At 37.1% G+C, this 72,089-nt stretch overlaps 2 pseudogenes; both read left to right on the plus strand.

Annotated features, from left to right (window-relative positions):
• LOC143404401 (COMM domain-containing protein 2 pseudogene) overlaps nucleotides 1–1,141 on the plus strand; it is an 11,104-nt pseudogene extending 9,963 nt beyond the window's left edge.
• A 22,787-nt stretch (nucleotides 1,142–23,928) lies between these two features.
• On the plus strand, nucleotides 23,929–58,788 carry LOC143404402 (guanylate-binding protein 6-like; annotated as a pseudogene).
• Nucleotides 58,789–72,089: the final 13,301 nt, after the last annotated feature.

Consider the following 72,089-nt stretch of genomic DNA (forward strand, 5'->3'; position numbering starts at 1 on the left):
GGAGATGGCATCATAGAGAAGTAGGAAAGGAGAGTATTACTTAACAAATGGGACTGGAGAACTGACATTCCTCAAATAAAATACACACTTGCATTCCTACATCATTCCATATGCATGGTCAACTCTAGATATATTAACCATGCTGATATTTTAAAAGGAAATTTTAAAATGATTAGTGGAAAATATTGTGGATAGCTTTTAAAACTTGATCTTACAAAATATTTCCTAAGAACGCACGCACACATGAAAACACATGATCAGAAAGGATTGAGCAGAAAGGATTCTTCTCAAGATTGCAACATAAAAGATTAGCAATTTGAGCACATAAAATTAAAAACATCTGGGGCTGGGGAGCTCAGCGGTGGAGTGCTTGCCTACCATGTGCAAGGCGCTGGGTTTGATTCTCAGCACCACATAAAAATAAATAAATAAAATAAAAGTATTGTGTCCAACTATAACTAAAAAATACTTTTTAAAAAAATTAAAGACGTCTGTATGTCCAAAGATGTCTTAAACAGGAAGACCAGGGTGCTGCTGGGTGAAAAAGGGTGCCCAGAGAAGATGCTGCTGGACTTTGTCAGAAGAGCATAAGGAGCACCTGGCCTTCCTGCCGAAGTGGTGGTGGAGTTTGTGTGGATCGGGGTGGAGTTCCTGAGGCGAGGGACCATCCCCAAGGTCTATGAGGGTGCTGCCAGGAAGCTCAACGTGAGCAGCAACACTGTCCAGCATGCTGTGGAAGGGTTGACTCACCGAGAGCTCCAAGCTCATGATTTCTGAAGTGGATTTCCAAGACTCTGTTTTTGTTCTGGGATTCTCTGAAGAACTAAACAAATTATTGCTTCAGCTTTACCTGGACAACAGAAAAGAGATCAGGACTATTCTGGGTGAATTGGCACCCAGCCTTCCCAGTTACCACAGCCTTGAGTGGCGACTAGATGTACAGCCTGCAAGCAGAAGTCTCAGGCAACAGATTAAGTCAGCAGTGACTATAAAACTACACCTAAATCAGAATGGAGACCACAACAACAAAGTTCTGCAGACAGCCTCAGCCACCCTACTTCATTTAGTTCAGCATCTTTAACAATCCTTGGACGACATGAAAACAAACCACTGTAGGAGAGTAGTTCACAACTTCAAGTAGTACCAAGTGTTAAGGTCCTAATGCCTTTGACTCATTTGTGAATGGATGGCATTCAGGAATTACTTTTCAGAATTAATTTTTATTAATTGGTGTTGATAAATGCATCTAGATTCCATGAAATTCCTTTTCCTATTCCAGGATATTGAGGTCATGATCAGAAGCTAAAGTCATGTTCCTTTTCTGATGCTAAATGTGGTCAGCTTCTTGACAGATTGAAAAGTAATTTTGTATTTTAAATGTGTAAATAGGATTTAATCAACCAGAAATGAATCTATACTGTTCATATCTTCTGTATATATGATCAATACCCTGTTTTTTGGTACATTTTTGTCTGCTTAACTAGTATTTTCCTCGTTATTGATCAATTTTGAGAATAAAATTTACAGCTAATTCCTTTACTGTTCAGAGTATTTCTAAATAGTACAATATTTCTGACTTTTAAAAGCATCTCATGATGTTACTAGCTACAGAATAATGTAAAGTGAGTATGAGTTTTTTTAAATTATATGCCCATATTGTCATAGGAAGTTCATACATTTATCTTTGAATGTAAAGATAAGTAGTTTTTAACCATATTGCTGAAGTTTGACTTATGATTCATTGACTTAAGTAGTACTCAATTTTGTGTGATTGTTAGTAATGTTTTCACAAGGATTATCTTTTCCCATATACCCAAAGCAACTAAGAGACACACTGTCATTTACATTTATAAATAATGGATACAAGAATAATGTAATCAATGCTTGATTATCTGGGGAAAAAAAGATGTCTTAAACTAAAAATGTTTAGAAATTTAAGAATATATTTTCAATATAACTGATAGAGTTTCAATATAACTAACACACTTGAAAATTAAAAATATGTAAAGATAACCTACAAATTGGTAAGAAAAATATAATTAATCTAGTTAAAAATGACCAAAATATATTACCAGAAATTTTACAAAGGAATACAAATGACAATCAAACACAGAAAAGGAATGTAACATTATCAATGACAATAAATATAGACCTCATAATGAAATAGCTTCTGAAGGTTTTATTGCCAACAGCTAAGAGACCATGAGAAAGTGCCTGGACACCTCCAAGGAGACTAGACCAAGGGCATCTCACATGTGATCGACCCTTGTGGCAACTGATGCTGCTTCTAGGAAGAGAGCTGGGTGTGATCCCTGGGCTGACCTCTCATATGCCCTGTGACCAGCAGCCACATTCCCAGCACATATACCAGGGACAGTCCCACACAAGGGAGGCCTGTGCCTGAAGCTCCTAGCAATGAGGTTCAGAGCAGCAAAAACCTGGAGACCTCTCAAAAGTGCAAAAGCAAGAGAGTGAGCAAGGCAACCAGGTACATCCACAGGCTGACTCCAGTCAAAACCAGTGAGCACAGTGGGTGAGTTTAAGGACCACCACTCTTTGATGGCTATTTTTATGTGTCCAGCTGGCAAGGTTATGGTCCCCAGTTGTTTGGTTAAGCATCAGTCTAGATGTGGAAAAATACTTCTTAGCTGTGATTGACATTGACTTTGAGTAACATAGGCCACCCTTTATAGTGTGGGTAGGCCTCATCTAATCAGTTGACAGCCTTAAGAGCAAGAACTGAGGTTCCTGAAGCAGAAAGGATTCTTCTCAAGGCTGCAACAAAGAAGACTCACCTGAGTTTCCAACCTGCTAACTTATGGAATTGACTTGAGATTGCAGCATTTACTTTTTCCTAAATTTCCGGCCTGCTGACAAGTGCCATGGATTTCAGATTGTCTGCTCCCATAATATGAAACAACACATCAAAACTAATCTCTCTCTCTCATTCTCTCTCTCCTTATCTCTTCCAAGACTACACAGAATGCAGATACATTCAACAGAATATTTTTGTTAAATTAAAGGATCACTAAAATATTATACATTTATATGCATTTGTACACACACACACAAACACATACACATACACATATAATGTTAGGAATACTAACAGCTGCAATAAAACTTCAAAGAAAGTGAGAGAATAAGGACTCCTAAAGGTGAAAGGAGGCAGGGGAAAGCATATACTTCCATGAAAGTTGTTACACTTGAATTTTTAAGGTAGGTATATGAGAAATAACTAAAAACTTAATAAAAGCAGGCCAGTATGGACAATGTAAGTGTGTTATCAATGTGAGTTTTGGGCAATTGAATCTTTGGCATCTGAGATCTTTTGAAACATGAGAAAATTAGCAATGGATGTTTCAATGATATGCATAGATTTCTGGTGGCAGTGGATGGAGGTGGAAGAGGAAAACAAAGGCCACATGCTGAGGAGAGGCACTTTCCCTGTGCTCATTTTTCAGTCCTCTGACCAGCAAACAGGACTGTGGAATCTTGGCTGGTCCTGGAGTCACCTGGGAAGTTCTTAGTGCCTGGATCTCACCCCCAGACGTCCACATTTATTGGCCTTAGAATGAGTTTAGGAAAGGACATATCTGAAGGCTCACCAAGGGGTTCTCGGTGCAGGTCTGGGACTCCCTGTGGGACAGGATGCTCTCAGGCTGCAGGTGTCTGAGCTCTGATTTAAAGTTAGTTTCAAGCAAGTGAAGAGCACAAACAGATCTCCTTTGTACAAAGAGTACAGGGCAGAGAGTAGAGGACAGATGAGCAAGACGACAGGCTGGCAGTCGCAAGGCAGTTGGACGCCCTTCTTTTTGGCTTTGGAAAAAGGTGAGGCATTTGGAAGCAAATGTGCTGACTATGGTATGTGGAGACCAAGAGGGGAAGCTGCTCAGTGGTGTCTGGTGGGACCCAGGATTTCAAGCCGGTGATTAGGTAGGTTGTGATAAGTAGTGATGGTGAGCAGACTGGAACCCCTGGCCCTTTGATGTGCCAGCTTTGCAGTGCCTGGGAACTCTTTGCTGCAGAAAAATATTTGTTAATCATTGGATGGCTTGAGAGAAGGTTAAAAGCAATGAGTGATTATGGGCATGGTGACATATTCCTGTAATCCCATCGGCTCAGGAGTTGAGGCAGAAGGATCCTGAGTTCAAAGCCAGCCTCAGCAAAAGTGATATGCTAAGCAACTCAGTGAGAGCCTGTGTCTAAATACGTTCAATATCCATGCATTTATATAGTTTCCCAAGGTTTTTCAGAGTAGATTTTAATTTCATTCTACTATGATCAAAAAAAAAGATGCAAGGAATTATATAATTTTTTTGTATTTTATAAGTGTTTCTTTGTAGTATCAAATATGGTGTATTTTTGGAGAAATTTCCTTGAGCTACTGAGAAGAAAATGAATTCAGCTGTTGTTGGATGAAATACTCTATAGATGTCTGTTAAGTCCATTTGTTTTATAATTTTTTCAAATTCAAAGTGTCATTACTGAGCACATGTCTGGATGACCTATTTATTGGTGAGAAAGGTGTGTTGAAATCATTCTATATTTTTGTACTGGAGTCTATGTGAAGCTTCAATTTGAGTAGTGTCTCATTCATGTAATTGGCTGCATCCATATTTGGAGCATAAATATTTATTATTGTTATATCATCTTGTTGGATTGTTCTCTTTACCAGCACAAAGTGACCTTCCTTGCCTTTTCTGATTAACTATGGCTTGAATTCAGCATTGCCAGATATGAGAGTAGCTACTACTCCTTGTTTTCATATTCCATGTGCATGATATATAAATTTCAACCCTTTCACTTTCAGCTTATGACTGTCTTTGCCAGTAAAGTGGATGTCTTGCAAAAAAACATAGTTGTGTCCTCTTTTTATATCCATTCTGCAAGCCTATGTCTTTTAGTGTGATAGTTAAGATTATTTATAGTCAATGAAATTATAGAGAGTTGTTTATTGACTCCTGCCTCTTCGATTTATTTCTAGTGTTTAATGTGATCCTGTTTCTCATGTACTTGGCTGTTTTTGAAATTATATTTGTTCACTTGTGAGCTCTGGAGTTTGCTTTTTATTTGAGTGGAGTATTTTCTTTCTTTTTTTCTAGTTCATTTCCCTGTTTTTTTTTTTTTAATTTTACCATCTTTCTTTTGTTCTATTTTGGATATATGTAACTGCAGAATATATTTTAACATAGTATACATTCATTAAGTATAACTTATTCTTCACTAGGATTCCATTCTTGTGGTTGTACACAATGTGGAATTTCACTGGTCATATATTCATATATATAACATGGGAAAGCTATGTCCAGTTTATTCTACTGTCTTTCCTCTTGTCAGCCCACTCCCTCGCTTCATTCTTCTTTGTCTAATCCAATGAACTTCTATTCCTGACTCCCCCCCCCTCACCCCACTACCCCTGTCCCTGCCTTTGTATTATGTCAACATCCACATATCAGAGAGAAAATTTAGCCTTTGGTTTTTGGGGGATTGTCTTATTTCACTGAGCATGAGAGTCTCCAGATCCACCCATTTATCTGCAAAAGTCATAAAGTAATTCTTTTTATGGCTGAGTAATATTCCATTGTATATAGACACCATATTTTCTTTATCCATTTATCTACTGAAGGGCATCTAGGTTGGTTCCACAGTTTAGCTAATGTGAATTGAGCTGGTATAAACTTTGATGTGGCTACATCACTGTTATATGGAATTCTTCTTCTTCTTCTTCTCCTTCTCCTCCTCCTCCTCCTCCTCCTCCTCCTCCTCCTTCTTCTTCTTCATGCTGGAAATTGAACTCAGGACCTTGTGCATGCTAGACAAGGACTCTACCAACTGAACTATATCCCAGCCCCTATATGCTATTTTTAAGTACTTTGGGTATATACCAAGGAGTGGGATAATTGGGTCAAATGGTGGTTCCATTCCAAGTTTTCTGAGCAATCTCCATACTGCTTCCAGAGTGGTTGCAACAATTTGCAGTCCCACCAGCAATATATGAGTGTACCTTTTCTCCCACATCTCTGACAATATTTATTGTTACTTGTATTCTTGATAATTGCCATTCTGACTAAATTGAAAAGAAATCTCAATCTTGTTTTAATTTGCATTTCTCTAATTGCTAAAATATTGAACACTTTTTAATATATTTGTTGACCTACTATATTTCTTCTTCTGTGAAGTGTCTGTCCAGTTTCTTTGCCCACTTTTTGATTGGGTAATTTTTTTGTGTGTGTATTAGGTTTTTTGAATTATTTATATATCCTGGAGATTAATGCTCTATCTGAGGGGCAGGGGGCCATTTTGTAGACTCTCTCTTCACATTCTTGATTGTTTCTTTTGCTATGAAGAGGCTTTTTAGTTTGATACCATACCATTTATTTATTCCTGATTTTACATCTTGGGTTTTAGGAGTCTTGTTGAACAAGTTGGCTTCTAAGCTGACATGATGGAGATTTGGGCCTACGTTTTTTTTTTTTTCTAGTAAGCACAGGGTCTCTGGTCTAATGCCTGGTTCTTAATCCACTTTGAGTTGAGTTTTGTGTAGGGTGAGAGATTGGGGTTTTGTTTTATTCTGCTACATATAAATTTACAGTTTCTGAAGACACCATTAAAAGCCTACCAACAAAGAAAAACCCAGGATCAGTCGGATTTTCAGCTAAGTCCTACCATCTTCCAAGAACTAATACAAATTTTCCTCAAATTATTCTATGAAATAGAAAAGGAGGGAACTCTTCCAAACTCATTCTGTAATATTAGCCTCACCCTTATACCCAAACCAAACAGACACATCAAGGAAAGAAAACTTCAGACTAATATCCTGATGAACATAAATGCAAAAATTCCCAATAAAATTCTGACATATCACATACAAAAACATATTAAAAAGACAGTGCACTATGATTGAGTGGGGTTCATCCCAGGGATGCAAGGTTGCTTCAATATATGGAAATCAATAAATGTAATTAAACACATGAATAGACTTAAAGACAGGAGTCACATGTTTATCTCAATAGATGCAGAAAAAGCACTTGACAAAATACAGCATTCATTCATGTTTAAAAAAGTAGAAAAACTTGGATAGTAGGATATATCTCAATATTGTAAAAGCTATACCTGTTAAAACCAAGGCCATCATTATTTTAAACTGAGAAAAATTGAAAGCATTCCCTCTGAAAACTGGAACAAGACTGAGATGACCTCTTATATCACTTCTATTCAACAGAGTCCTTGAAATTCTAGACAAAGCAATTATACAGAAGAAAGAAGTTAAAGGGGTATGATTAGGAAAAGAAAAGCTCAAACTGTCTCTATTTACTGATGACATGATTCTATATGTAGAACCCCTCCACACACCCAAAAAACAATCTCCACCAGAAAATGTCTAGAACTCATAAATGAATTCAGCAAAGTAGTAGGATATAAAATTAACACCCACAAAGCAATTTCATTCCTATACTAATGATGAATCAATTTAAAAAGAAATTAGAAATGTTATTTCATTCACAATAACCCAAAATCAAACCAAACCAAAATAAAAAAAAAAAAAACCCTTGGGTATCACTCTAACCAAAGAAGTGAAAGATCTGTACAAAGAAATCTACAAAAGACCAAAGAAAGAAATTGAAGAAGAATTTAGAAGATGAATTTAGAAGATGTTCTTGGATAGGCAGAATTGATATTATCAAAATGGCATATTATCAATAGTGCTATACAGATTCAATGCAATTCTTTTTAAGGTTCTGATGACATTCATCACAGAAATAGAAAAAGCAGTCATGATATTCATTTGGAAAAATAAGTGGACTATCTCCTTATAAAAGTTCTGTAGTACTGAGTTAGTAGCCATGAATTCTTTTAGCTTCTTCTTATCTTGGAAAGTGTTTATTTTTCTTCAGTTTTTGAGAAATTGCTTTGTTTTATGTAACAGTCTAGGCTGACAGTTATTTTCTTTCAGGACTTAGAACACATCCTTCCAAATCTACCTGTTGAGTTTGCTGAGGAATCAGATGGCTTGATTCTAAATGTGACCTGATGTTTTTATTTTGAGGTTGAAAAATTCTATTCTTGTTCAGTATATTTTATCATAATGTATTGTGGAAAAGTTATTTTCTTTCTTTCTTTTCTTCCTTCCTATCTTCCTTCCTACCTTCCTTCTCTCTCTCTCTCTTTCTTTCTTTCTTTCTTTCTTTCTTTCTTTCTTTCTTTCTTTCTTTCTTTCCATATCATGGAATTTTACCCATGGATGCTTAACTTCTGAGTCCATCTCCAGCTCTTTATGTTTATTTTTTAAATTTTTTGACAGGGTCTTGCTAAGTTACATAGGGACTTACTAAGTTGCTGAGGCTGTCTTTGAACTTGTGATCCTCTTTCCTCAGCCTCCCGAGCCACTGGGATTATACGTGTGTGCCACAAGTGAGAGCTTCTTTTTATGATCTTATATATTTGTGGTTCTCAAGTATCTGGCTGTTCATCTCATTTCCAAGATTTGGAACATTTTCTGTTAGTATCTTCCCGAAGAGGTTGACCTTTCTATTCACCTATATCTCACACCCCAATTCAATTCCAAATATTCTTAAATCTGATCTCATAATGTACTTAAGAGTTCTTTTGAATTATTATCATGGTGACTTATTTTCCTTTCTTTAATACTGTCTGAATGTTCAATGCTGTCCACTTTACCTTCCAGCTTTGAGATGTTGTCTTCAGCATGATCTACTCTCACTCAGTTGTTTTTTGTTTTCTTAGAATTTATTGATCATTTTAATAATTATTCTTTTGAATTCTTTATCGGGTACTTCATCCACTTCAATACCTTTGTAGTCAGTTGCTGGTGAATTGTGACCTTTAGAAGTTATCATTTTACCTTGTTTTTTTTTTCATGTTTCTTGTATACCTGTATTGTGTTTTATGCATCTTTTGTGATGAATTCCTTCTCTATTATTCTATGTGGACCTTTTTAGGTCACAGACTTTTCCTACTAAAATGTCCAAGAGTGATCTAGTTTGAGACCCTCTCATAGGTATGGTATCTACAACTTTTGTGTTACTTCTTTTCTGTTTTTGTTGTAAGAGTGGATATCCATGTATGGGTTCTGAAGGTCCACTTCTAGGTATTCATACCTGAGGCCTAGTCATTAGTTTGTATTTTTGTTTTTTCTATCCTTTTAAATAAGATATAGCTGAATCTTGAGTGCTTTTAATTTGTGTGTAGAGCAAGATCCAATTTTTTTTTTGGCTGTATTTAATTCAGAAGCAGAGTCTGTACCCTATGAACTTGTAGTGTTCCTTTAGATTCCTAGGACCTTACAGAAAAGGGGAAAAACAACAGTATGAACATCCAAAGCAAACAATAAACAGCATTAAAATAAATACCCAACATGTACGGTGACTTCTACAACACTAGCTACCACCAGAACAGGAATGACGAAGCCAGCAGTTGTCAACAGCAAAATAAATAAGAAACTGTGAACTAAATCTTGTATTAAAGTTAACAGCAGGCTTCAATTCTGTCATCTACAGCAATAATAATTGCAACAACTTGAATGCTGGGGGCAGAGTTATGTAATACTAATCATTCTGAAAAATGGTGAAAACACACTTCAAAACAAAATTGCACGTGGCTGGACACATTTCCAGGAAAGGATAAAAGCATTTAATACTACTAGGAATAGCATAAGTCAGATCAACAGGAAAAGTCTGCTCACGAGAATAGGAAACTAGAAAGCATGAGACTTGCACCCCAATACCTACACATTAGTGGAAAATTTCTGCCTGTTATCTCTGAGGGACTGGACACTCATGTGCTTTGTATTCTTCAAGCTTCCCACTCACAGTTGCTACCCAGGAATGACATCACTATCTTTAGTTCTTAGCAAAACTATGGGGTTTACCATACGAAATACATGCCATAATCATGCAAACCTCACTTCTACCAGAGTTCTTCTCTTAGTCCAGGCTAGTTCTGAAATACAGCTTTTCAATTTTTTATTATTATTATTCCTAGAGCTACGAAGTTGGGTTCCTCCTGACAAACTCATGCATGCATGGAAATCTGTTTCAGTTCTTTCCCTCCTCTTTCCCTTCCTGTCCTCACTTCCCTCTCCCATTCTCTTTTCTCTACTAGGCTTTCTTTTGCTCATCTATTAATTTGTATTTGTGTTATCTTTCTCTTCCCCTTTCCTTTATTTTACTCTGGCTTCCACATATGAGAGAAAAATTAAGACTTTCGAATTTCTGAGCGTGGCAAATTTCACTTAGCAAAAAATTCTCCATTCCTTTCCATTTACCAGCAAATGCTATAATTTCATTCATTTTCTTTTAGCTGAGTAGAACTCTGTTGCCTATATATATATATATATATATATATATATATATATATATATACCAGTATTCCTTAATCCATTCATCTATCAAGAGGCATCTGGATGGATTCCATAATTTAGCTATCATGAATTGTGCTGCTATAAACAGTGATGTGGCTGTGTTGCTGTAGTATGCAGATAAACCATACATTTTATATGAGGATCAAATTCTCACTGAGAAGGATAGCCACAGTGTAAAAGGGATCTGCATGTTGTCCACAGAGCTACAAGACGACAACATTGTGAACTCTCCTTATTTCCTCCTTCCACTGAGGTCCTAAAAGCATGCCTCTGCTTTCCTCAGGATTTTAAAGTAATGTTTAGTTGTCTTCTAGTTTTCCCACCCCAAAAGCACTGGCAAGGACTGGAGTGTTGCTACATTGAAAGAGAGCATGACTGGCATATGCGTGTTCTGTTTCCAGCATCACAAAAGGGAAAATCAAACAAACAACTCTCTCTCTCTCTCTCTCTCTCTCTCTCTCTCTCTCTCTCTCTCTCCATTGGCAACAGAAAGCCTGTGGATAGCCAGTTGCCAAGGACCTGCTTCTGTCAATCAGAAGAATGCCCTGAATACTGCACATCTGGATGCTCTGTTAAGGGCAAAGAGCAGCAAGAGTGCCCTATCACCTCTCCCCAACATACGTGACCATCAGTGGAATATGAAACCATCAATAAGGAAAAGTTGGTATGAAATTGTAGCTATTTCATGATACAATAATGAAGGACTCAGGAGTGAAGTAAATAACAATAAAAGCAAAGTAATTTTTCTCCCCTCAGTTAAGTTAGGGCATAAGTTATCATCTGGTTTGTGTGTGTGTGTGTGTGTGTGTGTGTGTATGAATACTTACATGTGTTTGTATGTATGTATCTATCTCAAATAGTTTTCCAAGCAAAATGATCTCCCCTGCATTTGAAGATTAATAAATAGTTGTTGAATTTTTGAAGGTACAACAGATCTATTTCAAATACCTTCTCAACAATTTTGTAGAAAGAAAATGCACACCCAATTCTCTATATGGTATTTAGCCATTTCTAAAACCCCTTGTGCATGTTCTCAGACTATATCCACAGCTAAACTTGCTAGTGCCACCTTCTCATGTGTTGGGCTGAGTTTGAACAATCCAGAATAAACCAGTCCTTTGGGAAACTCTCCTGTTGTGGAGTAGAAGTTAGGGCTGGGAAATCATTAAAAATATAAAGCAATGTAGCCGACCTCTGTCCCAGAGAACTGGAAATAATGTGAGGAAACAGGTTAGTTGAGGAGACAGTTGCATGGTTGCTAAGAGCCATAGCCAAGTAGTATGATGCATGGCATTTTGGTTGATAGGTGAAACCAGCAAGCCATTGAGATGATATGATTATGTTAAGATCTGCATTCTTATGGATATTAGACCCCTGCTGTCTACCTCGGCCTGCTAAGGGACTCCTAGAGAGTTCCCATTGGTTGGGGAAGTGCAGTAGGAGGAAATTCCGGAGGAGGGACTTCCTGTTGGGGTCGGGAGAACGCTGCGTGTGTCGGTTGGCAATTTTCCCAGGAGTGTATGGGGCATTGGTGGCAGTTTCAAAAATAAAGTTTGTTCCTGCTTTAGTGGCGTGTGATTTTGTGCCCAGCCAGATTGCGGCACATGGTCTCCTTCTGGACTCCTCAGTCTCAGATTACATTCTGTCACAGAAGTATACATCCTTCAGAGGGAGGAACTAAGAACATATAACCAAGCTGCCTAATCCCAGTGAGAGCCCTCTGTGAAGCAAAGCCTCACTCAAGGGGGATTTAGGAAGGTTCTAAGGCAAGTTCTCTGCCTCAAAGTGAGATCAAGAGCTGCCTCCTTTCTGGAGAGAGGAAGTGGGCAGCAGCTCTAAACCCTGGAACATGGCACAACTACACAGGCTTGTAAGTCATGGTCATGAAAGTGAACAGGCACATGCTTGCTTCTCATAAACAACCATGTCCTTTCAAGCTGATTGGTGTCATTGCTTCTATCATATCCTTTGCAAATTCTTCAAGCCTTTCTCGTTTTTTACAGAGAGCAATGATTCCTGTGCTAAATCATCTGCTATTAAGGTGATCACTTCAGATCAGGCCAATTCATCTGCTCATTGACCACCTCATCCCTGTAGTTTGAATCAGTTTTTAACAGCTATAGCACAGCACTTATTCTGTGCAATGGACTGACTGTTTATGTTGCCCCAAATGCACATGTTGAAACCTGATCCCCAGTGTGATGGTACTAGGAAGGGAGGCCATGGGAAGTGTTCAAACCATGAGTGTGGAGCAATCAAGAATGAGATTTAGTGCCCTCCTGAAGGCACTAATTCTGTACCCAAGACAACAGAGTTTTTTCCTTCCACCATATGAGGATGTAGCTAGGAGCCACCATCTGTGGACCTGAAGGTGGGCCCCATCAGACACTGCATCTGCCAATGAGTTGATCTTGAACTTCCTGGACTCTAGAACTATGAGAAAGAATTACCTATTGCACAAACAAACCCAGACACTCTATGGTATTTTGTTCTAGCCACCAGAAAGGAAGGACTAAGGTCCCTTGAAATAATTTAAAGTATATTTTCACATGGACAAAATAAGAATTTAGGCTTATCTTATTTGCTCACCAAGAAGACAAAACCCAAAAACATCTTTATTGTCTCCCACAACTATACCAAATGAGTCTAGATTCTTTCTATATGGAGGGAATGAATATAATTTATCTTTCCAGAGTACACTTTCCTATGGGATCCGAGACACTCTGTGTGTATAGAAGTTTATTTATGAATATTATTGTTGCAAGCAGTCTCTTCCAATTGGAAGATTCTAGTTCAGAAATTGTGTCAAATCTTCCTCTCAGTGATTGCTTTTATGATTGTTGAGCAAATGCTTCGAATTCAGTACTTTCAGTTTCCTCTTCCTAGATTTTTGCATAGTTTGCTTTATTATTTAAATGTTTCCTCATTGGGTCACTGAAAGAAGTCTATAAAGTCCCAGGAAGTCAGCGCAGTAGGTTATAAAGCAAAGTAACAGGTGAAACAAAAGGGAAGGAGCTCATCAGCACTCATCACCTCCTGAAAGTAGCCTTCTTCCCAAAGTATCCTTCTCTAAAGGATCCTTGCTCCAGGTGAGACTGGGACACAGTTTACGAGGTGAATTCCTTCTTTCTGAAATGAGCATCTCCCAAGAGAGGCTGCTCCTGAGCCAGATGTGGGATAGGAGCTCACTTATAATCCTGAGGATATCAGGAGGCAGCTGTCCATTAAGTGCCCACTGCTCTTCCTGTGTTGAATCTGGCTCCAGCAAAGGTGGAGCCCACAGAGGGAACTGGGAAGGTTTTAAGATTGTTATTTCTTTCTTGACACTTAAATTATCTAATAAAATTAAAATGAAATCTTGCTTTATTGATTATTTTCATAGCTCTAGGTAGATAAAATTTAGCAACTTGGAATTTGCCTAAAAAGATCATTGTCCCAAATTTGGGAACTTTTAAAATCTTGTGCAGACATTTTTTCTGGGCCAGTCACTGACTGGTTCTCATTTTGTGGTATAATGCCTTATGCTATATAATTGAATAGACTATCAGCTTGGTGGTAATCTCGGTGGGGAATTGTAAGAGGAAATGGGTTCTGATCAGAGAAAAATTAATGGCTTTTTTGTGGTGGGGCTGGGGGGAAGACTTGGGAAGCTAGACTGAGGCAGAACTGGCATCATATTGATTAAAATGGAACAAGTCAGAAGTAACCAACATTTTCAAGTTAAAGAATGAAAACTTGGGTGCTTATGCTAAATATTTGTATGTCAAAGAATTTACTCATTTCATTGCGAACTCTTTGAGTAACAGGGATTGTGATGCTGACAAAAAATAAGTAAGTTAATTCATTAATAATGGAAAAAAATTTAATTTCTAATATATTCTAGATGTATTAAAATTTATAAATACATTCTAGATGTATGTAATTTTTAATACATTCTCAATGTATTCCCATGAATGGGAATACAGTGGTAAGATGAAGTGACATTTTTTCCAACTAAATCTTTTTGAAAACTCTGATTTCCCCTCTCCTTTTTTGGTACTGGGGATTGAATCTGGGAAGTTTTACCAGTGAGCTACATCCTCAGTCCTTTTTGACTTTTATTTTGAGACAGCGTCTCACTATGCTTAAAGCTCTGACTTATAGAACTGTGGTGTTTCACGTAGTCCAAAAATAAACACATACTGAAAATTAATGAATACACCAACATATGAAGAAGGCCCAAATGAAACAGAAACAGTAATGAGTGAATCTGAGTGTGCTACAAATGAATTGAGCACACCTCAGAAAGTGAAAAAGTGGAAGAAATTGTCTAAGCAACTTTGGAATATAGTGTTTTGACCATGTGCATAAGTCTAAAGACAAAAAAAGAACTGTCTGCTAAAAAATGTATTCTAGTTAGTAAATGTATTTTTTTTTGGTAGAGTTCTGAATCATCAACTTTAAAATTACTTTCTGTGTGTGCTAGATTGGAGCAAATAGGTAAATTTATTGTGTATAAAGATAAGCAGCCCTCTCATAGTCAGAAAAATGAGTTGAAAATAAAGAAGGGGAAAGGTTGAATGAATTCAGTTCTCTTTCTCTTGGAGAAGAAATCTAAATAAAAACACATTATCCTCACATGAGCTTAAGAACTTAGGCTTCTTTCACCATTCTGAGACAGGAATTTGGGAATAAAGGGTGAGATACCAAGTCTCAAATGAACTACTGAGATGCAAAAAGTGCTCAGGAAAAATCATAAGTCCTGAACACATGCCCTTGTACCATGAGGGCAGAGAAAACTGGCACAAATGTATATAGATCACTCTGGTTTCAGCTCTAATCCAGTCTCTAGAACTGGGTCTCTAAAAATATTAGCACCCCACACCCACTAAAAATATTAGCACTCCCCTCTGGAGAGAGCCTTCACTCTCCCTTGAATGTGCATTCCTTCCTTTACCCCAAAGGCCTCTCTCTTGAGATTGTCCCCATTCTCCCTTGAATATGGATCTACACTGGCAGGGACTGAAATAAATAGATAAATTTTTTTTCCCATTTAAAAATGTTTTAAATCCAACAAGATAGTAATTAAAATAATAAATGATAAATTAATAATAGATGTTAAAATATAATAAATACTAGCAAAATAACAATAATAAAAATTTAAAGGCAAAAGAGTTAACTAGTCTTATATCTTATTTCTCCAGAATTAAATCTTTTTAAGCTTGTGAAAAAAATATAAAAGTAAAATAAGAGCAGAGCGAGGGGGAAAGAGAGAGAGAGAGAGAGAGAGAGAGAGAGAGAGAAAGAGACTTTGATCCACTTGTTGGGTGCCCATATCTCACTTTACATCACCAATCTTTGCATCTGAGGAAGTTAAGGCCACTTTATTAGGTCAGCAGTTTCAATTCCTTTCAGGATTTTAAAAATATCTTTTTCTGATACTGTTGTGCATACTTGACAGTTATGACAGAATATTCAGCTTTAAATATTGTATGGTTCTATTTTATAAGATGAGCCCAGGCAGAAATTGGATTTTTTCTAGCTGCTCTTGCAACTGAGTTGTCCTGGTGATTATATTTATACATGAGATTTCATCAGAATTACTTTTATGTTACTCTGTAGGTCTTATCTAGAGAACTCTGAGCCATTATTCAAGCAGTATCTCTTTTCTGTTCCTGTTTACTCAGGATACCAGATGTTGGTAGAAGTCAATCTTTGATCTTGCAGATGAATGCAGTGCTTTAGTATGTAGGAAACAAGGGGGAGGCAGGAATCTGAATCTCTGAATGACCATGTGAAGCAAAGCTTCCACTCATATCTAAGGTGGAAGGGTTAAACGTATCTTTCAAGTTGTATCAAAAGCTCTTTAAGCAATCTGTGTCACCAATGCCATAACCTTATTCTCTGTTTCTTCCTCCTATCAGAAAGAAGGAACTCCAACACAGCTGAGTACCTAGTAGTCTTGAAAGTCTCTTCCTGTGTGTGCAACAAAGCCCAAGACTGGGGTCCCCAATGATTTTTCTACTTCATGCTCAGTAAGCCTGTTCCACTGGCTGCATTGGACCCAGGCTGTTTCCCAGCCTTTAGCTCCTACCATGGTGTATCTCCTGTTCTAAAATATATTTTCTCCAAAATCGTTTTGCAGAACTCCAATTTTTAGATCCAATAGAAATGTCTCTTCTGTGAAGCCAGCTATAATGCTTACAACTAAAACTATTACTTGGGTAGAGACCACACCTTATTTGAATCAACATTTTAACATCCATTGCTTCTTGCTATATTTTACAATATTTTTTTTCCTATCAAGACAGACTTGCTGAAGGAAGAAATGTGTTTTGTTCATCTTTAAGTATTAAATAGCAATAGACCCCACATTGCTATTGACTGAATGATTATATGTCATTTAAGTATTGAAGAAAAATAACATTGCTCATTTAAAAATAAAAAAAAACAAGTAAAGACAATTGATGAAAATTGACCAACTAATTTCACAAACAATAGTAAATTTTAACTGGGAAGTTAGGAAGTGCTAGAAATGAGCCATAAAACCACAAGTATTCCAATAAAAACACTATCTATAGCATTGCATAACATAGTGAAGAAAATGAGGGGTTTTGAAAAATTCACTTTGAAATTTATTCTTGTACTGTATCCAAGCAATAGTTGTGAATAATTGTTATTTTAGCAATTTATTTTGATGATGCTATACAAATGGACATCTAACTGTTGGTACTTAGTTTCTGTCATGTTATTGTCAAATATTCCATTCTATTCAAATATGAAAATGGGGTGGATACTCTTGATGACTTTTCTAGCAACATAAACTTTCTAGTCAAAGAAAAATAACCAATGATACTAAGTTGACAGCAATTCTAATAACCCAGGGCCTAGTTATATGCATTCAGAAGGCAGCATGTATAGCAAAAGATGTAATGTAATGTAATATATAATCTTATATAATTTGATTACATATGATTTTTTTCCTATAGCTTAACATAATGAAATGATTTAAATTACTACATTGTTTTCTGAGTGATTGCCCATACTGAAACTTAAATACGAGAGGAAGTGCCTTAATTAAAGATCAAAAACAATAAGTAGAGATGATATTTGTAGCATTTGTCAGCATTTTTTTTCTGTAATGGAGATTGAGCTCAGGAGCACTTAATCACTGAGCCACATTCCCAACCCTTTTTATTTTTTGAGATAGGGTCTCACTAAGTTGCTTAGGGACTTGCTTAATTGCTGAGACTGACTTCAAACTTGTGATCTTTCTGTGTCAGTCTCCCAAGCCACTGGGATTACAGATGTGTACCACCACATTTGTTAGCTTTTAATTGTTCATGGTTCTGACTCTGTTAATTTTCAATAGATAATCACTTTTTGTGTGTGTGTGTGCTAAGAATTGAACCCAGAGCCTAACACTCTAGTCCTCTAACAATGAACCAACACCCACAGCCCCAGTAATCACTTTTGAATTAATATTTTGTCATGTTTACTTAAATAAAACACCCCAAATATATAAATTCCAGGTTCCTGTCGTCTAGATTTACTCTAGTGAAAAAATTGGTAGAATAAGCTTGGAAATAATAGGAATGAATTTGGAATGTAAAGTTGGAGGCAACATACACATGTATGATTTTAGTCTTAATGAAAAGTGCTGATAACACTAGATAATAATAACAAGAAGAGAGAGAGAGAGAGAGAGAGAGAGAGAGAGAGAGAGAGAGAGCAGGTGAGCAAGAGATGAGCAAGTAAAAATTTAAAATAAACATCAGTCTTTACCCTACTAAAAAAGTACCACTGAGGTAGGATGTTGAAATACTCTAGTCTTTGGTCACTGTGGTGGCATTCCTGCCTGCTGTTCTATATCTATTGTGGAGGTGAAGGACCCCTAGGGGAGGAGGGACACACCCAGGGTGTTGAAATCAAAGTCCAGGTGTGCAGCAACAGAGGATGGTTCACTTGGCTTCAGCCATTCACTCCAATTTCCATTTTGGTTAAAAATGCAATGAAAAGCCCCCCAAACAGTTGTATCCTTGAAAAAAATCACATACTTTTGATTTTGATTCTCTTCACCCTGACCTTAACTAGAGACCAAAATCCAGCACTCTGGTAGACAGGTGGCTGTGGAGTAGCTTCCTCCTGTCCACTCCCATTCTCTAATGTTTCCTGACTGTACTCTGTTGACCACTGAGAAAACAGTGAGAAAGATGATCTTTAAGAGAAAATACTGATCTTAAGAGATTGTAATTATCTGTCAGTCTTTTAATCAACAGTTAAACTAATTATTATTAAGGTTTGGATTATATGTGTCCCCTAAAAGCTCATGTGTGAGATAATACAAGAAAGGTTAGAGGTAAATGATTAGGTTATGAGAGCTCTAACCTAATTGGGGCATTAATACAATTGAATGGATTAACTGAGTGGTATCTATACGCAGGTAGGGTGTGGCTGAAGAAGTCAGGTCACTTGGGATGTGCCTGTGGGTTTGTTGCTGGTGAGCAGAGGTTGCTCTTTGCTACCTGGTATCCTGACCTGAGCTACTTTCCTCCTCACACCTTTCTGCTATGATGTTCTGTTCCAGGTGTCTATGGACTGAGACCTTTTGAAAGTGTGAATGTCAAACAAACTTTTCCTCCTCTAAAGTTGTTTTTGTCAGGTCTTTTGGTCACAGTGGTGAAAAAGCTGATGAAAACAATTACTAAATGGTTTAAACCTGTGGTTTCTCTCAATGTGTCATCCAAGCAACCAAACAGACACAAAAATTACTTTCACTTTCAAGTTCAGTTTTTCACTCTGTTTTCCTTTGTGAGAATGAAAAAAAAAATCCCCAGTATGTTTTCATCTTCTATAAAATAACATCAGAAAATAGGGTGGAGGAAAGAGAACAAGATGAGTGGACAACAATTGGAAGCCTATTTGGATCACACTGCCCTGAACAGAGATAGAGCAGAAATGCTTATTCAAGGACTTTCTTTTACATATAATTTAGTCTTGAGCTTAAGTTCCTTAATTTCTGACTTAAAGTGGCATATGAGAAATGGGGAGGTGAGGGAGAAGATAGTCTGATGGCCTGGATTGCAGGGTGCAGTTGCTAGCTTTAGTTGTTGTTAGTCTAAAAGCTAGTCTCACTGTTAGTTTGGAAGTAACAGTGAGATGGGAGGCTCCTCCCCTAAGATCAGGAACAAAACAAGGATGCTCTCTTTTTTCACTTCTTTCCAACATAGTACTGGAAAGAACTAGCTAGAGAAAATAAGCAAGAAAAAGAAAGAAAAGACATCCAAATTGGAAAGGAAAAATTAAACTTTTCTGTTCCTAAGTAATGAGATGTAGAAAACTCTGGTAATTTCATAAAAATTTCTGCAAAGTGGCAGCCTCTAAAATCAACACTCAAATATTAGATGCACTCCTATATATTAACAATGAATATTCTGCACAAGGAAATTTTAGAAATACAATTTCATTTACAACAGCTTAAAAAATTGAAATAAAAAACAGAACAAAATATTGCTGAAAGAAATAAAAGAAGACATAAGATAATAGGCAACCTAGAGAATGGGAAACAATATTTGTAAATCGTATATCTAATTAAGGATTGATATTCAAACTATACAGTGAACTTCTAAATCCAGCAGTGCAAAACTAACCTGAAGCAAAAATGGCAGTGGATTTGAATTAACATTTCTCCAAAGACAATATACAAATATACAATGAGAACATGAAAAGATACCCAGGATAACAAATTATTATGAAAACATAAATCAATACTACCATGAGAAACCACCTTATACTCAGTAGGAAGGTTATTCACATAGAATATAAGGATTAGGGATGTAGCTCAATGATAGAGCACTTGCCTATCATGAGTGAGGTCCTGGGTACAATCCCCACCCCCCACCCCTCACCCCGTTAATGAAATAAGTAAGTTAATAATAAAAGTTAATAAAGGGAGACAAACACACATATACACAATAACCAGTGTTGAGAGGAATATGGAGAAACTGAAATGCTTCTGAGCTCTTGGTGGGAATGTGAAAGGATATAACTGCTGTGAATAATGATAATGATGGTTCCTTAGAAAATTAAAAAATGTAATTATCATATAATTCATCAATTCCACTTGTGACTATATTCCCACAAGTATTGAAAGCAGGGTCTCAAAGAGACATTTGTTCACCAATGTTCGGAGCAGAATTATTTGTAATGTGTAAAACACAGAAGCCACTAGTTATTCATAATTATGCATGAATTAATAAGCAAATCGTGGTATATGTATTTGATAGAATATTATTTAGTCTTTTAAATGAAGAATATTCTGACATATATTACAAATATGAATAAGGTCATTGTGCCAAGTGGCTTATTTGCCAGTCACAAAAAGATAGTTGGTGATTCCTTATTAGAACTATTTTGAAACTTCAAGTATTATAAAATCATAGAAACAGAAAATAGAATGTAGTAGCCTAGGGATGGGTAACAGAGATGTGGGAATATATTGTTTAATGAATACAGAGTATTAGTTGTGCAAAATGAAAACCATCTTGTAGATGGATAGTGGTTTTGGTCCAAAAATGGCATAAAGATATTTGAAACCACCCAGCTGTACATTTAACAAGGTTTTATGTTGTTAATTCTACCACAATTGAGAAAATGGAAAAAGGAAAATTTTAGTTTTCCTCAAGGACCTTCCTGATCAAATAGCGTCCCTCACAAAGATGGTGGTTTGCAAATACAGAGAAAAAAGAGTTTGTCCCTAGTATTTTATCACTATTATCATTGGAAAAGATTGTTTCTTATTTATACCGGTGGAAAAATTAAGTACCTACATCTATTCCCTTTAGGTCAAAGTAGTCAAAACTGAGGTTTTTCTTTTTCTTTTCCATAGATTTATTTTCTTTAGGGATATCAGGATTAATCTAAGGCAATCCAATGTGTATCAATGTGTATGTACCCCATGTGTGGTGACTTTTTTACACACATTGATTCTTTTTTGGGGGTGGGAATGGAGAATCAAATTCAGGGCACTCACTCAACCACTGAGGCACATCCCCTCCCTTTCTTATATTTTATTTAGAGGCAGGGTCTCACGGAATTGCTTAGTGGCTTGGTGTTGCTGAAGTTGGCTTTGAACTCATGATCCTCCTGCCTCAGCCTACCAAGCTACTGGGATTACAGGTGTGTGCCACCATGCCTGGCCACACATTGATTCTTAAATTTGGGAATCTGGGTTTTACAACCACTCTGAGTGATACTCTTCTGTCTTACATTTTGAAAAAGACTTTCTGAGCAAGAGTGAAAAACATTATTCTGATAATGTGAAGCTACAATTTGTGGTTCTTTAATAATAGAGGCATGACAGGCCTGGTTTTTATAAATAAATTCTGCTATCAAATTCATATCATTTTGCAGTCCCCTTAATCTGCTCCTTGAAAAAAGGAAAGCAAATCCAGAATTCTAATGTGGCCAAAAGGAGTTCTTATTTTCCATATGCACAGAGCCTAAAGGTTCTAACAAAATAAACATAAACAAAAACGATGTTTTCAGCCTACTAATGTCTCATTCCAATGAAAAATTTTTTTACACTGTATGTCTCTTTAACTTGCATTTACAGAATATTTTGAAATACATTATCTGGTAGATCAATCTTCATGGTAGTTTTTACAGATTCATCTTTTTTAAAATTAATTAATTAATTAAATTTACAATAGAATGCATTTTGACATATTGTGCACAAATGGAGATTAATTTTATCAAAACCAACAATCTGTTGATTAAATAATGTTACAATAAAGGTTACATCATTCCATTTAAATCTCAAAACAAACTTGAGGTAGGAAGAATTTTTTTTTTAACCTGTAGCCCTCATAAAATGACGAATGTATTTTGTTTTCATTCCTTGACACCCAGCTAGCTTAAGCTCTTTGCTCAAGTTATATGGGTAGATGTGTTAGTCAGTTTTCCAGTACTATAACACAAATCTGAGATGATCAGCACACAAGAGAAAAGGTTTCTTTTGGCTTACAGTTTTGGAGTTTCCAGTCAATGTCAATTGGTTTCATTTATTTGGGTCTACGATGACACTAGCATAACACATCATAGCAAGAGTGTGTGGCAGAGCAATACTATCCTCCTTGTGGCCAAGAAGCAGTAGAGAAAAAAGAGGAAGTGGCTGAAATCTGCAGTTATTTTCAAAAGCACTCCCTCAGTGACTTGAAGACCTACCATGAGGCATCACATGTTCAAGGTTCTACCGTCTCCCCACAGTGCTACCTTGGGGACCAAGCTTTAACACATGGGCCTTTGAGGCACATTCAACATACAAACTGTAGCAGTAGTAAACTGTAGAGCTGAAAAATTTTGAAAGTCATAGATACATGCTGAATATTTAGCATTTAAAATATAAATATATTTGAGTGACTTCAACAGAATGTTCTTACATATTATTACAATAAAAAATTGGATATATCATAGAAAGCCACTAATATACAAAGCTAAATAAATGCTTGCCAATGCTTAATAAGCTCTAATTAAATCTTTGTTTTAAAAAAATAATTCTGAATTATAGAGAAAGTTTAAAACTACTGAAAGTTCAGATATTCCTTCTCTTAGATTCATTCCTGGTGATATTTTGGACATAATTTATATACTTTTGTTTTACAAATGGAAGCATAGTTTTTCTATTTTCATTCCTATTCCAATTTTTAGTTGACAAAGAGCAGAGAACAAGACCTCTCATGTGTGCAGGCCTGTTTCTGGTATGCAGGCCTGACTCTACAGGAATAAGTGGAGTTCATTCCATCACACTAATGGATCAGAGCATCATGCTGTTGGTAAATGAGTGTCAATGGAAAGCCCCTGTATGTTACTGATTAAGGAGCATAGGAAGCAATGTTGTTGAGAAAGATCATTCTGCCAGATGAGTGGTCAAAAAAGCATGGTGTAGGGAAGTAACATTCCTGGCTTCAAATGTTGGGACTCCCACTATTCACTAGATATGACGAAGCAAACTCCTCAGTCTTTTTGAACTTCATCTTGTACATATGCAAAGTGAGTATAAATAGTGTTAACTTTCAAAATTCCTGTAAACATCAATGAGCTCAGGTATGTAAAACATACGTGACAGCTTTGTATAGACTGTCAATGCATCATAAACATTGCTTGAATTTTATTTTTATTATGGAAGTAAAACCTTGGACTGGTATCTAACTACTTCATTTTTTTTTATTGGTTATTCAAAACATTACAAAGATTGCAGAATCACATCGGTTACACATCCACATTTTTACATAATACCATAATAGTAACTGTTGTATTCTGCTACCTTTCCTATCCTCTACTAACTACTTCATTACTTCAAATTTTTTCATTCATTACTTTTAACTTCAGATTTCTAGTAGAGGAAGCCCTATGCAAATGATATCCTACATTTTGTGCCATAGAAAAATATGGAAATCCTCTGAGCTCCCTCCTGTCATAACATGTTTGATTAAACTTCAGGGGTTGGGGGAACTAATTTACGATCTTATTTCTACAGTGAGGCCCTTTTATTTTTGTAGATCACCATGACGTCTGGACCAATTATGTTGGTTCCAGTGTGTCTGGTAGAAAACAACAATGAGTAGCTAAGGGTGAACCAGAAAGCCTTGAAGATTCTTCGCAAGATTTCTCAGCCTGTGGTGCTTATGGCTATTGTAGGGCCTTATCGCACAGGAAAGTCCTACTTGATGAACCGTCTTGCTGGAGAAAACCTTGGTGAGTGAGGTCCCTCGGCAGGGCTGTTTGCTTCAATCCAGCTCTATCTCAGTTTGTCACTGCATCTTCAGGATAACAAGGAGGGAGATTCTGAATCTCCTCTCCAACAAATCTAATTCTTTCCAGCAAAATTGCAGCCTTGTCAATGTGTCCAATGCTTTGATTTACATCTGTCATTTCAGCTTCCTGTAAAAGGGATATCCTTCATTTCTAGCAGCTTAGGACCTGAGCTCTTACAATGACCTTCACCCATCCGTGGTTTTCCTTTTTCCACTATCTTATTCTTATTAACTTGATGCTCTCTCTGAATTATGTATCTCATTATGGCTGCCATATCACTGTTTTTTTTAAAACTCTATTTCAAGCAAAATTATATTGTCTCAATTTCCTTTTTATACTTTCTTCCCACTTTTCAATCAACTCCTCTCTTTTCTTAAAACCCAACATTCCACTAAATTGCTCTTTCTCTTTCAATATATACCAATGACCCTGTCTTTTCTGATTCAAATTATGTTTCTTTTTATCCATCCCGGACCCTTGCTTAGCATCACTTCTCCTGTTTCACCAGCTTGCTCCTAAAAACTCTTTCCTTTCTTATTATCTCTACACCACACACTCTTGGTTTCTTTCTATCTCTGAGTCTCCATCTCCATCTTTTCAAGGTACTCACAGGCTTTAGCCTCCGAAGGGCAGGTATTTCAGCCTCATTCAGTCCTATTGTATCTCCTGGAGCTTTAACTTATCTATAGTACCTGGAAAATAATAGTTACTTAATAAGTAATTATTGACTAAATTTCTTTGTTTATTCCTCAGATGATTAAAAGGACTTGATCTAATTACAATACCATCACTAGCTTAACTTCCTTTTGAAGTCAGGGTGGTTGGACAGCTAAGAATCAAAGCATCTTTGTGTGTAGTGTAACTTCTTTCATCCAGTGCACTGGTGGGCCACACCAACAGGAAGGCACATTTTCTTACAATGGGAAGAGGAATTAGAAATTATGAATAAACCAAACTTTAAAATGTGTGAGAAGCTGACAGAGAAAAATATGAGGTGTTTATGTGACACTAAGTTGGATATCCTCAAAGAACAGAGAAGCATCATCTTTTTTTCATTGCAATAAGTATTATCATTGTAAAATAAAACATAAATATACTATATGCAACAACATATCCACACCCACTAAAAACAAATATTCACACACACATATACATATGGATATACATGCTTATACTTTATAAATATATGAAACGTACATGTAAATATATAAAATCAGAGAAGTAGTATCTCGTATAACTGGCTCTTACAATCCCACAAGTGCAATTCTGTAGTTCAGGAGGTTCCTGAATATCTTCTGTAAGTATAAGTAGCTCTCTGCTCTTCACTTGCAGTCTTCCCTCTGGGATCCACAGTGCAATCTGAAACCAAGGGCATCTGGATGTGGTGTATGCCCCACCCCAACAAGCCAAACCACAGTCTGGTTCTTTTGGACACTGAGGGCCTGGGAGATGTGCAAAAGGTGAGGCAGAATCTCAGACAGATCTTTTTTATTCTGGTATTTTTTCTTAGCTTTCCATGATACTTTTTACTTCAACTTCTGTATTTCATTCCTGAAATCCCCAAATGCTACTCTATGGAATGAGACTAACTTCGATCTCTTTGAATTTATACCACATAATGTGATATGTTAGGTAGAAGTGAATTGAACAGTTTCATCCATTTTAGTAAGCCTTTATGGAGAAGCTGAGATATAGGGTCTTGGGCAAGTACGGTTGATGAGGTAAAGGTCTTGCTCTCTCAGATCCTTCAACTCTGTTGAGGAGATGGTGTGTATAAGTCAGCTAGAATACCATGTGATCACTGCTTGGGTGAGTGAACCAGGTGAATTTCCTAGAAAGCAGACTAAGAGACAGACACCAACAGGCAGGAGGTCTTTTAATTCAGGTTTTAGTTTGCCTATTCTTACATTAGATTGAAATTAAGACACCATGTCTATTTCTGTACCTGTCTCTCCCTCTTTTCCTCCTTCTCTATTTAGAGATTAAATTGGAAACAAGATCTATATATCTGTAGGATTCATTTCCTCCCAAGATTAAGCAGATATTCTGTCCTTACTTATAAAACAACATACCAAAGATATGGTCTTGGTGCCAAAACCTATTGTTGTTTCTCCATGTCCAACTTGTTCTGATCTCAGTCAATTTACTGAGAATTTGGGAAATGCAGTATATTCATAATATTTTTTCTTTTCCAAATTCCCATATTCTGGATTTGAGTTTCAGGATTTTCATTTCCTCCAGCAGGTAATAAAACATATCAGAGTTTTACTACAACTGACTGCTGGCTTCAGTGATTCAGTCAACACAAAAGCAGCTTTGCCTCTTCAAGGCTCTCACCATCTCACCACAGAGCTAGCTTTGAAATCACATCTTCTGTATCTACCCTTGGCTCTGAGCCAGTCAGTTCTTAGGTCTGTTGATTTGACTTCTGCAAGTTATTTCTATTTGCATACCCTTTTGTTAAGTCCACATTTTACAAAAACTTCAGCACTCAGATGTAATTTCCAGTTATATTCTATGTCACATACAGTCATTTCCTACTTTCAGTAGCTTTTGTTCTCATTGACACATTCATTATTTTTATTCAATATAATAGCCGTTCCTTTTACTTTAGATCCATTACTAATATGTAAACCCTTTAAATATGTTATTATCCTTGTTGCCTCTGTTTTCAAATTAATGTGTTATTAGATAATCACATAGATTGTAAAAATTACTGTGCTTAAGTATGTTTTTCACCAAATAAACAAGGTGAGCAACATTTTTTAGTAGCCCACACATATGTATGCTTTGTGGATTTGACTAAAATGCTCAGTGGTGATTAGCACAGCATGAATTATGTGGCCCTCTTATTGTTAAGTGAGACTTGGTCTCTTACTACTAATTAGTTGCATATTGGACCCTGTTTTTTCAACCTGTATTTTCTTATTTCATCTCATTCAGAAAAAGAAGGAGCATTTGAAGAAAGTATTGTTAGAATCCTTCCATAGATGAGGAAACAGGGGTCACAGAAATTTCATTGCTAAAGTTGAGATTTAATTTTGTTTTCATGTTTTTTTTCTTTGTGTCAACACCGTGTTGTCTGTAATAACAAATAAAAAATAACTGAACAACAACAACAAAACCTGAATGAACACTGAAGGAAAAGATCATTCAGTGCTTGTTTTAACATGTTTTCCAGGGTGACCCTAAGAATGACATGTGGATCTTTGCCCTGGCTGTGCTTCTGAGCAGCATGTTGGTGTACAACAGCATGGGCACCATCAACAATGATGCCTTGGAGAAGATGCAGTATCCGTTCTAGTTTATTGAGAAATTGTGGAGGGAATGGAGACCAAGCTGAATCCTTCCCCCAGTGGCTGAGTTGCCTTTGGTAGGGCAGAGAGGACCCAGGGGACGGGAGAGCATTCGTAATAATTTTTTAAGGGGAACAAGGAAATTGTGCCTGGCCACTCCTTTTCCTTAGCCAAGTCCTAGTTATGTGACAGAACTCACAGAACTAATCAGGGTGAAGTTTTCCCCGAGACTTGATGGAGTAGAAGATTCCACAGAATTTGTGAGTTTCTTTCCAGACTTTGTTTGGACTATTCGGGATTTCACTCCGGAGCTGAACCTACGTGGTCACCCCATCACGGAAGACGAGTACCTGGAGAATGCCTTGAGGATGATTCCAGGTATATGAGCATGATCTGGGTGGGGTGCTGACTAGTAAGGGCTGATATTTGATGAACATTGTCCATCATCTCTGGGGTTGCCTTGTACCTCACACTAGCTCAGGTCTACAGAAATGACTGGGTTCTGGGTTATTACTCTTTGATAAGTTCTAATGACTAGAGTTAACTCACCCAGTGAGAGTAGGGCATGAATGTGTACAAAGTGATTCCAAACCAATTTTCACTTAAAATAATTTGTACTTTAGCATTTAGCTTACGTCAGGCACTAAACCTTTCCAGATACCTGACATTGCTCTTTCTTATGCTTCTCCTTTTTTTTGTGGAAAAACAATGAGAAAAACAATGTACTAGTTAATTGTTAGTCATAGAATTACAAGGCAGAACCTACTTTGTTCAGTTTTATTCATTCTCCTTTCAGACATTGTTTTAGTCAGCTTTTTCACTGCAGTGACTAAAGGTCCTGACCAGAACAACTATAAATGAGGAAAAGTTTATTTGAGGACTCACGGTTTCAGAGGTCTAAGTCTATAGAAGGTCAGCTTCATTCCTCGGGGCTTGCGGTGAAGCAGAACATCATGGCAGAAGAGTGTGGAAGAGGGACGCAGCTTACATGATGATCAGAAAGCAGAGAGAGAGACTCCACTTTCCAGATACAAATATATATATATATATACCCCAAAGTCACACCCACAATGCCTACTTCCTCCAGCCACACACCACCTGCCTTCAGCCTCAACTCCATTAGGTGATTAAGTCACTGATAGATTAAGGCTCTTGTAAACCAATCTTTTCTCCTCTGAACCTTATTGCATTGTCTCACTCATGAATTTTTGGGGGACACCTCACATCCAAACCATAACAGACATGTATTAACTTTTCAGGGAGTGGCTAGTTATGTCTTCCATAAAAGCAACTTTACACTCCAAATAGACCTAAACAGTCCCTTTCAAACTTTTTCAATACTTCTGCTGTCTGCCAGAGCCTTCATTTGTGTTTCCCTACCATATCATTCTCTTCATATTAGCACCTATGATGATACTGTTCTCAGTTAGTAAATTATTCTAATGTATTGCATTTAGGTGGGTGAGTGTCTGATAAAACCCATAAGTTTATTATGTAGAGACAAATTATATAGCTTCCATTTTGAGAGTTTATATTCTTTAGCATTTATACCTAACCTACATAATTTTATTTGTTGTGTGAATAACAGTGATTACAGTTTTCCTTAACAATGTGTCATCTGTCTTATTTTAGTTATTGCTCTACTATGTTTATTTGTGGTTCCTCTTCATTCAGTCTTACAGTTGGACTTCCACTATCAGTACTATCAGACCGGAAATTGATATGTAACCATCTACCAATCAAATCACTCCTGAAAATCTTATAAGCCAGGTGCTGATCTTGGTTCAGTGGATACAAGTTTTTTTTCCCCCTGGGCACATGCCTCCCACAATTCATTTACAGAGGTGCGTCACTGATATGAGTTTGATTTGCACTAAGCCATTGAATGAATATATAAAATTGGATCTTTAAGAAGATTCCAATGAACAATGATTCCAAGTCATGATATGCTTGAGATGCCTTGTCCCTAGTTTGTGCTCAGGGTGACTCTGTTTTTCCTCTTCCTCAGGTGATAATGATAAAGCGAAAAATACTAACACATCAAGGGATTGTATTAGGCGTTTCTTTCCCAACAGAAAGTATTTTGTTTTTGACCAGCCAAAATATGAAAAGGAGCTCCTAGCTCATATTGAGGACGTGTTGGAAAATCAACTAAATCCTGAATTCCAGGAACAATCAAAAAATTTCCATTCTCACATCTTAACCCATGCAAAGATCAAGACCCTCAGGGAAGGAGTCAAAGTCACTGGGAATCGTGAGTTTACTTTTCTTAAATGATACTTCTGTGTGGTCTAATATTTGTTGAATCATAGTACATGCTATTCAATTGTTTATTTCTTTTTATACAGAAGCATATAGACTATTTATCAATATTCATATACCACATGAAAATGTGTAAGTGTTCATGTCATAGGATTTACAAAATCCTATTATTTATTTTATTTTCCAAAACTTCAAACATCACTGGTATGGACAGTTCCTACATATATGAAGGGACCCATCTTGGATGAAATAGAAGCGATAGGGTTAAAAACAGACTGCATTGTCTTTTCACGGGAGGTCCTGTGAAAAGGGAGACTATCTGGCAGTTTAAACCAGTCCAAAATAAATGTTAGCTTATGAGGCCCTGAAAATCCTTTGAATGCTTAATAATTAGAAATGAATGATTTTTGGATTCCCCTACCTCCTTAGTCTATCTGTTTATCCTACTTTTCTCTTCAGGTATGTTAACTAAAAGTAGTTTCTTTTTTTCCTGAACAACCATGATTATTTTATTTTATTTTTATCTTTCAAAAGAGAAAGAAGAATCACAATATTATGGTATTTGTAAATGACCACAATTCCTTACTAATGGGATGTGGGCTTGAGGAACCTGCCTAGATCCTACCTCCTTTAGTCCCTTGTCCACATTGATTTTCATGGTTCAATTGCTTTCATCACCGTAACCATTTAAAACTCAGCTTTGTAAAGATCTCAGACCATATCTTTAAAACTTTTTAGAACATTATAGTTAGTATAGTAGTTGGGTTCCTCCCAACAAAATCACACATGCATGGAGTTCAATTTCAGTTCATGTCTGCCCTTCTTCTCTTCCCCCTCCCTTCCCCCCATTCTCCTTCCTCTTCTCCACTGATCTTCCAATCACTCACCTATTTATTTATATTTGATTAATTCTTTCTATTTATATATAAAGGTGAGATTCCCTGTGGTATATTGATGAATGTACTTAACATGATTTTTAAAAATTCATTCCACATTTCTCTGTTTCCCACCTCTTTTCTCTCCCTCTCAATTTCCTTCTTCTATTCCATGATCTTTTCTATATTTTTATGTATTTAATCCTCCCTCTTTTATTTCTTTATTTTTCCCTAGCTTCCCCATATAAAAGAAAACATTTGACTCTTGATTTTATGAGATTGACTTATTTCAGTTAGCATGATGTTTTCCATTTCCATGAATTTACCAACAAATGATATAATTTTAGTTATTTTTTGTGGCTAAATACAACTCCATTGTATATATGGAGTTGTATTTAGCCACAATAGGTATATATATACCATAATTTCTTAACCCATTTATTAATTGAAGGATACCTGGTTTGATTCCATAATTTGGGTGTTGTGGATTTTGCTACTATAAATATTGAGGTGGCTGTATTGCTATAGTATGCTGATTTTAGTACTCTTGGATTAACACCAAGAAGTGGGATAGCTGGATCATAATCATCTAAATCAGATTTTAGATGAAGGTTGGTATTTAATATTTTAAACTGTTAAGTCCCAGTGAGTAATAGAATGAAGAAAAGGTGTGAAATTGTATGTGCTGATAGAAAAAGTATGCAAGGCGTGTGTTTGTTTATCTTTGTCCTTTGCCACAGTCTGGCTGGGCACAAATCACGAGCCACTGAAGCAGGAACAAACTTTATTTTTGAACTGCAAGAAAAAACCTCACACACACTCCTGGGGAAATCTCCCGAATGCCACGCGGCTCGTCCAGGAACCTGGCAGCAGGAAATATCTCCTCCGGAAAATCCTCCTCCTGCACTTCCCCAACCAATGGGAACTCTCTCGGGGAATCCCTGGAAATCCCCAGGAGAGCTCGAAAGTAGTGCGAGAACTCAAAAGTAGCAGCAGAGGCAGATAGTAATGCCTCGCCTGTCAATCAATACTGTTGGCGAAATGCCAGGGGCCATACAGACTCCGCTGGCTCTCAACACTTGGTGACGATGGATCAGACTTCATTCCAAGAGGTATGTTTTCTACCACATGAACAAAGAAATCAACATCATTCCCATCAACACAAAATGTAAATGCAGATAACATTTCTATGAACTTGGGACAAACCCATGTAAATACCTACTTTTCTCACACACACACACACACAAAAAAAAAACCACACACACACACACACACACACATGCACTGAGAGCAAAGTTTCAGCCCATGAGAACACCAACATTCCTTTCTTCTGACTTAACTAAAATAGACACCCCTTCCTAAAAGAAGCACAACCTGAAATCCATATGCCTGATTAAAAATGAAATATAACTGTAGAGATACATTAATCCAACTTTGTTCATGTACCAAAGCAAAGATTGAAAGGTGTGCAAATAACAGTGAGGCACAGACCCAGCCCAGACCAGCAGAGGCCAAATGGAAGACGAGCAGACAACAGATAACAGAAGTGAGAAATGTGGTATGAACCGGCAGACAACGCTCTTCAACACAGGCAGTTCAGTACTTCCACAAGTTTTTTGAGAAGACAAAGCACAAATTTAATTTCTATCATGTTTAATTATGGTTGTACTCTTTGATGTTTTATATAGGTTTGTGGGCACTGTGCATTGTTTTCCTGCCAGAGGCATAAACATTCACCCCGATGCTTATATGGACTTGATAATGTTTTTTGAGTAAAACTTGGTATAATTGGTATGAAAGATTTCACTAGTTTCATTTTCAATTAAACTCACATCTTCTTTCCAATGACTTGATTATTCATTACTATTATTATAAAATTATTTATCTACCATGAAGTCTAATTTTCCAAAATGCATAATGGTTCTAAAATTCAGTTTAAATAAGGCCAGTATTGTGTCTGAACACCAAGAAGTGTTTTGATCACTGACACATGCTGGCAAAAGTTTGTCATGGACAGTTCTTCCAACTCTAGGCTATCACCATGCTGGTTTCATTGGGAATCACTGCCTCCTTTTTATTTTTTATTTTTTTAGTTGTAGATGGGCACAATACCTTTATTTTATTTGTTTATTTTATTATGTGGTGCTGGGGGTCAAACTCAGTGCCTCATGCATGCTAGGCAAGCGCTCTATCACTGAGCCGCAACTCTGGCCCAGGGACTCACTACCTCTTAATAAAGTTCTGCAGAAAGTCTTAATGTTCACTTCCTTTTTTAGGTTGTAGATAAACACAATACCTTCATTTAATTCATTTATTTTATGTGGTGCTGAGCATTGAACCCAGTGCCTCATGCGTGCTAGGAAAGGGCACTACTTCTGAGATACAACCCCGGCGCTGTTTACTTCCTATTGATTTCAGAAATAAGTCTGATCATTTTTCCCAAAATATGGCATCTTGCCACCACCCTCAGCTACCTTAGAAGGTTGTAATCATAATCTACATGAGCCCTTAAGGTCTTCTACTTTGTCAGTATTATAGACACATACTATTTCCTCCTTTCCACTCTACTGCATCAGGGCAATTGGTTTTATCTAAATCTGAGAGAACTTGAGTAGGGCCAGTCCCCAAGAAACAAGTCTTTAAGAAAGCAGCCTGTAATCATGCTGTTCTATTCCCCCCAAATAACTTGGGATCCTTAAACAAATTGGTTCATACCTCTTCAGAACTTTGCAACTCAAGAAATTTGGAGAACGAGAGTTTTCCATACCTATGTGACTGGACTTCCTTCTTCCTCTGAGGGAGAAGGACAGAGAAGGCCACTAGGACCTGCTTGCTCACTCAGCCTGTATTCCACAGCAGAAGAGACCAGGGCCTTCCATTATCATGGGCTCTGGCTGTCTAAAAGCACTAAACAGAGAGGAGACTGGTCACCCTGGGCTTGAATAATGGCACAATATGACAATTCCAGGCCCATTCCCAGATCATTTCATATTTGTGCTCACCTCTGTCACCACAGAATCCAATCTCTGTCATTCCACATATTTTACCCCTCTTCAGCTCATCACATTGCCTGCACCTGTGCTGGTCTTCTACACTTCTCCATCTTTACGAATGCCTTTTCTGTCCTTCTAGAAACACGGTTTGTCATCAGCAATCTTCCCTACATCCCACATTCTTCTCTGAATGTATCTTCCATATTCAGGCAGGAATAGAAACTTGCTGGCCCCTCAATGGCTTCCCTTACGATCAGCTGAAATAGATACTATACATTCTGAAAACATTCATAATTTCAGAACTAGACATGATGTAGGTCTCTCTCTCTCTCTCTCTCTCTCTCTCTCTCTCTCTTGCTTTCTCCCACCCCAACTATTTTTCCTCTTTGCCTTTTAAAATATCTGTATCAGTTTTGACATCCATTAAGCCTTATCATTGACAACCTCAGCAAAACCCATTCTTTTCTTTTCTCAAAATTGTGAATGTATTCAATACCTGTCTTCTTCTTCTTCTTTTTTTTTAACCCCACTCTTGTCGTCATTCACAGTGACTTCAACATGACCACCCCAATATGCTGACTTCTCAATTCCTTCCCTTCCAAAAATATTTTCCTCCAATAAAGTGAAACACCCTGTATTCACATTGTGTTGGTTAGTTTGATGTCTTCAGTTGGCAGGGTCACAGTCACCCATATGTTTGATGAAACATTTTCCTGTGTGTTTCAGTGAGGGCATTCTGTAGGAGATTAACATTTACAGTAAGAGACTACCAATAATTCAAACTATTCCCCATTTGTGAATGTGAGTTTTCCCTAACCTGTTTGTTAAAATCTTTTTTTTTTTTTAAAAGAGAGGGGGGGGGGATGGATTTTAATATTTATTTTTTAGTTTTCAACGGACACAACATCTTTGCTTGTACGTGGTGCTGAGGATCGATGAACCCAGGCCGCACGCATGCCAGGCAAACGCGCTACCGCTTGAGCCACATCCCCAGCCCTGTTAAAATCTTAATAGAAGGAGAATACTAACTTCTTCAACAAACAGAGAATTTTCCATCAACCTGCCTTTGAACTTCTCCTGCAACATTTACTCTTTTTTTTAAGAGATAGATAAAGAGAGAGAGAGAGAGAGAGAGAGAGAGAATTATTTTTTAGTTTTGGCAGATACAATATCTTTGTTTGTATGTGGTGCTGAGGAATGAACCTGGACCGCATGCATGCCAGGCGAGTGGGCTACTGCCTGAGCCACATCCCCAGCCCAACATTGACTCTTTCTGGTTCCATCATGGACCACGTTCAGACTAGAAGTGGAAAAATGGCTCTCCTGGGTCTCTAGTATGCTGGCTCACCTGGTGACTTTGGACTTGCCACTCTCAATAATTGCATGGACTAATTTCATAGATTAGGGCTCTTTTCACACAGATACACATTTGATTGCTTCATTTTCTCCATGAATAATACACATGGCTCCATTTTAAAATTACAAATAGAATTATCACTTGTGAATCCTGCTTTTAATCATCCAGCTTTCTCCCCATCTAAATCCCTTTCCTATGTCTCAGTGAATGCCTCTTGAATCTCATAAAAGTCTTTATCCTCTGCTCATCGTATTTTCACCACTCTCAAATTTCTATTTTCTTCCCCATTCATCTTATACTCTATGGTCCTGACACATATTGTCCCCTAAAAATAAAAACAAAAGCAAAATCAACTCTATTTTGAGCCTTTCCTTCAGACTGTCTGAAGAAAGGTCGCAGGCTTCGAGGGAATTGGTCTCTTCTTTTTCCACGTTTTCTGACTGCCAGAAGAATCTCTGCTCTCCAGAGCCTTCCTATGGGGTTGGTGAAACCATTACTAAGTCTGCCTCACGACTGAATGCCTCTTCTTCACAGTGCCATCTTCTATACCCTTGCATGAGTGTTCGTCTCAGAAGTGCTCCCTAATAAAAACCTTAAATGCAAATGTGAATCTCATGATGTGCTTCCTGGGGAATCCAATCAGCAGTTGATTTTATCAGGAGAGGTCTGAAATCTAAGATGCTAAGATGAGATTCTGGGTCTAGATCATGGGCTGTCAGGATGCAGGAACCCCAGTGGTGCTAGGTATGGCCTGCATGGACTTGGCATGATGCATCTGTTGCTAATATTTTCACTGCTGCTGTCTCTTACTAGAATCTCACCCAAATTCCCCTTTCCAAGCCACTGAACCCATAACTCCACTGTTGGGAGTTTCCTTGATGGGGGCTCAGAGCTGCCCCTTTCTCCAGAGAAATTCCCTTGACTAAATGCGAGCTGCTCTGCCAGGAGCTTACCCAGCCTCTCCCTACTGGATAGCCCTCAGATTCTGACTGACTGATGTGGGTACAGATGTACAGCTCCTTTGCCTTAAGGAGGGGCTAATTCAGGTGCTATTTGGGCTACAGAGGGTCCCAAGGGATCAGGCCTAAGGTAGTTTCACCTGAGACACAATCTTATTTTTTTAAAAAATGTTTATTTTTCAGTTGTAGTTGGACACAATACTTTTATTTCACTCATTTATTTTTATGTTGTGCTGAGATTCGAACCCAGGGTCTTGCACATGCGAGGTGAATGCTCTACCACTGAGCCACAACCCCAGCCCCACAATCTTTTTTTTTTTTTTTTAATTTTCCTGCTCTCTCCTGTCTCCCTTAGGCACCCTCAATAAATCACTTGGACAAGAATCTGTTCCTGAGACTTTGCTTCTAGAGAATCTGACAAAAGGCACTACCAATCCTGCTTTGTGGTTTGTACATATAAACTTTATATGAAGGTTTCAAGTGTGCTTATAAAGAATAAGCACTTTACTGTTGTTGGGTGCCGTGTACTACATTAATACATTAGGCCACACTTGTTATCATGATTTTCAAAATATTTCAACTTTACTGATATTTTTGATCTGTTATTTTTTGTCTGAATTACTGAAATATATGAAGATAATTTTTACATCTCTCTGTATGGAAATTTTAACTTTCCCTGTTCTTGAATTAATTATAATTGGCAATATTCATCCTTGAATCATCAACTTCAAAGTTATTCACCTTTATTCTCCTCCAAAACAAGTCAAAGACTTCAAAATATTTATCCACTCATCAGGGACAAAAATAACAAAATATAAAAACCAGAGTCCTGTCCCCAGTGGATGTACTTCCTCTAGCCACTATCCACCTGCCTACAGTATTACCCAGTACGTAGTCCTTACAAAGTATTAATCCTTCACTGGTTGGGTTTTAGATCTCATAATCCAATCATTTCATCTCTGAATATTCCTGCATTAACACAGGAGCTTTGGGGAGACCCCTTATATCCAAACCATAAGAGGCCCCATTCCCCATCTTCAGAATTCTCACTGGACGAGCCCAGCAGCTCATTACTATACCTGTGTCTGCTTGGATTCTGCTCATTTCAGGCCAACACCTGGCCTCCATGTGTCAGGCCCTATCATTCCCCATCAAGAGGTCCAGTTGTGAAAAGTCACTGTCCCTTCTGCCCTACCACCATAGAGAGCTCCACTGAAATTGCAAGGATGCCAAGATTCCTCACTCATGCACATTCTTTTTTTCCCTTTTTTTGAGGTGGGTTGGTGAGTACTGGGGGTGCTCTACCACTGAGTCACATCCCATCCAGTTTTTATTTTTTACTTTGAGACAGGGTCTCACTAAGTTGCTTACAGCATCAATAAGTTGTTGAGGCTGGCTTTGAACTCACAATCTTCCTTCCTCAGCCTCCCCAGCTGCTGTGATTACAAGTGTGTACCACTGCACCCAGCCCATGTATATTGGTTTTTTTAAAATATTTATTTATTTATTTAGTTAGTTAGTTTTTAGCGGACACAATATCTTTATTTGTATGTGGTGCTGAGGATGGAACCCAGGCTGCACATATGCCAGGTGAGTGCGCTACCACTTGAGTCACATCCCCAGCCCCAACCATGCATATTCTTAACATGTGTTCATTGTGCTTTTAACAACTTAAAAAGAATTCAGAATTAGGAAATAGAGATAAGAAATTTAATTAACATTTCTAAAGTCACAGAAAAGTTTATACTTCAATTGTGAAACAAATATAGGGATTAAAAATCACAGCCACACTGAAAATAGGATTAGGATGCAAATGTTTTGCTTTCTAGTACTCAGATAGCAGTTTTACATCCTTTATTGAGCTGACTGATGTCATTTCTTGAAATAATGAGCTTAGTTCATCATACAATGGTCAAATTCACTTTCATTGCTATCATTACTACTATAAAAATAAGGAAATCCTGTCATTTGTGACAACATAGATGACCCCGCAGGACATGAAGTGAAATAAGAGAGGCACAGAAAGATAGATGAACTGACCTCACTTGTATGTGGAACTTAAAGAAGGTGCAGTCACAGAAGTAGAGGGTGGAATGGTGGTTACCAGGGTGGGAATTTTTCAGTTAGATAGAAGGAAAAATATGACTTGAAACAATAAAGCCATAAAATGACTTGAAACCATAAAAGCACAATGACTCATTTTTTTTTTTTTTTTTTTTTTTGTGGTCTGGGGATTGAACACAGGGCCTTGTGCATGTGAGGCAAGCACTCTAGAACTGGGCTATATCCCCAGCCCCAATGCTTCATTTCCATAGGAAAAAAGCTTCTTGATATTGCTCTGGTGATGACATGTATGGATATGACATGAAAGGCACAGGCAACAAAGGCAAAACTAGATAAGTGGGCAGCATCCAACTAGACAGCTTTCCGGCAAAGGAAACAACCAACTATGTGAAATGGTAACTGCAGTCTGAAAAAAATCTGCAAACTGTATATCTGAAAATCGGTTAATATTCAAAACATGTAAAGAATTCATGTAACTCAGTAGCAAAGTATATCAAGTAACCAATATAAATAAGCAAATAACTTGAGTATACATTTCTCAAAAGCGTACATACAAATGACTGATTGATAGAAATATGAAAAGATATTCAATAGCACCAATCCAGTCCATCCAACAATGGTCACCACTACCACTGTCTTGAGAAATCTTCTCAAGAATATATAGCCTGCTGGTTCACCATCAGCTGCTCATTGTTGTTTTCCACCAGACAAATGGGGGCTGACATTTTTGGTCCAGATGCTGTAGCAACCTGCTAACCTGGAAGAGCATCTGAGGAGAAATGGGATTGCACATTCATTCTGTGCCTCAAAACTATTCAAGCACTATCAACTTAAGATGGATAAAACTTCTACAATTTGTATGGGACAACACATATCTGAACATGAGCAGACTGCAGAAGGTCTCCTCCATCATTCCCTCAATTTTTTAGACAGAGCCAGAAAATAATCTCTCATGACATTGGGTATTATCTTTTCTAAATTTGTGTTTCAAAAGTAATAATAAAATCCAAGGCATTATTACATAATAAGATAAGCTATGTATCCAACCTCACTGATGTTTAAAAGTACTGCAAATTCAAAATGGGAATTAGGAATCACTATTTAAAAGGTAGAGAATTTAGGTCTGGATTGTTGAAAAAGTGCTGGAGATGTTTAATAGGAGTGGTCACACAACAATGTGAACACTCATGTCCCCAAACTGTACTCTGAAGAATTAATACAATAAATTTTGTCATGTACCATTTACCACCAGAAAAAGGAAGAGGAAGAAGAAAAAGAAGGAGGAGGAAGAGGAGGAGGTGTAGAATGAAGAGGAGGGAGGAGAAGAAGGAGAAGAGGAGAAAGAAGAGGAGGAAAAGAAGATGAAATAATATTCTGGATAATATGAAAATCTTTTTCTCTGTGTGATGCTACAGCAACCATCGGGCAGCAAATCCTCCTCAAAGACATTGAGCACATTGATTATTGTATCAGTTCTTTGATCAAGAACTTGCAATAGCTTTTGAATGACCATCATCTACCAAAACATGCTCCTGAATGCACCAGTCTGACCTACATGCACTTTTATTTCCAGGAATAGAGGAGTGATGGGAGTGGGGGCTGGAAGCCCTGGGAATGAGGCTTGAACAGACAGGCTTGAACACACTTCAGTCCCTGAGACCAGGATGGGGAACATAGTGAGATCCATTCTCAAACAAATAAACACATACAAAGTGGTGGGGTTCCAGGAGAATGTCTGGAATTTTAAGAATTCAGAAAGAGCCTGTACTACTTGACTGAGGAGGATGCAGTTCTCTGCAACTTACTTCCATGGATGAGGATTAAAATACATATAACATTGTATCTCTCTCTCTCACACACACACACACATAGAAGGATAAAGCCAATGTCAATTAGATGAAAATAAGTAGAAGGCATCAGAGATTTTTCACTATCATTTATTTTGAGGTAAAAGTTTAGTATTAAAAAATGAAGTACTGATGTACAGAAATGCTTTTGATTTATGGGTGTTGATTTTATCTCCGGCTACTTTGCTGAATTCATTTACTAGTTCTAGAAGTTCTCTCGTGAAACTTTTAGGGTCTTCCAGGTATAGAATCATATCATCAGCAAATAGTGCCAATTTGAGTTCTTCTTTTCCTATGTGTATCCCTTTAATTTCTTTGTCTAATTGCTCTGGCCAGTGTTTCAAGAACTATGTTAAACAGAAGTGGTAAAAGAGAGCATCCCTGTCTTGTTCCAGTTTTTAGAGGGAATGTCTTCAATTTTTCTTCATTTAGAATGATGTTGGCCTGGGGTTTAGCATAGATAGCCTATATAATGTTGAGATATATTCCTGTTATTCCTATCTTTTTCTAGTGTTTTGAACATAAAGGAGTGCTGTATTTTGTCAAATGATTTTTCTGCATCTATTGAGATGATCATATGATTCTTATTTTTCTTATTACCCATATACAGTACACTTTTTATATATCTCTGGTTGTATATAACGTATGTTCACATCAATTTGTGTCTTCATACATGTACTTTGGATAATGATGTCCATCACATTCCACCATCCTTGCTAACCCCCTGCCCCCTCTCTTCCCCTCCCACCTTTCTGCCCTATCTAGAGTTTGTCAAATGTTCTTCATGAAACAATAACCCAGAATGTCAGTGTGTATGTATACATGTATATACATCACTAGAGAAAATAACTGTAATTGAACTACATTAATGTGCTTAATGGATACTTACATGTTATCAGCTCATTTAATTCTGTAAAATAAGCTCCCGAGGCAGGTGTTGTCAAGATGTTCTTCTGATTTTATAAATGAGCATACCAAACTAAAGAGATGATTAACAGCTTCTTAGGTCATATAGTAAATAATGGAGGAGGATTTTAAAAACACATTTCTTTTCTCAGAGTCCCTATTTCATCTTTATTTTTGAAGGTGATTTAATAGAGGGAAAATGTGACTTACTAAGTGATGTTTCTGAAAAACTTTTACAATTAAAAAATATTCTATACCTTAGGAATTAAGAGGAAGTTAGGGTAGATCCAGATTTAACTCAAAGTTCATCATTTATCAGTTGAGAGCATAGATATATTTTTTAACCTTTAAACCTTGGGTTCCTCACTTGTGAAATGAAAAGAATGATAGTTTGCATATTGGGCATTGTCAGAATTATAGGCATTTAGTAAATGGAAGCTATTTTTCATAATACAGTGTTTTATTCATTTGTTTTTACAAATTAAAAATAGAATACTAAGGTGGACTGTGGGCAATTTGTGAAGACCTAATATGTTTCCCTGGCTGATGTAGTATTTGTGTTTCTCTTTTTTTATTTTTGTTTCTTGCCCCCTTAAGAATTTCAGTTTTTCTGATTATCAAGTGAGAATATGATTGCTACAAAAATAAAAAGGCCAAGAAAAAACATGTTTAGATATCAGGCCAACTCTCTACTGATGTAACAACTTCTGAAGTGGGGCTCCAGTCCATAAGTTCCAGCTCCACTTTGATCAGGACCACATCAAGAAGGTGGTGAATGATATCAGCAAGTTCCTCATGTGCTGCGGTATTTCAAAGAAGCTATACTTTCAGATTTGTCCACTATTTTCTTTTTGCATTTTTACTGGATAGGTTGTAAAATTTTAAATGCCACCCTCCCTACAGATAAGTGTCTACACAGTGGTGAAATAGAATATTGTTCTGTTTTAGTTATTTTATGACTAATTTCCTCAATAAATGTTTGATGATTACAATGTAAACCATGTCACAGTCAAAGAATTGTGCAGTTGGGGAATGATATTGGCCAAACTGTATTGTTATATTGTGTGAATGTTTGAATATGTAACAACGAATCCCACCATTATGTACAACTGTAATGCATCAATAAGAATAATGGGGAAAAGTGAATAAGAGCAAGAGAAAAATCAAAAAGTAAATAACAGTGAAGCACATAATAAAAATTTTGGTAAGGGCTGAGAAACAAGAGTACTGAAAAAAAAAATCTTTGGTTCCTATCAGTTTGGTCCAGGATAATTTAAGACCATTGAAATTTAAACCTTCTTGTTAAAGACAATACAGCACATTGTTTGGTCTTTAATAAGCAAACAGATATTTAAAATGTAGACTGTTGATGCTTGGACCTTAATACAGCTTTCCATATCATTGTCAGATTTAAAATGACTGTATTTGAATGAATTTTCTTCCCTAATATTCAAACTTAATTCTGTTTTGCTGATTTGTAACCTCTTCTCAATTTAAGGGATAATCACAGAATTTGTCTAATCAGAAATAGATAATGGGATTTGGTTATCCTGAAGTAAAGAATTATATGTCCCTGACTGCATATTAATACCTAAGTCTTTTATTTTTAGTGTTTCCTTAATATCCAAATTTGATGTCAGTGATAATTAATAGTTAAGAGACAGCTCCTGTTCTTTTGTAATAAGTAGCAGTTCATTTTCATGTTCAAAATGTTATGTTATAGAAAATAAAGATTACACTTCACTTTCGTTGTATTTATACAATAAGACCCTTCTTGGGCCTTTATACAAATTTGTGAGATTTCAAAAATCTTTATATATATATATATATATATATATATATATATATATATATATATATATATATGTCATTTCTGCTGCATTCTCTTGGTCAAAACTAGATACATGTTTTGTGCATATTCAAGGAGGCAGGCAATAAACTGCTTCTCTTGCCAGGAAATGGTATATGTATCTCTATGTTTTTATTTATTTATTTGTTTGTTTGTTTATATGCATATATGTCCTAATATATTAAATGTTCATTTTCTGATATGCATTTTGAAAATCAGAATCTAAAACCACATATCATGCTTATACTAAATTCAAGAATCTATTTCTAACCTAATTATAATGTTCAAGTTGAAATTCCTGATATAACTGATCCAGAATTGAAGACTCCAAAAAGGAAAAAAAAAAAAAAAAGATTTTTCCCCCTCTGGCATTGAGGCTTGAACCCAGGGCTTCATGCATGCAAGGCATGTTCTCTACCACTGAACAACCTCTCCAGTCCCATAGCCTCAAAATTTTAGTGTTTGAACTTTTATTAAAGCAACAATCTTATTTCATTCATTTAAGTTTACATTTATATATATATATATATATATATTATAATTTATATAACATACACATACACAGATATATAAAATATACAGTTTTCTCGGGGCGGGGGTGTACCAGAGATCGAATCCGGGATCATTTAACCACTGAGCCACATTCCCAACCCCATCAACCCCGCTTTTTTATTTTATTATTTATTTTGAGATAGACTCTCATTAAGTTGCTTAAGGCCTTGTTCAGTTGCTAAGTCTGACTTTGAACTGAAGATCCTCTTGCCTGAGCTCCTTGGAGATTACAGGCATGCCACTGCACTTGGCTCTAGCATGTAAATATTATTAAAAAGACTTTGCTCACAATCCTGTTAATTTCAGTAGGTTGATTTTGAAGTCTAAATGGATGATTAAATTGTGGAAAATGTGGGGCTGGGGTTGTGGTTCAGTGGTAAAGTGCTCGCCTAGCAGGTGCGAGGCCCTTAGCACCACATAAAAATAAAGAAAGAAAATAAAGGTATTGTTTCCAACTACAACTAAAAAGTAAATATTAAAAAATCGTGATAAAGGTAATTTGTTATGGAAAATATCCTAAATGTATTAAGTATTGCACTGGTAACACATTCCTTAGTGAAATAATACACCTGCCTTTTACTTAAGGAGCATTGTTTTATAATAAAGATTTGTTCTTATCTGGCTTAATTATTTAAAATTTATTTTTAAGTTTGCATAGAGTAAATTTTGTTCTCTTTGATGTACAGTTCATTAATGTGTTAACTTTTAGGGTGAAATTTAAAATGATGTATTAGTTGACAAATCATTTATCTCAATTTAGGGTAAAATATGATATTATTTAATGTATCAATGGAAGAACATTTTCAATAATATCAATAATATTTTTAGTTAGGGTTTCTGTTTATTGTTTATTTTCCTTAGCAGTTTTATGCCCTTTAAAATCTTTATCTTATATAGGTATCCCTTGTTTCACAGCTTTAAAATGGTGGTAATTTAAAACAAGTGGAATCACTCCTTATTGCTAAAAAGTTTTCATGAGTTTAAATTTGTGAGTAGACAATTCAGAGAATAGGAAAGAGGAAACTTGGAAGCCGATCCTCAGTGAGAAGAGAGAAAACCGGTACTAAGATACAGAAGGAGATTATCCCTTTAGATAAAATAATATAGAAGGAAATAAATTTATTCATTGAAATTTAAGTTTAAAAATTTGTGTGGACATCATCCTTTTAATAATAAGCATGCCAGTAGTTTAACTTAAATAACAGAAGGGTCACTAATAATTGTAATGTTTGTAAATTAATTTTTAAAACCCAGAAAAATAATTTTTGATAACCCACTTTCATACTAATGAGATTGATTTTAATGCTTGATTTTTCATTCAGATGTTAAAAGATACATGTATGTCACTTCAGAATTAATTTTGAATTTAGTAAGAATTTCTTTTCTCTGTCTTTGGAAGTTTGTTATCCAAATATGAAAATTACTATTTAGTTAATTTGAGTGGCTAGAAACTTTTTGTTTTGTTTTCCTTAAGCAAGAAAGTATATATAAACATATAAATGAACCATATTATAAAAGGTTAAGAGAATGCTATATAATAATATGCTTGTGTTTATGTTTGAGAGTGATTTCCAGCTTCTTGGAGTTTCAGACTATTTCTTATTTACTTAATGGGGTCATTATAAGGATCACATAAGATATAATATTCAGGCAAACAGTTAAAATGTTTAAAATGCTGCAACTCCTTGAAGTAGTATTATTACCTGTGTTTCTATAGACATGGACCATGTGGATTGAGAACTATTCCTGGACTTCTGTAGTTACCATCACAGCAATAAACAGTGGCCAGACAGCAAAGAGCTGTTTCACTGTTCTCTTTGGGTGTGAAGGAACCTTGTCAGTATTTTGCCAGTGAATTTACCAGTACTTTGTCATTTGCCTTCATTTTTTTTTTGGCATTGTTTATTATCTTTTAATTCACACCTGTTAGCTGTTAAAAAAAAACTGAAAAGTTATCCTTTAAGAATAAAAAATGGAGCTGAGGTTGTGGCTCAGAGGTGGAACACATGCCTAGCACGTGAGGGGCCTTGGGTTGGATCCTCAGCACCATGTAACAATAAATAAGTAAAATAAAGGTATTGTGGCCAACTGCAACTAAAAAATGAATATTTTAAAAAAATAAAAAATGTAGCTAGACAAGTTACCTTTTGGTCTAATCAGAATATCCTTTTTAGTGTATAGTTAATTGTCATGAGGCAGTAATGTGCAAATTCACTTGACTTTGCCTCAGGTGTTTAATCCTGCTGTTGAGGCTAGACTTTGATAAGTAGCTTTGTGATTAGTTTATGGTCATATTTTCTTTTACCCAAATGATTTATAGAAATGATCATTCTCAACCCAAACATCTAAAATGCAAAACTTTTTGAGTACCATAGCAGTAGGAAAAAATGTTCCCAATTTTAGAGCATTTTGGATTTTCAGACTAGGAATGCTGAACTGGTAAAGTCTATACTAATATTCCAAAACCTGAAAAATTCCAAATCTAAAATATTTCTGGTTCCAAACATTTTAGATAAGGGATACTCAACCTCTGTATTTGTACCTGGTGATTTTTATTTTTTTTAACTAAATTATTTATTTATTCTAACTTGTTACACATGACGGCAGAATGCAATTCATTTCAATTACACATATACATAATTTTTCAAGTCACTGGTTGTACACAATGTATTTTCACACAGTTCATGTCTTCATACATGTACTTAGGATAATGATGTTTAACTCATTCCACTGTCATTCCTACCCCTTTGCCCCTGTCTTTCCTTCCCTTCCCTTTGCCTTATCTAAAGTTCCTCTAATCCTCCCATGCTCCCCACCATTGTCATTATGTGTCAGCATCCTCATACCAAAGGAAACATTTGGCCTTTAGTTTTTTGGGATGGGCTTACTTCACTTAGCATAATATTCTCCAACTCCATCCATTTATCTGAACGTGCCATGATTTTATTCTCTTTTAATGATGAGTAATATTCCATTGTGTATATATACCAAAGTTTCCCTATCCATTCATCTACTGAAGGGCATCTGGATTGGTTCCACAATTTAGCTATTGTGAATTGTGTTGCTATAAACATTGATGTGGCTATGTCCCTGTAGTATGCTGTTTTCAACTCCTTTGGGTATAAACCGAGAAGTGGAATAGCTGGGTCCAATGGTGGTTCCATTCCAAGTTTTCCGAGGAAGCTCCATACTGCTTTCCAAATTGGCTGCACCATTTTGCAGTCCCACCAGCAATGTATGAGTGTGTCTTTTCCCCCACATCCTCGCCAACACTTATTGTTGTTTATATTCTTGGTAGCTGCCATTCTGACTGGAGTGAGATGAAATCTTAAGTAGCTTTGATTTGCATTTCTCTAATTGCTAGAGATGTTGAACATTTTTTCATATATTTGTTGATTGGTTGCATATCATCTTCTGAGAAGTGTCTGTTCAGTTCCTTGGCCAACTTATTGATTGGGTTATTTGATTTTTTTTGTGTGTGTTTAGCTTTTTGAGTTCCTTATATACCTTAGAGATTAGTGCTCAATCTGATATACAAGTGATAAAAATTTGCTCCCAAGCTGCAGGATCTCTATTCACCTCACTGATTATTTCTTTAGCTGAGAAGAAGCTTTAGAGTTTGAATCCATCCCATTTATTGATCCTTGGTTTTAATTCTTGCACTGTAAGAGTCTTATTAAGGAATGCTGATAGAAATGATCAAATGCTGATAGAAATGGGGCCTAATTTGACATGATGGAGATTTGGGCTTAATTTTTCTTCTATTAGATGCAGTGTTTCTGGTTTAATTCCTAGGTCCTTGATCCACTTTGAGTTGAGTCTTGTTCATGGTGATAGATATGGGGTTTAATTTAATTTTGTTGCATATGAATTTCCAGTTTTTCGAGCACCATTTGTTGAAGAAGCTATCGTTTCTCCAATATATGTTTTTGGTGCCTCTGTCTAATATTTATGTGGGTTTGTCTCTGGGTCCTCTATTCTGTACCATTGTTCTAGAGGTCTATTTTGGTGCCAATACCATGCTGTTTTTGTTAGTCTTGCTCTGTAGTATAGTTTAAGGTCTGGTATAGTGATGCCACCTGCTTCAGACTTCTTGCTAAGGAGTGCTTTAGCTATTCTGGGTCTCTTATTTTTCCAGATGAATTTCATGACAAGTTTTTCTATTTCTGTGAGGAATGCCATTGGGATTTTGGTTGGAATTGCATTAAATCTGTATAGTGCTTTTGGTAGTTTGGTCATTTTGATGATATTAATTCTGCTTATCCAAGAACAAGGGGGATCTTTCCATCTTTTAAGGTTTTCTTTAATTTCTTTCTTTAGTGTTCTGTAGTTTTCATTGTAGAAGTCTTTCACCTCTTTCATTAAGTTGGCCATGGATTCTAATAATGTAGTATCTTGGTTTGTTTGGAGCACTTTCTTCCCTTGTTTTCTATGTTGTTCATGTGTCTTCCCTTCTAGCACTGTGGATCCAAGACTTTACAGTTTTTGCCCTATATGCTTATAGTGTCCCTGCAGGGTTCTAATAAGTCTCCTTTAAGGGGGAGAACAATATTAACAGATCCCAATACAAACATATACAACCTTAAACCACACAGCTGTTATTAAGATGTTTATAATTTTGTCACAATATACAGAAATGGTGAGTTCAATTATTATTTATGATATAAACAGTAGGATTGCAAAAGGATCTACAGTTTCTGATGGTAGACAAAGAACTGGGGCTGTGGTGTAGAATGAACTGTTGAGTGGTATGAGGTGAGGATATAGAGTTATTAGAAATTAGAATGTGAAAGAGGAATCTAAAGAAGTTTGTTAGTAGCAGGAAAAAAGAAAGTGATTTGGGGAAGACAAGTAAGTGGGAAGACAATGGAGTAAAAAAACAAATAGAAATGTTGAGAAAAAATTAAAAATGTAAAAATTGGAGATAAAAGAACATACAACACAACTGTAATATAATATTTAGGACATCCCCATCCCTAGTAGCCTAATTCTTGAAAAGTACTTGGTTTCATAAGTGTTGGGACTGTGAGGGTGGGAGAAGAGAGAGAAAAACAAAATCTCAAAGGAAGATACAAGGATTGTTTTTGTTGGAGATCAGTATCTTTCCTGTTTCCCTTTTGGTGAGATTGTCTGTTGTTTGCTGCTATCTTCACCATTGGATGGTGAGGGCTAGTAGGGTGGAAGGGCTGGTCTTGGGGAGTGGACCTCCTAGATGTGGGGTATAACACTTGCTAGTCCCTGATGAGAGACTGCACCCCAAGGATCTCATTTGGGGCCTGCTATTGTGATGTGGGTGCCTGGTCTTGTCTCCTTATATTGTCTATAAACCTCACAATTCCTGGTCTCTAATTTAGTCTCTAACCTGTATCTTACTCACACCCTCTCTTTCTAGTTTTCAGTCAGGAACCTTTCTCTCCAGAGGTCTTGTGGGCTGAGCTCTGGGGGATGAGCACCTGTTATGGAGAACTGTTTTGTATTGGACAGTTCAGGACCAGGTTTTGCAAGCTACAGAGTAGCCATTTAGCCACAAGCACTGGGCCTGGTTAGCAGCTTCCAGGGAGATGGAGGAGTTGGGGACTAAAACTACCTTGATATTGCATCTAAATCCCAGCTGGTGTTTTAAGCTGGAGATGCCCCAACTAAAGATGTCGATAAAGTTGTAAAGTCAGATGGGGCCAGGTGGAGGCAGTATATTCATAGATGCAGTTCTGTGGTTTGCCATATTGTGTCTGGCTGCTGTCTCCAGAACCTGTGTGCTGTCCCCAAGTGTAGGCTACCACATGAAGTGGGCTATGGCAGTGGTTTCAGTGGTCCAAGATGGAGGCAACCAGGAGAGCCCCATGTTGGTTGATGGGGGTCCACAACTGGAGTGGCAGCTAGGGTTCCTGTACATGGGCAGCGCCCGGGTGTCCTGTGTGAGTGCAGCGGCTAGGCTTCCTGTGTAGTTGGAAGGCCAGGAGTCCTTCCTGGATGCTGATGCCAGTGTTCCTACTTGGGCACCCGGAGGTCCTGCATGGGTGAGTGGACTGGAATATTGAGCTGATGCTGAGGCCTGGAGACCTGTGTGGGCATGGCAGCCGTGATTCCTTCATGGGAGCAACCGTAGGGAGTCCTCTAATCACTCACAGAGAAACAGTATTCCCAATACTAGAATTCCAGGTCACAAAGCCAGTGACACAGAATGTAGCCTCCCTCTAGCCTGCCATCTTGGGTTGTGGAAGTGCTGTTTCTTATAGTAAAATAGCTACTTTGCCTGAAGATGTTTTCCTGGGATGAGAAGCTTTCAGCTGTTGAGAGCCACAGCCGAAGGAGCCCCAGCAAACTTCCAGGTGCCAGCAAACTTCCAGCTGCCAGCTGATTGGCTCCTCTGCGGTGATGCTCACTGGGCTGTTTCCCCGCCCTTTCAGACCACAGAGCTGCTCATTGGGGGACTTTTTTTGGCTCCGCCCACGCGACCCAGCCAATTGGCCTCAAGAGCAGGAGGAGTGAGGGGGTGGAGAGGCTTGTGGGAAGCCGGTGGTGGCAGTTGGGCTCTGAGGGAATTCCTGAAGAGCTCATGTGGTGCAGCATGTGTGTTCTAAAAATAAAGTTCGTTTTTGCTTGATAAGTGACTCGTGAATTGTGCCCAGCCAGACTGTGGCATTCAGTGCTGCAACCAGCAATGCCCAGACAAAGCTGGTCACCTATCAGTAGCTCTCATTGGCATATAGCTGGGAAGTTCCATTTATATAGACCAGACACAGGGCCACACAAAGAAAAGGGGCGGAAAAAATATAAATTTTTCTTCTTGACCTTTTTTGTATAGTAGAAGTAAAAGGAAGATGGAAGAAAAGCAGGGAAACGGAGTGAAGAAATAACTATGAAAGGCCATAAAAGACCTAGATCTAATATCTATGTTCCAGAAAGTCTTTACCCTGATCCATTCAACCCCAATCTTCCTTTCAAGCAAAAAGGAACAAAAAGGAAGCTTTAATCTCTTGTGCACCTAGAAGTTATCTAATTATTCCATCACATTCTACCTCATGGAATCACTAAAATTATTAGTGACCCTTACTTGAAACTGTACAGATTACTCTGTCCACCAACTGACAGTCATTATTTTTTAAATTATTTTTTTTGTAGGTCTACAGAGCCTGGTGTTGACCTATGTCAATGCCATCAGTAGATCTTCCCTGCATGTAGAATGCAGTTCTGGCCCAGGCCCAGATAGAGAATTCTTCTGCTGCTGTGCAGAAGGTTCTTGCCCGCTATGATCAGCAGATGGGCCAGAAGGTACAGCTGCACACAGAGACCCTGAAGGAGCTGCTGGACCTGCACAGGGCCTGAGAGAGATGCTAAAGAAGTCTTCATAAGGAATTCTTTTAAGGATGTGGACCAAAAGTTCCAGAGTTCCAGAAGGAATTTGAAATATATTGACAGGCAGAAATATGGGTCCTTCTTGAGAAATATATTCTTCCTAGACCTCAGAACAGTAAAACTTAGTAACGTATACATATTTGTAATCATTATTGAAAGATTATGCCTATCCTTCACTCTATTAAAAAAAAGGCACTATTTTCCTAAAAAAACAATGTAATTTTTTAATAAAAATCCATTTTTGCTTGTTTCATCACTCTGGATGTCAAATTTTCAGCAGTTAAATAAATTGCATTTATAAGAAAATTTTTTAATTTAGTTTTTTTCTTTTAAATTTAAAGAAGGCACATTATTGTTATGTTCCCTGCTAATAACCTGTGGGAATTAAATTATTTTTTAACCATAATAATTTATTGCTTTTTATGTAAGTTGACAGAAAAAAAAATCAGAAAATGAAGAAAGAAACACCAGAGATAGGGTTTTTACTTATAAATGTCCATTTTTGTTAATTTCCTCAATGTGGATGCCACATCTTCAGTAACAAAATAAATTGCATAACTATGACATAATCTTCATTACTTCATTAGCCTGATAGAGAGAAAATATTTTAAAAAGTTTTCATATTATTAAAGAATATATTAATAATTATCCACTCCTTGCTCAGCACTTCTAGAAAAGTCTCTGGGTTTATATTCTGCATCACCTCATAAAATTCTGACAACAAATCTACAAGATGGTTACGCTCCTTCTGTTTCATAGACATGGAATCCTCAGTTCACAAACACCAAGGTCACAAAGCCCCAATGTGGTGGGTTCAGGAAATCCATGCAGGCCTGCCTCACTCCCACGCCTGTGATCTGAACTAGCCCTGAAATTAGAAAATTGAAAAGATAAATTTTCATGTGAAATAATATCTATGCTTTGAAAATCACTCTCTGAAAGCAGGAAAACTATGGGAAGACAGCTTCAGAAAATCACAAATAGAAGAAGATGTTTGCAGCATATCTTGTTCTTAAGGATGTTGTAGGATCACAGTGAGGCTCTTCCGATGTCTGCTGGCTGTCAGAGTTTCTAATCTTGAAATGCTCACGGCCAATTCTGTTTTCACCTTCACATGGCCTCTTACTGTGTGTCTGATTCTGTCCTGTAGAACGACACTGATCATGTTATAGCCCACCCAGATAAAACTGAATGATTTTATTTCATGATTATTAACTTATTACATCTACAAAGATTCTTTTTTCAAGTGAGGTCATATTCAGAAGTCCTGGATATTAGAATGTGCAATTATCTTCTGGGGGGCTATTATTAAAGTCACAACAGTATAGTTTAAGCACATCTTTCATTTCACTTTTTGTTTTATATATTTCTCACATAGTTCATGCTCTTTTATTCTTTGGTGTGAAGTAGATTTTGACTTTTGAGTATTATTTTAATACCTTCAATAACTTCTTCCCTATTTTCTCAGTGATTCCTCTAGGTTTACTGAAAGGAAAACCCTAAACAAACCCTTTTGCTTCACTTGCTTTCAGTTAACTGAAAACACATCACCAATTTTGGAAGTCACACAGCTGGGCAATCGTTATGAATTTCCCACTAGCTTTTCTATAGATAATACCTCTAACTTGAGCCATTCAACTGGTTAAAAATTGTTCTCCAATGAACAATATCTACCCTGTCCTCCAGGCATAGCCTTTTGCTATTTTCTCCCATTCTCATGAATCATAAGACTTTCTAGTCAGTGTTTTGTTTTTTTTTTTTTTTAAAGATTTATAGAACATAGACCATCTGGTGACCTATAGGTAACAACAGTTTATACACCAGAAAAGGAGGCACCCAAAACTTACAGCTGCCTGGGTGCCTGCCCATAAGCTATGCCTCCCAACTCCATGTATAAACTCTGTGCCTGCAGCCCCTAAATGAGATGGTCTTTGCTCTCAATAGCTCCCTTCAGCCTGCTGGCTTTCCAAATAAATCTTTCCACTCAAGTCATAGGTCTTCTTGAGTGAAGCAATGAACTTGGGCTCTTGGTTACATTACTATATACTTATTAACTTATCAGATTCTACTTCAAATTCATACTAACTCTAGACAGATACAGGGGGAAAAAAGCTATAGCATTATTCCCTCTTCCCTGTTTTTTGTGACATGATCCTTACACATATTATATCTACATATGTAACAAACAGCTTTACATAATTTTATGTCTCTTAAAGAAGCTCAGAAGAGAGAAGAACCTGCTACTTATCCTGAGTGTGAGTCATACTGTTCTGATCTCATAATTTTCTCTTGAAAATGGAAAATTTGAGTGACATTTTATCATAAATATGGATACTGCAACCTCTCCCAATCTGTGAGGTTCTTTTGGCTTTGTGTCTAGGGTAGTCAGATCCTAAGACTGAGGGATTGTGGCTACACTGACCTGACAGAATGTTTGCTAATCTTAGAGCCTACTGGGAAGACATGCCCAGGTATAGTTTCTAATTGAAAAGGCAGTCAGAAGATCTTGACTAAAGTTTTGCTCATGAGAGTCTCAAGGTGCCCCTCAGTGTGCTCCTTAGGCATGTAAAGAATCACCAAAGGATGGCGGGTTTCAGGAGGATGATCTTAGTTCTTATATTGCCTCTCTAATAAACTGTCTTTGTGCATAGGTATCAAACTCAGCTAGTAGGATCCATTAGTTGCAGGCTTATAACTCTAATTTTTCCAAGGCCTGCAATATAAATTGTTGTAAATCTAATTTAGTTAAATTTTCTCAAGATTAGTTTTGAGGCCAGTCTTTGAGCCTGTTCTGACTCTACAAGAGCTCTTATAGGCGGTCTCCTTCTCTGGTTCTCATTGGAAATCTAGTTGAACTATTGTTTAACTTGTTGCAATCATGGGTTATCAGCTTCCTTCTATTTACCTATCACCAAAATCTCCATTATTTTTGAAATTTCCCTTAGAATTGAATTTCTCCATATTCCATTTAGAATGAAATCCATTCCACTGGGAACAGCTTTAAAAGTCTCTGTTTTTATGGAATGTCTCTCTTCTGAACATAATCTCTGAATTACTTCTTTACCACTGGGCATGAGTGGCAGGTCTGGTTTCCTCTGCCTCTCCCAGCATAGAGCTTCCAGCTTACCAATATATCAGGGTAAGCATGATTAGAATTTTAATGCTGTTTTATTGCCATGCCTGTGCTAGAACCTCCAATTTATGAGAAGTGACTGGATGGCAGGTCGGAAGCCTCTGATCTCTGGTCACACTCATCAGAAATAAGTCTGCCCCTTGGTGATGGATAGCATTAGTTTGCTAGGGTTGCGGTAACAAAATATAACAGGCTGGGTGGATTAAAATAACAGATTTAGGGCTGGGGATGTGGCTCAAGTGGTAGCGCGCTCGCCTGGCATGCGTGCGGCCCGGGTTCGATTCTCAGCACCACGTACAAACAAAGATGTTGTGTTCGCCGATAACTAAAAAATAAATATCAAAAAATTCTCTCTCTCTCTCTCTCCTCTCTCACTCTCTCTTTAAAAAAAAATAACAGATTTATTTTCTTGCAATTCTGGCACCTGAAAGCATGAGATAAGGTATCATACTTTCATTTCTTCTGAGACCACTCTTCTTCATTTTCACATGTCTGCCTTCAAATTGTTATTCCTCCATCTTCATTTAAAGAAACCAGACATATTGGATTAAAATCCACCCTACAGATCTCATTTTAACTTAATTCCTCTTTAAAGACCTTATGTCCAAATGTGGTTACATTTTAAGGTTCTGGTGTCAAGACTTCAACATCTGAATTATTGGGGAAGGGGACAAAATTTAGCACATCACATAGGGGCTGAGGAATGTAGATGACCTGACCCTTTCAGTGAATAACCTGCTGAAGAGAAAGGGGTGCCCTGTCTTTTTGGCCACACCCCACAAGGTAAGCTTTGTCAAATGGAACTGGGTGGGGAAGGAACAGATCATATCTCTGTACCATAGGCTCTTGCTTTTCTTAGTAAGATTCTGGTGATTTCCTTTGAAAAAATATTTCATTGTTTGAAGTAGGCTTTTGAAACAAGTGCTAGGATTTTTAATTTTTAAAAATGATTTTTGATAATTGCAGTAATTATGCAGAGTGGCCATCACCATACTAAGGTAACTGTTTCCTGCTCAGAGGGGATAAGCCACCTGAGAAAATTAAAATCTAAAGTAGTTAGTGAAGAATAAAGAGTCAGAGCCAGGAAATAGTTTTGAAAGTGATGGGGTGCTTGATTGTTTCTTCCAGCGCATACAGGAGCTGGAACAGAACAGCTAGAAAATGGCTCTGATTATTTATTTAAGAGAGTATATCAAAGGCAGGGATAAAGTTTCAGCAGATCGAGTCTTGCTTCATGGTGTCTTGAACAGGTTGATTGGAATCTTGGTAAGCCACACCCATCTCTGAGAGGCTGTGTTGCTATGTGGCTCCAGCAAGTCGCCCCATCTCCACTGCTGTGTAGAACCTGGAAGAGCTAAGTAGCTCTGTATTTGGGCAGTTTCACCAGCAGGAGTGCTGCTGGGAATTCCCAGATACCAGACTTTCCCTCCCAAAGGCTTCCATGCCAGTTTGGTTCATGCATAGTACATGGACAAGTAATTTTTTCTGGGAAGAGGTTCTACAGCACTCTTTATACTGCCACACTGGAAAATGAATCAATCTAACTTATTTTTGCAAATGTTATGAAAAACAGGTGAAACACATGTGTAAGGTCTCTTCCAGGGAGACAGAAATTCTGAAACTTAAGTTTCATTAGCTTCACAATTTAATCAGCCTCTAACTAAATGGTGACATATTTGCAAAACTGGAATCTTGTTATTCATAAAAATCATGACCAAAATGCCTGACAAAAACAAATTAGAGGGGGAAAATTTATTTTGGCTCATGGTGTCAGAGGTTTCAGTCTAGAGTTGGCTGACTCCATTGCTTTGGGCCCAAGATGAGAGAGAACATCATGGGGGGAAAGCATGATGGAGGAAACCATCTCAGCTCATGGCAGCCAGAATGTGGGATGGAGGAGTGAGATACACCCTTCTAGGGAATGCCCCAAGTGACCCTCTTTCTTCAGCTATGCCTCAAATGCCCACAATTACCACCCAGTACATTTAAACTAGCATGGACTGATTAGATTACCGCTCTCACAATCCAATCAGTTTACCTCAGAATATCCAGCACTAACACAGGAGCTTTGGGGGGAAACCTCATATCCAAACTATAACCCTGTGGAATAAAACTCCAGAACTTATCTCTCTTATCAAACTATGATTTAATACCCATTGACCAACTTTGCCCCATCAATATGGATTTTTTGTTAAAACTTCTTAACAGGGCCTTTGAAGGTGTTTTTAAAAGGCTTTATACTAGCTTATACTTTTAGAAATATTTTTAAAGAGAATTATATTCATGTTATATAATTAAGGGAATCAAAAAAAAAATGGGACTAGTAAATATCCCACACAGATTCAATATCTGTTGGATATTAAACAATTGCCAGATGTAGTCTCAAAAAAAGCTAAATTGTTTTAATTTGCTTTAAAGAAATGAATATATTTAATACTAATGAAAATATTTTAAAAAGATACAAAGTATTTGAATAAAATTACTTTATAAAATGCAAGAAAAGCAATATATCAGCATTACATACACAATTTTATTTCTTTAGGCAGTATAATAACTAAATTAACAAATGCTTTACATAGACATTGTATTGCATCTACATTTTCAAAAGTGTGTATGTTCCAATTGGTGAAAAAAAAAGTTGGATTAGCCTTTTATTCAGACTTATTTTATATGTGGTCACATGCAATGAGTATCCTTCCTGAGCCAAGTTCTGTTCTGGATGCTGAGGCTTCATCTGTGAACATGTTACTGGAAAAGCAGTTCTTGTCCCCTAATGCCAATACAATGACAAGGACACAGTTTTGAGAAAAAAAAAATACATTATAACTCCCAAAGCACATAAAAGTTATACTTAGAGTCTTTTAGAAATATCATGGCAAAAATGGAAAAGAATAGAGAACATCTCTCTTTTTTCAAATCACTTTTTTCCCAATCAAATTTCAGCCACTAGCTTCTGGGTGTGGAGAAAAAACAAAATACAGTAGGATCAGCAGAGAACCTTGTAAGATTGTCCCTTCCTCCTCCCTTCTCTCTTTTCTTACAGAAGCAATGAGGAGAAGGAGAAATCGCATTTTAGAGTTGAAAATTCACCTCCCACTTCTGTGACTTGCTTAGGAAACATGGGCAGGCTTCATGTTTTCACTGTAAGATGGAGACAATACCACATGTTTTGCTTGGTTGCAGACAAGGCTGCATTCCCATGTAACATATGGAAGCTGTGAGTAAATATTCTATAAGAAAAAAGCTGTTAATTTTACAATTATTCACTCAGCCAATAGAGGCAGTATAGCAAGGGACTTCAAGAAGAAGTTTTGGGATCAAAGATGCTTGTGTTTAAATGAAATTGATGTTATGATACTTGAGAGTTATTAGGCCTTTTTGTGCCTCAGTTTCTTAAAAACATGAGGATATGTGTGTTGTATATTAATTCATGTAAAGCTGTCTTCATTGGGCCTGAAACAGAGTCCTTCCAGACAGTGTCTTGTGTACTTAAATGCCAGGTACTGACTGGATCAGGTGCTGAGGATCCACAAGTGCACAAGACACCCCCTTCCCTCACTTGCTGCCTCTTTAAAAGACTGAATAGGTCAATTGTGAGTGTGCACATTATTTTAGAAAATTAAAAGCCCAAATAATATATTACTTCCACCTTCTAAGCTTCTCCAACTGGCCTCCAGTTGTGAAATAAATGTATATTTCAATTGACGTGGCTGGTCTTCATTCTCTAAGTTCTCTTCCAAAGTTCAAACTAGGAAGCTCTAATTGAGAGATCAGGCGTATTCACTCCATGGGCAGTATTTCTAACAATTTTTCTTTTTAGTTGTTAGCCAAGCCTTGCTCTCAGTGCTTTCAGTTTCATATAATCTAACCACTGAGAAAAAAATTGCCTATTGTTTTTTTTTCTCCTGATTTTCAGACTGCTGAAGGAAGTCTAGAAAGTCCCCAGGACATTGGAGAGAAAGTAAGTCCAAAAACCAGGTAAGAATGCTACTTTCTCATCAAAGCAGCATTCTCCCTGTTCAAGAGAAACCCTGCCCCAAGAATCAGAGCCTGTGACAAGATGTGGTCTGAAGGGTGGGAAGGCTTTTACAAGAGGCAGACTAAAAACACCTGTGCCAACGCAGCCTGCAGCCAAACCTGATAATGGGATAGGAGTTAGGAAAACTCTAGTGTCCCCAAATGCCATCAGCAGATGCAGGGCTGAGAGTTTTAAATGCTTTGGGATTGCCTTATCTTGCTACTCTCTGTTGACTGGGAACACAGATTATCTTGGCCATTGAGGGAACTTGCTCAACACAGTTTCTACCACAGCTAAGAGAGAGCCACAGATATGCTATTTTATCAAAAAGGTAAAAACAGGAAGTAGATGCAGTGTAAACAGCCCACTGATAAGAGTAAGAGAAAACACTGAAACCTTGTGTGAAAGAGGAGGAGTTGTGAAAGCAACATAATCTTTAGTCTCATGCTTATAATTTACTCAAATTGATCTTCTCTAGAAATAATGGAGATTTGCCAAATTCAAATTCTTTGGGCCCACATATTGCTTAGCCTCTTGAAGCACAATTTCAGACTGTTACGTCACTCCTGGACTCCCTGTTTTTTTTTTTTTTCTTTTTGCTTTTTAAATTATTATTATTTTCATTGACACATACTAACTGTCCCCTCTTCAAGGCTCTGTAGCAGCACATTAGTAACAGCAGCAACATTTTTGCTTACATGTGTGTACCTGCAAGTGACTTAGATCCTGCCTTCTGATAATTCCTCTCTGCCTGGAGCCCCAGCTTCATTGGTCACATGCTAGCTGTAGGCAGGAGCTCCTCTGTGGTGCCTCCATCTCCTATCCTTGTTCTCCTACAACTCCCCTTTCCCTTCATTTTCCTCCTTATTCAAATAGAAAAGCAATAAGGGGGGTGGTGGTGGTAGAGAGAGAACCTGAAAATGTATGTCAGAAAATATAAATCTTAATTGAGACTACTTCCTGTTTAACTGTCTTGACCTTTTTCTGCTAGTTTGAACTCTTGCACATTGTGTGGTTTTTCTTCTACCATGTTTTTCTCTCCTTGTTTTCTTCCTACCCCCATATCTCTCCTTCTAACCAAGAAATATGATACTCATGACTTACTCTGTTTTATTATTTCCCATTTCTAGAAAACAAGTTTAAAGACAGTTAATTGACATGCTGATATACTACAGCTACTGAGTCTTGCTCTAACCAACAAATTAAACTCACTCTTTTTTTATCATTACTCTTTCTTGCTTTTACATTAATAATGTCTTAGTATACAGATCTTTGTTTATATCTTTCCTTAACTCTCCTTAACTCCTTGAATAACCAGAATGTAGTTATCATGACTCCTCTAATGTTCTTTGCTAGTCATTCCAAGATTTCTGTAAGTGCTGCTTTGATTGTGATTAACTGATTTATGTCCTTATTACTTCCTATATTTTCCTGCTTCTTTTTTTTAGAATTTTTAATATTTATATTTTAGTTATTGGCGGACTCAACATCTTTGTCTGTATGTGGTGCTGAGGATTCAACGCCAGGCCGCACGCATGCCAGGCGAGCGCGCTACCGCTTGAGCCACATCCCCAGCCCTTTTTCCTACTTCTTTACATGCCCTGTGTCCCGGCCGGAATGACACATCAATGTGGGCAGCGAACCTAGATGGGGAGGAATGAAGGGACAAGAGACATGAGAGGCAAGACAGGAGTTCTGATCAAGCTGCAAACTTTTATTGTTCACACAGGGGTATTTATGGGCTGGGAATGGGGAAGCTCTCTTATTGGCAGTTGCTGGATGTCTTCACAAGGTAAGATAATGCAGGATGTTTCAGGAAGACAGATGGCCGCAGAATGTCTCAGGGAGATGGATGGCCGCAGGATGTCTCCCAGGCAAGATGTCTCCCGGGGGGCTGTTTCTTGTAACTGTCAGGCTATTCTTTGAAGGAGAACTCCCTTCTAGTCCCTGGCAGCCCTGTAAATTTTTATTGTATTCCATTTAATAACCAGAATCCAGGCTATTCTGGGCCATAGCCCTTCAGAGAGCTCTTGGGTGAACCTATGATCAGGGAATTCACAGCTTTGGACACTTCCTGGTATCGATATCATCTCTCTCTCTCTCTCCCTCTCTCTCCTTTTGTGTACTAATGCTGGTTCTAAAGGCTTTTGAGGAATACTAATAAGTAGAAAAAATATAAATGCATAGCTTTTATCAACAGACTCTTATTTATCTATTACTAAAGTCAACATTTAAAAACTTCTTATTCTGCACCTGACCATCTCCAGAAAATTTGAAAAGCATATATGAGGAGTACTTTTTACAATAAAGGTTAACAACAATCTACTGAAGTGTTTCACTATCACAAATCAGATATCACAGACTACAGGGGGAGGCCAAAGTATCTCTTTCTAAACTTCATGAGTAGGATCCTGGAACCAACAGAGAAGATGTTCTTTCCAGTTATTCTCACTGAATCTGTTACCCATGAAATGAGGAATGACCCAGACTCTAGGGCTATACTCACAGGTAGTGTCTGTGAGTATTTTACTGATGTGAAATACGTAAAGGATGCTCTTTTAATGATGTCAGAGGGACAGAGACACGAACATCTGAGACATTAATGTCTAAATCCACATTTGCAACTAGAATTTGATATTCTACCTGGAATAATTTCAACTCTCCTCTTCCCATCTACTCAATCAGCTCTGTTTGCCCTCAGATTACAAGTAACCTCCAAGATAATTGTCTAATTATCCAATCTTCCTTGTTCACATCCTCTTCTCTAGGGAGGCATGAGGTCATATCAGTTATAAATATATCCAACCATATGGGGACAGACATAAGCATGGGTGAATGGAGGGAGGAAAAAAATATTGAATGTGTGAAGGTATTCTGTGGAAAATTCTCCCAAATAACAGACATGTAAAATTTTAAATTGAGGAACTGTTCATCTTCTTTGCTCACTTTTTTTCTCTAATGTTTTTCAAAAATTATTACTTATCAAATCATTACTGAACAAAATGAGAAGTAAAAAGGTGAAAATTATAGAAACATATTTTCTAACAATTAAGCCACCCAACCAATAATTATAAGTAATAAGCACTTGAAATATTACAGTCTCTACTTATCTTATATGTCAAGGACCTTTAAGCGAATGGTAAAAGTTACATAAAGAAATGTTCATATATCTGACTTGGGAGGATCTAGGGAAGAAAATTTGCATGGAATTGCTGAAGCCTGAGTACTGGCAAATGTGTCTTTGCCATCTCCCTTCACTTATGCACCTTCTGCAACTCACTGATGCTGGCCTGCTTGCTCTTAAATCTCGAAAAGCAAGGATTAATATGACTTTTGGTTTTGGTATCCCATTCACTGAGTCAGTGACTGAAAGTTTAGTGTGAGCAACATTTCAAGAAGAGCCATATGCCTCCACTGATTTTATCAAGCAGAGACCCAATACCATCTGGCTCTTACCTTTGAACTTACACATAAAAGTTAAAAAGAAAAAGATGCAAACAAAAAAACTGTCTTCATACAGTAATTTCGTGGAATTTTTATTCTTCACAAAAGTAGCTAAATCTACTTGTAATACAGACTGAAATATGTAGAAGGTGGATATTGGGTCATATTCACCAATATATTGCCAAAAAGAAAAGACATAAAGGCAGAGAAGTAATAGAAAGCACATGATTTCCATGCGCAAACATGCTCCAAAAGATGGTTAATTAGAAATTAATTTTTGATACATATGATTTATTTTGTTTTGATGTCTATAATTGATTTTATTAATTATTATTTTAATAGTACATATTTATGGTGTACAGTGAGGTCTTTAGCTAGATACATGTATACAATGTGTGGTCATCAAATCAAGGTTCTTAGCATGGGAAAGCATTATGAGAGATACAACAACTAGGTTTTATCTGCCAGTATATTCCCCATTGTCGGCATTCAGAAATTTTCTATTTATCCTTTTGATTGCCATCTGGTTGGGATTTCTCCCTGGTCAACAGATACAACCATACCTAATGGTACTCAAGGAATTGCTCCACCCTACTTTGGTTTGCCTTCTAAGAACATTTCCTACAATATTCCAGAAATTGCCAAGCCAAAGAAAAGCAGGTGTGAGAATCTACACAGACTGAATTATTGGGGGAAGCTGCAATTTTTTGGAAGAGAGGCAGGAAAATTTTCTGAGCCATGTTTTACTGCAATAATATTGCATGATATTACAAAATATAAGTGAATGGATTATTAGAATTTACCTATTTCCTACTCATGTAACTCAATTGACTACAGAAGGTAAGCTCCAGGTTGTGGGCTAGGTTCAAGTCTAAGCTTGTGTCCTTTCCATTTGTCTTCAATTTAAAAGAACAATTTTTTTTTTTGTGGGATATGAACTCCCATTTTTACCCCGTATACAGATTGCAGAATCACATCAGTTGCACATTCATTGATTTACATATTGCCATACTAGTGTCTGTTGTATTCTGCTGCCTTTCCTATCCTCTACTATCCCCCCTCCCCCCCTCCCCTCATCTCTTCTCTCTCTACCCCCTCTACTGTAATTAAAAGAACAATCTTAAAGTGAGTTTGTATTCCTCCTCCAAGGTACAAATGGTACATAATGGCTGATATGAGTATGAGATGTCTTAGAAACTTCCTCTCTTGCAAAAGAATCCATTGGCAAACTAAGTCACATGGTCAATTTCATTATTACAATGGGGAAATACACTTATTTCATGAGATCAAGGAGAAAGCTGAATATTCAAATCTATTAAATGAAGAATTTGACCTGCTCAGCAATGGGTTAATGATATGTGAATGCAGCTGATAACTAACCATTACCTGTTGTGGCTCATCAGGAATTGTATTAACGGATTAATCTGGGTGAAGCCTTGCTTATGTCAGATGCATAATAACATTTTAAAAGCCAAGATACTCACTCTTGTTTCTCTGGCCTTATTTAGGATGAACACTAAAATACTGGACAACTAGGGTCTGGGGATGAAGGACTAACTATGCTTGTTTACCATCAAAATATCTACCAACTAGGATTGAGTTGAGAGGATAATGGGATCATTGAGAACACCTGATATTTAAACAGAGCACCCCAATAACAACATTCTCATTCTAATGACATTCAAGATTGTTTATATCACACTAATTACCTGGTGAAGGGGCACAAGGACTGAACTGAGAGAACTCATTACCTTTGGAAGAAGAAAAGTCTCATTCCTTAAGATTTCCATGCTCTCCCTCAATAAGTGGCTGCCCTAGAAATTATAGCTTTCTTTACAAATGTCACTAATGTGATGATGACGGCATAGGCTAGAGGAATAGTATGGGTAGCTGACAGCAGATAAGTATTTTGAAGAAATGGAACACTGAAAATAAGAGTTAGAAAAAGGCAAATATAGACCGGCCTGGAGGAGTCTCCTTCACTCCCTAATCAGAGCAGGTTCATGTTGGGTTATCAGTGCTGGTTCTCTTTCCCTCAAATCCTACTGAAAACAGGAAAAAAAGACAGCAGATCACAAGGTCCAGTTGGCAGAGTTCGGTGATCTCATCCTGATGTGGTATTGTGCCAATACCTGATTTAACGGTAAGTTCTTTGGCAATGGAAAGTTGTGCTGATCTGTGAAAAATGACAGAGCAACTTCAGATTCCATGTCTTATCTCACAAACTCCTTTTCCTGCTTCTTCAGAAACAGTGTGAAACCTCAATAGTTAATGCAGGAAGAACTGAGTGCAGTTTCCATTTCAGTTCTATTTGTCTTAGCTCGCTTCTTGCATAGTTGTAATATCTGTGTTTTTTTTTTTTTTTTTGGCTGCTAAGAACAGTGGTTTTCAGAGAAGCCAGGTGCAGAAGGATGAGCAAAGACAACTGAGAACTTGTTCGCTGATTGCAGAGCCCCTGCCATGTGAGCCTGCTGCCAAACCCACCACCCAAGAATGTGTCCCTCAACTAAAAATATCAATGAATTCCCCAAAGCAAACTCCACTCTGGGTTTGCACAGGAGAGTGCAAGGCTACTGGGAGTGGTCCCACGGTATTTATCCAGAGGGGCTCCTTGCCCCCGAAGCTCAACTGCTCTCTTTGGTGCAGAGACAGCAGGGAGGGAAGGTGTGCACCCTCCTCCTGTCCTCCGAGGTCTCCTGACTTATTTCCTAAACCTGTCTTCAACACAGTCCATGAGAACCTTCTTTTTGCTTCATTTTTATGGAGTCCTTACCTTATTCCCTGCTTATGTTCTTCAGAAAACTTGTCATTATAAGATCACACTTGCTTAGTTGTGTTTAGTATCTGTTTCCCCTCTAGAATAGAGATCCTTGAGACAGGAATTTGCCTTCATTTATTACACTGTTTGATCATGGATCTCTAGAACAGTGTCCAGCACATAGCAAGTACTCAAAAAATATTCATTGAATTAATGAGAGAACAAATATTTTTGTATGCTTAAATTTTTTTCTAACCAGTGTTCATCTCTACCATTTCTCATTCTGCTTCCACTTCCCCCCAAATGTTAATATTCCCAGGGCTCTGACACCAGTGCTTTGCTTTCCTCATTCTGTTCTGAAAAATCTTAGGCAGTGCTTTCTACCTCCCTCTCCACATTTTTTAATTGGTACATTATAGTTGTACATAATGATGAGATGTGTTGTTACATATATTATTACATGTGTAATAATACAATGTAATAATATAATTTGGTCAATTTAACTCCTCAGCACTTCCCTTGACCTTCTGACTTTGACTTATTTTGCTTAACATAATAATCTCACATTTTATTCATTTTCCTGCAAATGACAGAATTCATTTTTCTGTATGGCTGAATATAGCCCCAGTGTGCATATATATCCCATTTTCTTTATTCATTCACTTGTTGATGAGTATCCCTAGGCTGGTTCCATAGTTTGGCTGTTGTGAATTGTGCTGCTATAAACATGGTTATGCGTATATAACTACATAATATTGACTTTAATTATTCAGAGTAAATACTGAGAAGTGGTTACTTGGGTCATATAGTGGTTGCATGTCCAGTGTTTTGAGGAACCTCAATACTGATTTCCAATGTGATTGTACTAATTTACTGTCACTGACAGCCTAAAAGTGTTCCTTCCTTTCCACACCCTATCCAGTATTTATTAGCATTTGTGTTCTTGATGATTGCCATTCTGACGGGTGTGAGATGAAATCTCAGTGTAGCTTTGATTTGCATTTCCATAATTGTTAATGATATTGAACATGTTTTTGTGTATTTGTTTGTCATTTGTATTTCTTCTTTTTGAAGCATCTGTTTGGTTCAATTGCCCATTTATTAATTGGGTTGTTTGATTTTTAGTTTATATATTTTGGATATTAATCCTCTGTCAGAAGTTTAGCTAGCAAAGAATTTTCCCCATTATGTAGGTTCTTTCTTCACATTCTTAATTGTTTCCTTTTGTGGTCAGAAGCTTTTAAATTTAATGTCATCCCATTAACTAACTCTTGGCCTTATTTCCTGAGCTTTAGGGGTCCTATTGAGAAAGTCATTGCTTGTGTCTGTATGTTGAAGTGTTGACCCTATGTTTTCATAGGTTTTGGTCTAATTCTTTGGTCTTTTTAAAAATTTTAATTAATTAATTTTAATTAGGTCTGTATGACAGCAGACTGCATTTTGACTCACTGTATACAATTGCAGCACATCTTTACATTTCTATGGTTGTACACAGTGTAGCATCACACCATATGTTCAACAATACATGTACTTAGGGTAATGATGTCCATCTCATTGCATTTTCAGTTGATTTTTGTTAAAGCTAAGAGGTAAGGGTCTAGTTTCAATCTTCCTGTGGATAATCAGTTATCCAAGCACCATTTGTTAAAAAGGCTGTCTTTTTTCCAATGTATGTTTTTGCACCTTTGTCAAGGATCAGTCAACTGCATCATTGTGTGTTTGTTTCAGTGTCTTCTAATTGTTCCATGTACCTGCTTTTATGCCAGTAACAAGCAGGTGTTACTATAGTTCTGTAGTATAATTTAAATTTAAAGTCAGGTATTGTGATGCCTCCAGCATTGCTTTTCTTTCTTTTTTTTTTTTTTTTGCTTACAATTGTTTTGACTATTCTGGATCTTTTATTCTTCTAAATGAATTTTAGGACTGTTTTTTTCAAGTACTGTGAGGAATATTATTGGTATTTTGATGGGGATTGCATTGAATATGTATATTACTTTTGGTAGTATGTTAATATAACGAATTAATTCTAATTATTATAATTAATATAAAGCCTGATGATCCATGATCATAGGAGTTCTCTCCATCTTCTGGGTTTTCTTCAATTTCTTTTTTTCAGTGTTCTATAGTTTTCATTGTAGAAGTGTTTTATCTCCTTGGTTAGATCTATTCTAAATTAATTTTTATTTAGGTTATTGTGAATGGAATTGTTGTCCTGATTTCTTCTTCAGCAGACTTACTGATTTTTATAGGAAACCTATTGATTTCTGTATATATTAATTTTGTAACCTGCTACTTTGCCAAATATGTTTATTAGCTCTAGCAGTCTTTTGGTGGAATGTTCTGCATCTTCTAGGTATAAGATCATATGGTCTGCAAGCAGGAATAATTTGACTTCTTCCTTCCCTATTTTTATCCCTGGCATTTCCTTCTCTTGGCAGACAACATTTTTGAGTCCTTATTGGAAATATTAGATAAGATACACAAATCATCTGTACCAGGACTTGACACGCTAGATAATGTTTTTTTTTCTTTTAAAAACATACAGAAAGTTAATGTAAACATTCCACAAGCAGATAATTGACATGTATGTACCTTGAATAGCCTTCAGAGATGACTTCAATATCCACTCACTGAGTGGCTTTTCTGAGTCACAGGTGACCATGGCATCTGAATCTCCTATGAAGATCCCCATTTGTTTAGTGGAAAACAGGAATGAGCAACTGACAGTGAATTCAGAAGCCTTGAGGATTCTTGAAAAGATATGTCAACCTGTGGTGGTGGTGTCCATTGTAGGGGCAAGAAAACCTTCCTGAAACCAGAAGCTTCTTCCTGCTATTGAGCACAGGCTCTGATAAATCTGAGAGCAAGAGGGGAGTCCAGCAAATAGTTTTCCATCACATTTGCAAACATACTCTTGCTGTTGTGGCTATTGGGCAAATTGAGAGATTTCCCTTTTGCCTTTTCTGAAATCACCTTGGTGTGCTATCCTAGGAGGCTAGAATGCAAGCCTGTTGTTTCTTCTCTCTTCTAAAACCTTTGTGGAGCAGAGGAGCAGGCCAAGAAGGAGGCAGCTGAGAAGGAACAGGAGCTGCTAAGACAGCAGCAGAAGGAGCAGCAGGAAACATGGAGGCCCAAGAGAGAAGCTTCCGGGAAAATGTGGAACAGCTTAAGGAGAAGATGGAGAGAGAAAGGGAGAACATTCTGAGAGAGTAGAAAACGGTGCTGGAGCCCAAGCTGAAGGTGAGTCTCTACAGGGCCTGGCAGGACGTGACAGACACTGCCTGATTTCTTAGGATGGGATGGGACAAGGTGTTAGATACAGACAGCATTCCAAAGGGACACTCAGAAGGCAAATGTTTCACTGACATGGACACCTCAAGTGCACCTGGATCCTAATGAAGCCTATAAATCTATGAGACTCTAGCACTTTGTGTATTGATAGACTTTGGAGGGTACAAACAATAACCCCCAGGGTAGTGGATTACTCTTTGTTGAGATTATGTGCCCCAATTGAGGAGGATCCTGGCACAACCATCCAAGAGACCTGAAACAGATCCTTCTGGTCTGCATGCATCAGATTTGGCCTCATATAAAATAAGGACAATGAAAGATCAGAAATTGCTCCACTTTCTCTGCCTTCTTCCGCTTCTCTCTTCTCTCTGCTCCTCTTTCTCTTTCTCATGCTCTGCTCTCTTTCTCTCTGCCCTCCCCTCTCTCTCTGCTCTCTGCTTCTTCTTTTCTTCCCCTTTGGACAGCCTCCCCAGTAAAATCTCTTGGTTGAGAAAAAAAATGTTCCACTTGCTTCCGTGTCTTCCTGGTTCATCTATACAAGTAGAGTACAACAAACCTGTGTCACAACCAGGAGCTTGATGACCAGTGTCCTCTACATGGTCAGCATTTCCCATGACTTGTTAGAGGATCACAGCCATGCCACCTTGGTGGATCTGAGAATCAATCAGAATTCAACCTCATTCTCCCCCACACAGCATCCTTTGTGCTAGAATAAAATCCCTCTCCACCTCCAGTGAGTGTGAGGAAATCTCACAAGTGTGTAAGCCCTGGATACTCCCCCTCTTCAGGTCAAAGGTCTGGAAATATCAAAGAATATTCTAAGCAGGTAGAGAGATAGACACACGTGTGAACTGCTGAACTTGTTAAATCCAGAACTCTGGCAGTTAATAACCAGGGATTCTTGAAAGTGTACTGTTTCTCTTTTACAGGTCCAAGAAGAACTGCTTACTAAGGGATTTAGAGAGACATCTGAGGCAATAAATAAAGAGAGAAATCGACTAAGAGATTGAAACATGTAAAAAGAAGACACCCTCAATGTTTTCACAGATTCTTGATATAGCTGGCACTGTTTTCCTTGCAATACTCCCTGCGGCTGGTAAAAGTAGTCAGTGTAGGGATGAAAATAATCAGTGATATTATTGAGAAACGTGAGGATAGCAAATTATAAAATGAGGCAACTTTCATTTTAATAGCATTTTACTATGGTTCCTTTTAAAGGAGTTTGTGTCTTATCAGTTTCATTCAAGAAAATTTTAAAAATAAAAAGTAGTTATCAAAGAATATTAGAGTCTATCTCTAAGAAACAATTTTTGTTAAAGAAATGAGAAACAATTAAGACAATATTAAATGATTTCTAGAAAAGACTTAAAGCACAAAACTAAATAGCAATGTGAAGAAAATATTTGAGATTCATATTTTAGTCATGGAAATTATTTAAGTCATGATGAGCTCCTGTGGAAAGTGACCAACAACCACATTGGTTAAATAGAAAGAAAAATGAGAAAATTTTATTTTACTATTAAAACTAATATGCAAAATAAAACTGGGAAGTACATAATTTTTCCTTCCTAATGGGTAGTGAAGAACAGTTTTAATAATATACATCAAAAACTAAAATGCATATACCTCTGATCTATCAATTCCACAAATAGGAAATTCTCTTATGTATCTCTTCACCCATTTGAAAATGATAATTGTAGTGGTTTACTCATTTCAAGGTCATGATAATTACAAAAGACTGGGAGCAACTTAAAGTCTCTTTGTGAGGTACTCATAAGGTGAATCATAGGACACATTTTCAGAATAACACTCTATAATCATTTTTAAAAATGGGGGAGTTGTATGTGTAGGTGAACATCTTCAACTTGTATCTTGAATGAAAGAAAAATGTAGAAAGGGTGAATATTTACTACCATTTAATTTATAAAATAATGAAAATATACATGTGTTATAACCTACCTGTGGAAAATACAAAATAAACTAGTATAAGTATTACAACAGGAAGGCACCTGTTTAGTTGAGGTAAAAGAGGAGAGCACAACTAACTTTACACTATATATATATTCTTCGTGCTTTGAACACTTTGAATCGATGTTTTACATTCAAACAAAGATGAATACAATTGGAAAAATTCAAAACGAAATAATATATGTTTGGGAAATTCCCAGGGCAGAATGAAAGTATTTAATACTACTAGAAATAGCAAAATTCAGCTTGACTAGAAAAGACTACTCCTAAGAACAAGGAACTAGAGAGCCTAAGACATCCTGATTTTTTAAAAATTTTCATTATGACCTTTCAATAAGGTTTCAACATCTTTTCCCCAGAATATGCTTTGTAAGTCTGAAACTTGAAATTAGGTTTAAGGAGAACTGGATCCAAGGGTTGCAACCACTGAATCCTTCTGTCAAGTGTTACCTTGACCTTGATCCCCTTCCAACCTTACTCCAACCCTTTTCCTGTGGATTGCTTTCTCCATGATGGCTTTAAATTAAAATTGTTTCCAGATAAAGTAGATTTATTGTCTGAAGATCAGTTTGGAAATATTGGTTTAGAACAACTTATTTTGAGGTCCATTTAGTGTTCTTTCTTCTGGAAAAAAATCTTCCAAATGTATTATGATAAAACCTCAGAAGAGTCTATACTCAAAGTTTACAGGATTGTTAGCTAATTGAAGGAATCTTTTTTTATTTTGCTGTGTTTTTCTGTATTATGAATTTATTTTCAATGAAGTGGGGTTTTTTTTACTAATAGAAATATGAAGAGAAATGAAGAGTTTTCCATTTAAAAAGGAAAAGATTTATTTGAAGACACAATTTCTGGATAACTTCTAAAACTTCTAAAAAAATTGGGTATGGCTCTTTAACCAGTCACTAACTTGTTAGACCAGTTGTTGTTTGATTAATATGAAATAACTATATACAAGACTGACATGTAAGGGTTAAATTGGGCACAGATCAGTTATTTACATAATCATGTACATAATGGTGTTAAGACAGAAAAGTTTGCTTGGAAATAGGGATTGTACTGGTCCTCAGACTGGGAGAGAAACCAGGGTTATGGCAGCCACCGGAACTAGAAAAGGTGCTCTATCCTGCTCACCAATTAGATGACAATAGCAGGTTGGAACTTGTGTGGGATGTTATTTATTCCTGCAACTTACCTCAGATAATTACAATAAACAACATGTTGTGTGTTTGGATGTTGATCCCAGTTTATGCCCATGGGTGACTAAAAAGCATGTGAATTGTGCTAATCTGGAGGAATCACCTGGACAGGTGGTGATATGGGAGGTTTGTCTGTGAATCAATAAAGAAGCATTTGTTAACTGACACAAGGGTTGGTATAAATGATAAAGTCTGTGGGGTCTAGAGTGTGGGATGGGCCAGGAGAAGGAACAGGACCTGATACCCTTCTATGAAGAAGGCATGAGGAATGGCAGGCCTGGAAGCTCAGGCCAGCTGTGCCCTCCTCAGGGCGAGAACCTGCTGCCTCCCCAGACCCCACTCTGGAGAGGATTCTACCCAGATCTCATTTCAAGGCCAGAGTCTGCTGTACATCTGAGCCATTGCTGTCCCCACTGTTTTATATAAATTTACATATAAATATCACAAAAAGATTCAAATTTCCCTGGAGCTATTTTTGGTTTGCTTGAGAAAAACATAAATTTCATTAGTCTGAAACATAAATTTCATTAGTCTGAAGGAAATACTGCTGATTTTGTTAGTATTATTCCTTTTTCAAAGCAGCCTGGCTCTACTTTCACTTTCAATTTCATGTATAAGAAGAAATTAAAATTTCAATTTGTTTCTTAAATGGACCCTAGAAATTATTTCTTGGAGAATCTGGGAATAACTTCGTTGTTTATTGTTTACAAAAACAGGAAGCTTCATTGAAAATAAAGTTTTAAAAAGTTAAAGACAAGTGAGAACACACTGGCAACCCTTCTTAGTGACAGCCTGTGAAAGAATCTTATTTGGGTTTGGGCTTTAAATCATCCAATGATTCAAAAATGACTGCAAATACCATGAGATGACTGATACATAGGACAGGCACCAGATCTGACTTCATAACAAACATTAGGTTTGCCTGTTCATAAATTTTGCATAAGTAGACTCACACAGTCTCTATACTACTGTGTTCAGTGAGTCTGCTCAACATTATGATCAAGTTGTTTATCCATTTTGTTTGAGGTAACTAGAGCTTGGCAATTTTCATTACTATAAATCTTTCCATTTAACCAATATACCACAATTTGTTTACTTATCAGTGGTGGATGGACGCTTAAAATGCTTCCACTTTAGAGCTATTATACATATTCTTGCTATTATTATTCTCAGTAAGTTTTATGTGTGTACAGGAAAAACATATCCATCAGATGTATAGTTACATATCAAATGGGCATTCAAAGAGTCCATTTATTTACCTTAGGAGATAATTCAAATCATTAAATTGTCCAATGTGTACTTTAACCCCAAATTATAACACTTTCTAAAACAAATAGTTTTCAGGGGGATAAAGATTTGTGTATACTTAATAATTTTACCCCTTTATATGGAATCTATTAGAAATGATGTACAATAGAAACTAGTAAAATAATGACTGGAATAATCTTTACTATAACTAAAATTTGTGATTAAACCATTTCTGAAGTATCTAGAAAAGCAGAAGCTGATGTACAGAGGACAAGAGAAACAGAACAGAGAGAAAGAAATAAATGCGATGGAAGAAAGTATTTACATTCTGCCAAACGTCCATAAAATATGGAGAATGTCCTTTTAATAACCAGAATCCAGGCCATTTTGGAACCTAACCCTTAGAGAGCACTTGGGGGATCCTGAAATCAGGGAATTCACAGCCTTGGATACTTCCTGGTGTCCACATCATTCTCTCTCTCTCTCTCTCTCTCTCTCTCTCTCTCTCTCTCTCTCTCTCTTTCTATTAATGCTGG

The sequence above is a fragment of the Callospermophilus lateralis genome, chromosome 7 (assembly GCF_048772815.1).
Source record: "Callospermophilus lateralis isolate mCalLat2 chromosome 7, mCalLat2.hap1, whole genome shotgun sequence".
Lineage (NCBI taxonomy): Eukaryota > Metazoa > Chordata > Mammalia > Rodentia > Sciuridae > Callospermophilus > Callospermophilus lateralis.